Below are 68,342 nucleotides of genomic sequence, written 5' to 3' on the forward strand. Positions count from 1 at the left end.
TTGAGTTTAAATTCTGTCAAAATGTCCATTTTCTGAGCTTTGCGATAAAAAGTATCGCAAGTTTGTTTTCATTTCATGTGAGATTTTATGAAACTCGCAAAAAAAAAAAAAAAAAGAAAAAAAGAAGACAACAATCAAACAAAAAAATCCCCAAAAACACAAAACAACTAAGATTCGCTAATGAAATCACATGAAATGAAAACTCATTTAGTATCCCATATGTATTAAGCTTATCTATATATTTAAATGTATAATATAAATCGATTGTTAGGAGATTAATGTTGTCCCAGAAGTTACAGTTAAATGATATCTAAGACGTTTCCAATATTCATTATAATTTATTGCAAGAATTGAATACATCTTCACATTATACAAATTACATGATTTTAGTCATCTTCTGTTTGAAAGTAGTTGCAACGAATGTAAAACATTCAGTTATACGGTATTTTTAATGCCAAACAAATTTTCATTTAGTTCAAACGAAGAGATTGTATAATGAAATCATTACATTAAGAATGATCAGAACTCATTTGAGTGTGTAATTTACAGCAAAACCATAACAATGGAAATTAAGTTTTGAAATACAATAAAGATTTGATTCTCGCGTATAGATCACTGAATGGCCAAAATTTATGAGCTTCGAAGGCAGCTACAGGTTTTTGTTGATCCTTTTGAATACTGTGATCGTCATTGCAGTTGACCTTGACACCATTGACGTCATAGAACTGCACGTGTTCGCAGCCCTGACAGTAGTTGGCCCTGTGAACATACAAATACATGAATGGATAACTTGCCAGCGGTATGGATCGAGTTTAACAAATACGTTACTTTTTTTTGCCGTCTGACTTTCACAACAAATGTTGCGAAACACACTTGAAAGATGTTTATCTTTAGGAAATACGACATGGTCAGGAAATAATGAACCGATTGTCATGAAAGTTGACATGAGTGATCTTTGGGCCACTATTTGCGTTCAAAATAAGAATAAAAAATGGCACAATGATCTGTAAATTTGTAATGGATAGAGAGAATCCTATTTTAAGTGATACAACACATTATTGTGTTCTTATCACGTAAAAAGGAGTTATCTCCCCTATATTTATCATCGCGTTGCTCTGTTCCACAGCCTAACATCTAATATCATTCGAGCGCAACTAATATCTAATTTTGCTCTCACAGGGGGGAATAACACTTACAAGCTTTACTCAAAAGTAGGTCTGGCGTTCGATTGGAAATATTTTTATCGGGAGATTGCATTTTAACAATGTTTCATATCCCATTATATACGCACAGCCATTGAATACTGTATTTGCTAGCTTTTGAAAACCACTGTTCCTTTCTTTTTCAAGCAAAGAGTCCAATATGATGCACCAGACAATAACAGTATTATTGCAACGTCAAAGACAATCACGTCACGAAATCAAGTGCAAATATTGTTGGTCTCATTTTTGTGGGTTTGTGGCCAAATTTGCGACATATTCCCGGTTAGAACACTTAATGAAACAACAATTAAAGTGATATCACTTCATGTATAGCTGTATTTTAAATAAATATTCCATCGTACGACCAAGAGTTCTGACTCACCGACATTGCAGTGTAGGATTGTTATTGCAGGTTTTCCATCGAGGTAAATCACATGGGTTTATAAAACAGCGTACCGGTCGTCGGCCTCCAGGGCAGGTAGCTGTTAGGCAATATAAACAAAATAATATAATATCTCGACGAAAAACTTATTTCACATACAATTGTATACACTGTAGTAAATTTGATTTATATAGTTTTTCTGAGTCTATATTAATACGGAATGATCAAATTAAGGTTTTTATATCCAATTTATTACTCAGTCGACCCGAATTGCCAAACAAAATCAAAGTTAGAATTCTCAAAATTCTGTTACCATTAAAAGTATTTTGTCATACTTACAAACAGGTTCCCCGTCGTTTAACGAAATAGAAACTGCAATAAACAAAACAATATACACATACTAGTATTAAAACATTCATTACAATAACGGAACAATACAGCAATGACATTCATGTTGTCCTTCATTTATAATATACTGTAGTGACGATTCAAAGCACTCTGTGGGCCCTCCTTGATAAGCTTTATTTTCCCACGGAAGCTGCTTTCTTGTCAACTATATACGGTATGCTATTCAAAACTAAACTGACAAACAAGATTCTAAGGGTCAAACGGTGTCAAAATCTGGAATAATTTAGGGGTTCCGCATCATGTCAAAGTCCATAGTATACATGTCACTGAGGCATAAAGAAAGGAAAAGCACGAAAAGAAACATGTAGGAAAGAAAGATAATACTTTTACGTTCCATAAACGTATAGTTAAACCTATGTAAATATCAGATATAGCTAGGCTTGTTCGGACCATACGCTGTATCCGTTCTGATATAGATTATATACCGATAGCATTATCGATCACCAGCTTAATCAAAAGCCAACCACTCATAAATACAATGGAAACACTAAGATATCATAGACGGAAATAAAACAATACATAGATGGATTAAGATTAACTTCTTACCGTGTACCACAAAACAGAACAGCACCAAACCCCTCATGTTTCCTTTAGTAGGCGCAGACAAACAGATGTTGCTAATCTTGAGATCACTGGATGCGTTCGTGATGGAAACTCCAGTCGAATGAAGGCATGCGCGTATTAATTAACTTTCAAACGTGTTAGGAACTCCTGTGTCTGACATACTTCATAATAGCACGCGATCTAGTTCTATAATTAAACCGGAGCGGAAATGTGTGGATGTCATTGCAAGTGTAAACCTCTTTAGTCCATCTTTCTACGCCACGCATCTTAATGATGTCTTTGTAACTTGTATTAGTACCAGTCGAGCGATACTTTTCAGTGTGTGAGTTAGTAGTATTAGTGAAACGGAAAAAGGGCTCTGTGTCTAAGGCCGACGCTAAATGTGAACACTAATCATTGTGATTAATCAGCTATTGCTGTAACAAGATGACAAACATCATTGAATATAAACCCAATTAAGGATATTATGTGGGTATTCTTTGTTTTTTTTTTATACCACTGGTATGAAAATCATTCGATAAACTATACAAGAGGCTTATGTGAAAATCAGCTGGTTAGCGCGAAAATTTCGACCAGTCTATAAAGGCAACTTTATATTGACCAATTTTCAGCCTTTCCTTAGAACGCTGAGCTACACACATGGTCACGGACAGATATAGAGCTTAATGAAAATATTTGACCCATATATAACATTGAAATATCATGAAATCTCCTAAAAACTAGAAAAGCAATTAAACATTCATGACTAAAATTCACGTCAAGAAAAACTAAGAAGAATATTGACCTCTCATTATTAATAAAAGAAGATAATAATGTAGTATGATGATATCAACCGAGGGTTGGTATTCTATGTAAAGCTGACATACAAAGTCTGTTTATTATATGTTGTAAAGTATTGGATAGGCGCGTAGAGCGGAAGATTTTATGTTACGGTTTCAGTATTATATTTTGATTAAGCACATAGGATATGCGATATTTATTCACAAACAATTATCTGTTTTATTGATATAACTATATAATGAATTTTACTTTAACCTTAATCAGGCGAAAACATCTAATTTTGAACGTTGAAAACGTAAAACACATTATAATGAGTTGCAGTATCTCAATTATTACGATAATAACAGTGAAAACAATGCAATATAAGGTATTTTCAAATTCATTTATTCAAAGTTAAGGTCGTTGCCCTAAAAACTAAACACATATTTCCCATGTGAACATCATTGATCCTATGACTTTAGATCCTTTTAAAGGTGACAGTCCCTACTAAGATATTTGTTAAGGTGTTAGTCCCTACTTAGATCTCTTTGAAGGTGTTAGACCCTACTTATATCTCTGTGAAGGTGACAGTCCCTACTTATATCTCTGTGAAGGTGACAGTCCCTACTTATATCTCTGTGAAGGTGACAGTCCCTACTTATATCTCTGTGAAGGTGACAGTCCCTACTTATATCTCTGTGAAGGTGACAGTCCCTACTTATATCTCTGTGAAGGTGACAGTCCCTACTTATATCTCTGTGAAGGTGACATTCATTACCAAGCTCCCTCTGAAGGTTATAGTTAGTACTAAGATCTCTTTGAAGGTGACATTCCCTACTTATATCTCTGTGAAGGTGACATTCATTACCAAGCTCCCTCTGAAGGTTATAGTTAGTACTAAGATCTCTTTGAAGGTTACAGTCACTACTAAGATCTCTGTGAAGGTGACAGTCACTACTAAGATCTCTGTGAAGGTGACATTCATTACAAAGCTCCCTCTGAAGGTTATAGTTAGTACTAAGATCTCTTTGAAGGTGACATTCCCTACTTAGATCTCTGTGAAGGTGACATTCATTACCAAGCTCCCTCTGAAGGTTATAGTTAGTACTAAGATCTCTTTGAAGGTTACAGTCACTACTAAGATCTCTGTGAAGGTGACAGTCACTACTAAGATCTCTGTGAAGGTGACATTCATTACCAAGCTCCCTCTGAAGGTTATAGTTAGTACTAAGATCTCTTTGAAGGTGACATTCCCTACTTAGATCTCTGTGAAGGTGACATTCATTACCAAGCTCCCTCTGAAGGTTATAGTTAGTACTAAGATCTCTGTGAAGGTGACAGTCACTACTTATATCTCTGTGAAGGTGACAGTCACTACCAAGATCCCTCTGAAGGTTATAGTTAGTACTAAGATCTCTTTGAAGGTGACAGCCACTACTTAGATCTCTGTGAAGGTGACATTCATTACCAAGATCCCTCTGAAGGTTATAGTTAGTACTACGATCTCTTTGAAGGTGACAGCCACTACTTAGATCACTGTGAAGGTGACATTCATTACCAAGATCCCTCTGAAGGTTATAGTTAGTACTACGATAAGGTGACATTCCCTACTTAGATCTCTGTGAAGGTGACATTCATTACCAAGATCCCTCTGAAGGTTATAGTTAGTACTAATATCTCTGTGAAGGTGACATTCCCTACTTAGATCTCTGTGAAGGTGACATTCATTACCAAGATCCCTCTGAAGGTTATAGTTAGTACTAAGATCTCTTTGAAGGTAACATTCCCTACTTAGATCTCTGTGAAGGTGACATTCATTACCAAGATTCCTCTGAAGGTTATAGTTAGTACTAAGATCCCTTTGAAGGTTATAGTTAGTACTAATATCTCTTTGAAGGTGACATTCCCTACTTAGATCTCTGTGAAGGTGACATTCCCTACTTAGATCTCTGTGAAGGTGACATTCATCACCAAGATTCCTCTGAAGGTTATAGTTAGTACTAAGATCTCTTTGAAGGTGACATTCCCTACTTAGATCTCTGTGAAGGTGACATTCCCTACTTAGACCTCTGTGAAGGTGACATTCATTACTAAGATCCCTCTGAAGGTTATAGTTAGTACTAAGATCTCTTTGAAGGTGACATTCCCTACTTAGATATCTGTGAAGGTGACATTCCCTACTTAGATCTCTGTGAAGGTGACATTCATCACCAAGATTCCTCTGAAGGTTATAGTTAGTACTAAGATCTCTTTGAAGGTGACATTCCCTACTTAGATCTCTGTGAAGGTGACATTCCCTACTTAGACCTCTGTGAAGGTGACATTCATTACTAAGATCCCTCTGAAGGTTATAGTTAGTACTAAGATCTCTTTGAAGGTGACATTCCCTACTTAGATATCTGTGAAGGTGACATTCATTACCAAGATCCCTCTGAAGGTTATAGTTAGTACTAATATCTCTTTGAAGGTGAAATTCCCTACTTAGATCTCTTTGAAGGTGACATTCCCTACTTAGATATCTGTGAAGGTGACATTCATTACTAAGATCCCTCTGAAGGTTATAGTTAGTACTAATATCTCTGTGAAGGTGACAGTCAATACTTAGATCTCTGTGAAGGTGACATTCATTACCAAGCTCCCTCTGAAGGTTATAGTTAGTACTAAGGTCTCTGTGAAGGTGACAGCCACTAATTAGATCTACCAGAGGAACATAACAAAAATGAAATACAAATTACATTTATAAACGAAAAAGAAATGTAAGATAATCTATGGTGAATCACTTGAGTCATCGTAATTTAAAATATATGTATGTGGTAACCATAGATTTGTTTTGCAGATGCTTTATGTACCTGAGTGGGCAAGGTTAAACGTCGTTCAGTGGATGACGTAATACAGGAGCGCAACTAATGCGCATGAGGGGGTGGGGTTAAAGGTAATTCAGTGGATGACATAATACAGCAGCGCAGCTTATCTAAGACATTAAGATTCATCTCCAGCTATATACCACGAGGACTTGCCTACATGAACTTTGAACTTTGAAGATACTTTACAAATACAGCTAAAATACAGCAGCAGCATCGAAACTCATCTCAAACTTTAAACGAACCTGAACATGAGGTAAACATTCTTATTTAATGACAGAGTTTTCACAACGACCATTACATATGTAGACAAATAGATAATTTCTTATCAGATACAGTTCAGTCAGTCTATTAAATCCGGATCTACAGATAACAGGAAATATATTGTCACAACAAAGACAAGTGTTGTGTTCATTATTGATCAATGTGGTGCTGGCCTTGTCAAGTCAACATGTTCCATACGATGACGGTATTCAGGTAATGACAATATAAATGAGTTATTAGTATTATTTCACCATACTTAGGCTGATTGCAAAAAATATTTAGTTTAATCTTTAATCAATTTTGATATATTGACGTTGTACATATACATGAGTATAAAAGAAATCAGAAATAAGTACATAATACTTACTTAAATCCGCCTCGTTATACTTATAGAATAGCTATTGACCAGTACTGACAATATATAACATGAAGAGAACTGGTGTACGGGTTTAGAGTGGGGATAAATGACTGCATTTCTGAAACAAATTCTTATTGCTTAATAACATTATATAGATATATAGTTGGCAGTGTTTGTGGGATTCAAAGAAATTGTCTTAAATCAAAAGTTCCACATTGGAGCATTATAGAATCTCGGGGGGAATGATGAAGTTAAAGAACTTCCCTTAAAAAAACCTATCATGTTTTCTTTTTGACAGTTTAAAGTTAAGGATAATATCACCTCATCTTTTTGATTATATACAATGATTGTAATGTAGATAAAATACCCGTCTGCAAAACAAATTCATACTAACTTGCTTCCTTTCAGATTCTCCTTGACAAATGTCCAGATGTTCTCGTTATTTTTCACATCAATTTTATCGACCATTGCCTGTCAAGATAACCCTCGAGTAAACACCCCTTTAGGAGAAATGGAAGGTATAGTGAAAATCGTCAGAAATGAAAATGTTTACCAGTTCAGGAATATACCGTATGCTAAATCACCAACAGGAAACCTAAGATTCGCCAAGCCGATCCCTCATGGTCCCTGGTCTGGGGTACTCAATGCCACTAGATTCGGACCTTCGTGTTTGCAGTTTCCATATAGAAATGCTATCTACAACAAGTACAAACCTAATCTAGAAATGTCAGAGGACTGTTTGTCGTTAAACGTGTATGTCGCAAGGAACATTTCTGTGACCGCTAATCGGTCCGTCATGGTTTGGATACACGGAGGTAGTTATTATATAGGACAGGGATCCTTATATGACGGTTCTTACCTTGCCCTCACGGGAGATGTAGTTGTTGTAACGCTCAACTACCGGCTAGGGGCCTTCGGTTTCATGGCATCTCCGAAACACGGGATTTATGGAAACTACGGTCTATGGGACCAACGTCTGGCTTTAAAATGGGTACAGTCGAACATTGAATATTTTGGCGGGAATCCTAAATCTGTAACAATATTCGGACAATCGGCTGGCGGCTTCTCCGTTTCGCTGCATGCAATATTGCCTGTAAATGAAGGCATGTTTCATCGCGTTATCTCTGAAAGTGGCAGCCCAGAAGGTTCGTTTACAATATGGAAAAGTGCAGCGTACACGTCAGAGGCACTTATAAAGTTATCACATTGTGATATAAGTAATTCTACACTTATATGCATGCAGAATAGATCGGCTTCAGGTATAGTGAGCGATCATCACTTTCTTGTTTCACCTCGTTTCCTAAATACATACTTCCAACTCCCTTCCGGGCCCGTAGTCGACAATGACTTGATTCATATGGATCCAACCAGTATGCTTATGAACAAGACTTCTCTTAATTATCAATTTTTCCGGTCTCTTGACTTTATGACCGGCAATGTGGATACGGAGGGCTCCATTTCTATAAATATCGTGCAGACATACATTGCAATGTATGACGATATATACATTGGGATGTCACGTGACACGTTTTGTAAATATTACTTACCCGGATTAACAAAGTTTTATTTCGGGGAAATGAACATTTCAGTAGCATCTGATTTTTTATGTTCCCTTTACGGAAGCTCCAATCCACCTGAGCAGGCGCTAAACGCCATGCATACTTACGCTGATGCCAATTTCCTAGCTCCTGCTGTGAGGAGTCTGGTGGAGCATTCGGAGGATAATTATTTTACGAATTCATTTCAGTATCTCTTTCGTCGTCCAGATATTGACCCCGCCATCAGACATTTGTATGAACACTTTACAAATGGGTCAACACACGGAGCAGAAACAGCTTACCTCTTTGGACTAGAAGATTACCAAGAGCTGTATAACATATCGGTTATGCCTGCTGACATTAGCTTGTCAAAAACAATGCTGAAATATTGGACCAATTTTGCAAAAACAGGGTAATATAACTTCGTCATTTACATAAATCTAACTACAATTGATACTGCTGGATGTAGTTTAGAAGTTTGTATAACCATTAACAGACCAATCGTATCCAGTAAAGAGTGAGGCTTAGAGCGTTTCAGTTCGAATGTAATCTATCATACAACCTTTTATGAAAGTACGATTTCTTCAAGATCGCCAATTTTAGTCAATCATTGTATTAAACGCAACCGTAGAACGTATTCAACGATGATGAAATCACATGCTCTATACCATAATGTCATATTCTTCTTATCTTTTAAAAAATTACTCGTTTTATCTTAAACTATTATCAATGATCGCAGAACAAACAAAAAAAAAAAAAAAAAATAAAATTTCTCCCCTTTCTAAACGATTAAAATAAATATATGTCGAAACTCGATATCTCGAAATCAGTGGGAATCCTGAAAAAAAACTCAATATATCCTGAGTATTCGAGGTAACCGGGTATCTTTTATATAGAATTTTTATAGAACTGAAATTTTACTTCGAGTTTAACACGGCACTCCAGTTATCAGAGTTCGAAATAACGATATTTGAAAGTATTTCATTCCTTACATAAGGTGCCCACATGTAACATATTTTATATAACAACAGTTTAGATAGTGTCCATTGATGTTATAATCATACTATGTATAAATACTATAGTAATCATACACATTATTTTTATTTCCATCAGAAACCCCAGCGCCGATGACGTACCCAGATGGGATAACTATGACGTAACAAGACAGAACTACGTTAATCTGGATATCAACATCACACAAGGCCAACACCTGTACGAATCTAGGGTCGACATTTGGCTTAAAAAACTTCCAAAATTTCTTCAAGGTCGCATTCCCGGTATCATTGTTGGATAATACCCCCCCCCCCCCCCCCCCCCCCCCCTAAAAAAGAAAAGAAACGAATCTATATTGTTGCATTAAAGGTCGGCCAATTTTTGGCTCGCCGACTTTATACAATCGGCATTTTTGTTTCTATTTCTGATTTTTTATTTCGTTGTGAAAATAGTTTTTGCACTGTAATAATTAGCCTTAATTAAGTTAAAAAAATGTATATAACTGTTCAAGAAATTAATGAAATTCCTTGTACGCGATGAACAATTTAAATGACATACTAGCGTAATGTGTTTTGTTCCTTTTGAGAAGTAATAAATGATAAGTATTTATTTGTTTCGTGTGTTAATTTGCTAAACACAATAACACTAATATTTTCCAAACAAGATAATAGTAAATAATGCTTCACATTTTTCGATGATTCATTATTTGGTAACTGCACGATGAAATCTCGGAGTAAATATTCGAATAGAAACATAGCAACACCAATGAATCAATATATAGACAGTTATATCATTTCGTGAAGGTAAACGGTACAGGTATTTAGTGAATTTAAACAATAGGTTTCTTTGTTATATCATCCAGGAATTACGAATACTACGTTTTGTTATATTTTGTGAATAACAAAATGAGCCACCAGAAAAAATTAGAATGTCGAGTACCGCGGGTATACTAGTCGTTAAAACTAGGTCAACTGCACCAAATGTTGTTAAATACTATTTAACTATATTGTAGAATCGTAGATTTTTCCTCTTTACTCTCTGTTTCGAGGAAATAGAAGAGATACAATTCGTAGACATGGATGCTGCCCCGTTGATCTGTTGTCTTTCTCTGTCATTCTGTTAGTGTCCCCATGGATACACCAGGACCTGTTCTGTCTTTCTCTGTCATTCTGTTAGTGTCCCCATGGATACACCAGGACCTGTTCTGTCTTTCTCTGTCATTCTGTTAGTGTCTCCATGGATACACCAGGACCTGTTCTGTCTTTCTCTGTCATTCTGTTAGTGTCTCCATGGATACACCAGGACCTGTTCTGTCTTTCTCTGTCATTCTGTTAGTGTCTCCATGGATACACCAGGACCTGTTCTGTCTTTCTCTGTCATTCTGTTAGTGTCCCCATGGATACACCAGGACCTGTTCTGTCTTTCTCTGTCATTCTGTTAGTGTCTCCATGGATACACCAGGACCTGTTCTGTCTTTCTCTGTCATTCTGTTAGTGTCTCCATGGATACTCCAGGACCTGTTCTATCTTTCTCTGCCATGCTGTTATTGTATCCATTGTACACCACGCCAGTCTGGCATTTCGATAATGTAGAAAGTAGAAATATTCATTAAAAACAGGGTAATGATGGATGATGACGACTTCAGCTAGCTAAAGGTCTCTGGTTATTTTTTTTTAGTTCTGACGCCAACCGACTACGGCGCCTGTCATAAGTTTCTCGACGTGTTATCCTCTAACATTGTTAGAGTAAATGATGATAGTCTATGTCCCAGACAACCAGGCATTTAGTGACAAATGGATAGAAACATTCTACTACCCTCAGGAATATGTGTTCACAAGCAAATTGTTAAACTCGTCTACATTGTTATACAGGTATCTGATTAACCAAACAAGATGTTACAATGAAATCCCAAACACAGATATATGTACGGAATTATTACGAATGTTCTTACCTGATCTCCGACAGATACCATACATAAAACGTCTCTTGGTCAGGCTACGTCAGTGTACAGCAAGTTACGGAATGCGAACCTATACAGTTTAAACTCATTTTGATTGTCACACGGAAGGACAATAAGGATTGGACACAAGTCAACTCAGTAACGACCTCTCCTCAAACTTATATAGTACAACTCAGTAACGCCCTCTCCTCAAACTTATATAGTATAACTCAGTAACGCCCTCTCCCCAAACTTATATAGTACAACTCAGTAACGCCCTCTCCCCAAACTTATATAGTACAACTCAGTAACGCCCTCTCCTCAAACTTATATAGTACACCTCAGTAACGTCCTCTCCTCAACCTTATATAGTACACCTCAGTAACGCCCTCTCCTCAAACTTATATAGTACAACTCAGTAACGCCCTCTCCTCAAACTTATATAGTACAACTCAGTAACGACCTCTCCCCAAACTATATAGTACAACTCAGTAACGCCCTCTCCTCAAACTTATATAGTACAACTCAGTAACGCCCTCTCCTCAAACTTATATAGTACAACTCAGTAACGTCCTCTCCTCAAACTTATATAGTACAACTCAGTAACGCCCTCTCCTCAAACTTATATAGTACAACTCAGTAAGGCCCTCTCCTCAAACTTATATAGTACAACTCAGTAACGCCCTCTCCTCAAACTTATATAGTACAACTCAGTAAGACCCTCTCCTCAAACTTATATAGTACAATTCAGTAAGGCCCTCTCCTCAAACTTATATAGTACAATTCAGTAACGCCCTCTCCTCAAACTTATATAGTACAACTCAGTAACGTCCTCTCCTCAAACTTATATAGTACAATTCAGTAAGGCCCTCTCCTCAAACTTATATAGTACAATTCAGTAACGCCCTCTCCTCAAACTTATATAGTACAATTCAGTAACGTCCTCTCCTCAAACTTATATAGTACAATTCAGTAACACCCTCTCCTCAAACTTATATAGTACAACTCAGTAACGCCCTCTCCTCAAACTTATATAGTACAACTCAGTAAGGCCCTCTCCTCAAACTTATATAGTACAACTCAGTAACACCCTCTCCTCAAACTTATATAGTACAACTCAGTAACGCTATATCCTCAAACTTATATAGTACAACTCAGTAACGCCCTCTCCTCAAACTTATATAGTACAACTCAGTAACGCCCTCTCCTCAAACTTATATAGTACAACTCCGTAACGCCCTCTCCTCAAACTTACATAATACAACTCAGTAACGTCCTCTCCCAAAACTTATATAGTACAACTCAGTAACGCCCTCTCCTCAAACTTATATAGTACAATTCAGTAAGGCCCTCTCCTCAAACTTATATAGTACAATTCAGTAAGACCCTCTCCTCAAACTTATATAGTACAATTCAGTAAGGCCCTCTCCTCAAACTTATATAGTACAATTCAGTAACGCCCTCTCCTCAAACTTATATAGTACAATTCAGTAACGTCCTCTCCTCAAACTTATATAGTACAATTCAGTAAGGCCCTCTCCTCAAACATGTATAGTACAACTCAGTAACGCCATCGTCTCAAACTTATATAGTACAACTCAGTAACGCCCTCCCCTCAAACTTATATAGTACAACTCAGTAACGTCCTCTCCTCAAACTTATATAGTACAACTCAGTAACGCTATATTCTCAAACTTATATAGTACAACACAGTAACGCCCTCTCCTCAAACTTATACAGTACAACTCAGTAACGCTATATTCTCAAACTTATATAGTACAACACAGTACCGCCCTCTCCTCAAACTTATATACTACAACTCAGTAATGGTCTCTCCCCAAACTTATATAGTACAACTCAGTAACGCCCTCTCCTCAAACTTATATAGTACAACTCAGTAACGCCCTCTCCTCAAACTTATATAGTACAACTCAGTAACGCCCTCTCCTCAAACTTATATAGTACAACTCAGTACCGCCCTCTCCTCAAACTTATATAGTACAACTCAGTAACGCCCTCTCCTCAAACTTATATAGTACAACTTAGTAACGCCCTCTCCTCAAACTTATATAGTACAACTCAGTAAGGCCCTCTCCTCAAACTTATATAGTACAACTCAGTAAGGCCCTCTCCTCAAACTTATATAGTACAACTCAGTAATGGTCTCTCCCCAAACTTATATAGTACAACTCAGTAACGCCCTCTCCTCAAACTTATATAGTACAACTCAGTAACGCCCTCTCCTCAAACTTATATAGTACAACTCAGTAATGGTCTCTCCCCAAACTTATATAGTACAACTCAGTAAAGCCCTCTCCTCAAACATGTATAGTAAAACTCAGTAACGCCATCGTCTCAAACTTATATAGTACAACTCAGTAACGCCCTCCCCTCAAACTTATATAGTACAACTCAGTAACGTCCTCTCCTCAAACTTATATAGTACAACTCAGTAAGGCCCTCTCCTCAAACTTATATAGTACAACTCAGTAACGCCCTCTCCTCAAACTTATATAGTACAACTTAGTAACGCCCTCTCCTCAAACTTATATAGTACAACTCAGTACCGCCCTCTCCTCAAACTTATATAGTACAACTCAGTACCGCCCTCTCCTCAAACTTATATAGTACAACTCAGTAACGCCCTCTCCTCAAACTTATATAGTACAACTCAGTAACGCCCTCTCCTCAAACTTATATAGTACAACTCAGTAATGGTCTCTCCCCAAACTTATATAGTACAACTCAGTAAAGCCCTCTCCTCAAACATGTATAGTACAACTCAGTAACGCCATCGTCTCAAACTTATATAGTACAACTCAGTAATGGTCTCTCCCCAAACTTATATAGTACAACTCAGTAAAGCCCTCTCCTCAAACATGTATAGTACAACTCAGTAACGCCATCGTCTCAAACTTATATAGTACAACTCAGTAATGGTCTCTCCCCAAACTTATATAGTACAACTCAGTAAAGCCCTCTCCTCAAACATGTATAGTACAACTCAGTAACGCCCTCTCCTCAAACTTATATAGTACAACTCAGTAACGCCCTCTCCTCAAACTTATATAGTACAACTCAGTAACGACCTCTCCTCAAACTTATATAGTACAACTCAGTAACGCCCTCTCCTCAAACTTATATAGTACAACTCAGTAACGCCCTCTCCTCAAACTTATATAGTACAACTCAGTAACGCCCTCTCCTCAAACTTATATAGTACAACTCAGTACCGCCCTCTCCTCAAACTTATATAGTACAACTCAGTAACGCCCTCTCCTCAAACTTATATAGTACAACTCAGTAACGCCCTCTCCTCAAACTTATATAGTACAACTCAGTAACGCCCTCTCCTCAAACTTATATAGTACAACTCAGTAACGCCCTCTCCTCAAACTTATATAGTACAACTCAGTAACGCCCTCTCCTCAAACTTATATAGTACAACTCAGTAACGCCCTCTCCTCAAACTTATATAGTACAACTCAGTAACGCCCTCTCCTCAAACTTATATAGTACAACTCAGTAACGCCCTCTCCTCAAACTTATATAGTACAACTCAGTAACGCCCTCTCCTCAAACTTATATAGTACAACTCAGTAACGCCCTCTCCTCAAACTTATATAGTACAACTCAGTACCGCCCTCTCCTCAAACTTATATAGTACAACTCAGTAACGCCCTCTCCTCAAACTTATATAGTACAACTCAGTAACGCCCTCTCCTCATGAATGTAACACCTGGTATAACTACTTTAACTCTAGTGAATGTAACACCTGGTATAACACCTGGTATAACTACTTTAACTCTAGTGAATGTAACACCTGGTATAACTACTTTAGTGAATGTAACACCTGGTACGTCTACTTTAACTCTAGTGAATGTAACACCTGGTATAACTACTTTAGTGAATGTTACACCTGGTATAACTACTTTAACTCTAGTGAATGTAACACCTGGTATAACTACTTTAACTCTAGTGAATGTAACACCTGGTATAACTACTTTAGTGAATGTTACACCTGGTATAACTACTTTAACTCTAGTGAATGTAACACCTGGTATATCTACTTTAACTCTAGTGAATGTAACACCTGGTACATGTATACCTACTTTAGTGAATGTAAAACCTGGTATAACTACTTTAGTGAATGTAACACCTGGTATAACTACATGTACTTTAACTCTAGTGAATGTAACACCTGGTATATCTACTTTAACTTTAGTGAATGTAACACCTGGTATAACTACTTTAACTCTAGTGAATGTAACACCTGGTATAACTACTTTAACTCTAGTGAATGTAACACCTGGTATAACTACTTTAGTGAATGTAACACCTGGTATATCTACTTTAACGCTAGTGAATGTAACACCTGGTATAACTACTTTAACTCTAGTGAATGTAACACCTGGTATATCTACTTTAAATCTAGTGAATGTTACACCTGGTATAACTACTTTAACTCTAGTGAATGTAACACCTGGTATAACTACTTTAACTCTAGTGAATGTAACACCTGGTACGTCTACTTTAACTCTAGTGAATGTAACACCTGGTATAACTACTTTAACTTTAGTGAATGTAACACCTGGTATAACTACTTTAGTGAATGTAACACCTGGTATAACTACTTTAGTGAATGTAACACCTGGTATAACTACTTTAGTGAATGTAACACCTGGTATATCTACTTTAACTCTAGTGAATGTAACACCTGGTATAACTACTTTAACTCTAGTGAATGTAACACCTGGTATATCTACTTTAATTCTAGTGAATGTTACACCTGGTATAACTACTTTAACTCTAGTGAATGTAACACCTGGTATAACTACTTTAACTCTAGTGAATGTAACACCTGGTATAACTACTTTAACTCTAGTGAATGTAACACCTGGTATATCTACTTTAACTCTAGTGAATGTAACACCTGGTATATCTACTTTAACTTTAGTGAATGTAACACCTGGTATAACTACTTTAGTGAATGTAACACCTGGTATAACTACTTTAGTGAATGTAACACCTGGTATAACTACTTTAGTGAATGTAACACCTGGTATAACTACTTTAGTGAATGTAACACCTGGTATAACTACTTTAACTCTAGTGAATGTAACACCTGGTATATCTACTTTAACTCTAGTGAATGTAACACCTGGTATAACTACTTTAACTCTAGTGAATGTAACACCTGGTACGTCTACTTTAACTCTAGTGAATGTAACACCTGGTATAACTACTTTAGTGAATGTAACACCTGGTATAACTACTTTAGTGAATGTAACACCCGGTATAACTACTTTAGTGAATGTAACACCTGGTATAACTACTTTAACTCTAGTGAATGTAACACCTGGTATAACTACGTTAGTGAATGTAACACCTGGTATAACTACTTTAGTGAATGTAACACCTGGTATAACTACTTTAGTGAATGTAACACCTGGTATAACTACTTTAGTGAATGTAACACCTGGTATATCTACTTTAGTGAATGTAACACCTGGTACGTCTACTTTAACTCTAGTGAATGTAACACCTGGTATAACTACGTTAGTGAATGTAACACCTGGTATAACTACTTTAGTGAATGTAACACCTGGTATAACTACTTTAGTGAATGTAACACCTGGTATAACTACTTTAGTGAATGTAACACCTGGTATAACTACTTTAGTGAATGTAACACCTGGTACGTCTACTTTAACTCTAGTGAATGTAACACCTGGTATAACTACTTTAACTCTAGTGAATGTAACACCTGGTATATCTACTTTAGTGAATGTAACACCTGGTACGTCTACTTTAACTTTAGTGAATGTAACACCTGGTATAACTACTTTAGTGAATGTAACACCTGGTACGTCTACTTTAACTTTAGTGAATGTAACACCTGGTATAACTACTTTAACTCTAGTGAATGTAACACCTGGTATAACTACGTTAGTGAATGTAACACCTGGTATAACTACTTTAGTGAATGTAACACCTGGTATAACTACTTTAGTGAATGTAACACCTGGTATAACTACTTTAGTGAATGTAACACCTGGTATAACTACTTTAACTCTAGTGAATGTAACACCTGGTATAACTACTTTAACTCTAGTGAATGTAACACCTGGTATAACTACTTTAACTCTAGTGAATGTAACACCTGGTATATCTACTTTAGTGAATGTAACACCTGGTACGTCTACTTTAACTCTAGTGAATGTAACACCTGGTATAACTACGTTAGTGAATGTAACACCTGGTATAACTACTATAGTGAATGTAACACCTGGTATAACTACTTTAGTGAATGTAACACCTGGTATAACTACTTTAGTGAATGTAACACCTGGTATAACTACTTTAGTGAATGTAACACCTGGTACGTCTACTTTAACTCTAGTGAATGTAACACCTGGTATAACTACTTTAACTCTAGTGAATGTAACACCTGGTATATCTACTTTAGTGAATGTAACACCTGGTACGTCTACTTTAACTTTAGTGAATGTAACACCTGGTATAACTACTTTAGTGAATGTATCACCTGGTACGTCTACTTTAACTTTAGTGAATGTAACACCTGGTATAACTACTTTAACTCTAGTGAATGTAACACCTGGTATAACACCTGGTATAACTACTTTAACTCTAGTGAATGTAACACCTGGTATAACTACTTTAGTGAATGTAACACCTGGTACGTCTACTTTAACTCTAGTGAATGTAACACCTGGTATAACTACTTTAACTCTAGTGAATGTAACACCTGGTACGTCTACTTTAACTCTAGTGAATGTAACACCTGGTATAACTACTTTAGTGAATGTAACACCTGGTATAACTACTTTAGTGAATGTAACACCTGGTATAATGTAACACCTGGTATAACTACTTTAGTGAATGTAACACCTGGTATAACTACTTTAGTGAATGTAACACCTGGTACGTCTACTTTAACTCTAGTGAATGTAACACCTGGTATATCTACTTTAGTGAATGTAACACCTGGTACGTCTACTTTAACTCTAGTGAATGTAACACCTGGTATAACTACTTTAGTGAATGTAACACCTGGTATAACTACTTTAGTGAATGTAACACCTGGTATAACTACTTTAGTGAATGTAACACCTGGTATAACTACTTTAGTGAATGTAACACCTGGTACGTCTACTTTAACTCTAGTGAATGTAACACCTGGTATAACTACTTTAACTCCAGTTAATGTAACACCTGGATAAATACTTAACTCTAGTGAAATGTCACCGGTATAACTACTTTAACCATTGATGTAAAACCTGGGATACTATTTAACTCTAGTTAATGTTACACCTGGGATAAACTTTTTTCCTAGTGAATGTAAAACCTGGACTCTACTTTAACTCTAGTAATTTAAAACCGGTATAAAAACTTTTGTGATTAACACCTTTTAAAAACTTTTAAATCTATAAATGTAAAACCCCGGATAACTAAAACTTTAAATCTAGTGAAAGTAACACCCGGGATAAACTACTTTAACTCTAGTGAATGTAACCCTGGTATAACTACTTTAAATCTAGTGAATGTAAACCTGGTAAACTACTTTAACTTAGTTTGTAAACACCTGGTTAACTCTTTTTAAATCTGTGAATGTAAAACTGGGACCCTCACTTTAAACCCCAGTGAATGTCACCGGTAAAAAAATACTTTAACCTATGAAGTAAAACTGTATAAACTTTAAATCTATTATGTAACACCTGGTATAACTACTTTAACTCTAGTGAATGTAACACCTGGTATAACTACTTTAACTCTAGTTAATGTAACACCTGGTATAACTACTTTAACTCTAGTGAATGTAACACCTGGTATATCTACTTTAACTCTAGTGAATGTAACACCTGGTATAACTACTTTAACTCTAGTGAATGTAACACCTGGTATATCTACTTTAGTGAATGTAACACCTGGTATATCTACTTTAACTTTAGTGAATGTAACACCTGGTATAACTACTCTAGTTAATGTAACACCTGGTATAACTACTCTAGTTAATGTAACACCTGGTATATCTACTTTAACTCTAGTGAATGTAACACCTGGTACGTCTACTTTAACTTTAGTGAATGTAACACCTGGTATAACTACTTTAACTCTAGTGAATGTAACACCTGGTATATCTACTTTAGTGAATGTAACACCTGGTATAACTACTTTAACTCTAGTGAATGTAACACCTGGTATAACTACTTTAGTGAATGTAAGACCTGGTATAACTACTTTAACTCTAGTGAATGTAACACCTGGTATATCTACTTTAGTGAATGTAACACCTGGTATAACTACTTTAACTCTAGTGAATGTAACACCTGGTACGTCTACTTTAACTCTAGTGAATGTAACACCTGGTATATCTACTTTAGTGAATGTAACACCTGGTATAACTACTTTAACTCTAGTGAATGTAATACCTGGTATATCTACTTTAGTGAATGTAACACCTGGTATAACTACTTTAACTCTAGTGAATGTAACACCTGGTACGTCTACTTTAACTCTAGTGAATGTAACACCTGGTATAACTACTTTAACTCTAGTGAATGTAACACCTGGTATATCTACTTTAGTGAATGTAACACCTGGTATAACTACTTTAACTCTAGTGAATGTAACACCTGGTATAACTACTTTAGTGAATGTTACACCTGGTATAACTACTTTAACTCTAGTGAATGTAACACCTGGTACGTCTACTTTAACTTTAGTGAATGTAACACCTGGTATATCTACTTTAACTCTAGTGAATGTAACACCTGGTATAACTACTTTAGTGAATGTAACACCTGGTATAACTACTTTAACTCTAGTGAATGTAACACCTGGTACGTCTACTTTAACTCTAGTGAATGTAACACCTGGTATAACTACTTTAACTCTAGTGAATGTAACACCTGGTATATCTACTTTAACTCTAGTGAATGTTACACCTGGTATAACTACTTTAACTCTAGTGAATGTAACACCTGGTACGTCTACTTTAACTTTAGTGAATGTAACACCTGGTACGTCTACTTTAACTCTAGTGAATGTAACACCTGGTATAACTACTTTAACTCTAGTGAATGTAACACCTGGTATAACTACTTTAACTCTAGTGAATGTAACACCTGGTATAACTACTTTAACTCTAGTGAATGTAACACCTGGTACGTCTACTTTAACTCTAGTGAATGTAACACCTGGTATAACTACTTTAGTGAATGTAACACCTGGTATAACTACTTTAACTCTAGTGAATGTAACACCTGGTATAACTACTTTAACTCTAGTGAATGTAACACCTGGTATACTACTTTAACTCTAGTGAATGTAAACCTGGGATTCTACTTTATGAATGAAAAACCCGGAAATACTTTTGTGATGTAACACCTGGTTAATAAACTAACTCTAGTGAAAGTAACCCTGGTATAAATACTTTAGTGAAAGTAACACCTGGTATAAATACTTTGGAATTAAAACCCGGTATAATATTTAACTCTAGTGAATGTAACACCTGGTAAACCCTGGTATAAAACCTTTTAAATCTAGTGAAAGTAAAACCTGGATAAACTACTTTAAACCCAGTGAAGTAACACCCCGGTAATTTTACTTTGTGAATGAACACCTGGTATAAATACTTTGGGAATGTAACACCTGGTTTACTACTTTAACTCTAGGAAGTAACACCGGATAACTACTTTGTGATTTACACCTGGTAAACTACTTTAACTCTTGAATGTAAAACCTGGATAAATCTTTTTAAATCTAGTGAATGTAACACCTGGAAAATTTTTTAACAAAAAACTTTTTAGGAATGAAAGGACCAAATTAGGTAACCCGGTAAAATTTTCCTTTTAACCCCCTTTTTCCCCTAATTTAATGTAACACCTGGTTTTCTACTTTTTAATGTAAAACCCGGTATAACACTTTACTCTAGTGAAAGTAACACCTGGTATAACTCTTTAACTCTATGAATTTTAAAACCTGGGGAATTCTTTTGGAATTAAAAACCCCCGGGATAACTACTTTAACTTAGGATGTAACACCTGTTTTACTACTTTAATTATGAATGTAAAAACCTGGTTAAAATCTTTTCTTTTGAATTTAAAAACCCGGATACTACTTTAATTTTAGTGAATGTAACACCGGTAAACACTTTTTAAATGTGAAGTAACCCTGTATAAAATACTTTTAAATAGTTAATGTAAAAACCTGTATCACTTTAATCATGAATGTAACCCTGGTACCACTTTAACCCAGTGAAATTAACCCGGTATAACATTTAAATCAGTAATTAACACCTGGGTTAACTACTTTAATCTAGTAATGTAACACCCGTAAAACTTTTAAACCAGTAATTAAACCTGTATAACTACTTTTTCTTAGTGAATGTAAAAACCTGGTATAATTACTTTAGTGAATTACACCCGGTATAACTACTTTAAATCAGGAATGTAAAACCGGATAACACTTTTAAAAACCCAGTGAATGTAACACCTGTATACACCTTTTTCCTTAATTGGAAAGTAAACCTGGGAAAATACTTTAACTCTAGTAATGTAAACCTGGTATACTACTTTAAAAACCCTTTCCTTTTGTTTTAAATGTTAACAAAACCCGGATTAAAAAACCTGGATCTACTTTAAAACCCAGTAAAGTAACACCTGTATAACTACTTTTCTCTGGAATGTAACACCTGGGGTAAACCTTTAAATTGTGAAGTAACCCTGGGATAAACTACTTTAGTGAATGTCCCCCCTTTTTATAACTATTTTAAATCTATGAAAACACCGGGTTAAAACTTTAAATCTAGTGAATGTAAAAACCCCGGTAGAACTCTAGTGAATGTAACACCTGGTATAACTACTTTAACTCTAGTGAATGTAACACCTGGTATATCTACTTTAGTGAATGTAACACCTGGTATAACTACTTTAACTCTAGTGAATGTAACACCTGGTATAACTACTTTAACTCTAGTGAATGTAACACCTGGTATAACTACTTTAGTGAATGTAACACCTGGTATAACTACTTTAACTCTAGTGAATGTAACACCTGGTATATCTACTTTAGTGAATGTAACACCTGGTATAACTACTTTAACTCTAGTGAATGTAACACCTGGTACGTCTACTTTAACTCTAGTGAATGTAACACCTGGTATATCTACTTTAGTGAATGTAACACCTGGTATAACTACTTTAACTCTAGTGAATGTAACACCTGGTATATCTACTTTAGTGAATGTAACACCTGGTATAACTACTTTAACTCTAGTGAATGTAACACCTGGTACGTCTACTTTAACTCTAGTGAATGTAACACCTGGTATAACTACTTTAACTCTAGTGAATGTAACACCTGGTATATCTACTTTAGTGAATGTAACACCTGGTATAACTACTTTAACTCTAGTGAATGTAACACCTGGTACGTATACTTACTTAGTGAATGTTACACACTGGTATAACTACTTTAACTCTAGTGGAATGTAACACCTGGTATAGTCTACTTTAACTCTTAGTGAATGTTACACCTGGTATAACTACTTTAACTCTAGTGAATGTAACACCTAGTACGTCTACTTTAACTTTAGTGAATGTAACACCTGGTACGTCTACTTTAACTCTAGTGAATGTAACACCTGGTACGTCTACTTTAACTCTAGTGAATGTAACACCTGGTATAACTACTTTAACTCTAGTGAATGTAACACCTGGTATAATCTACTTTAACTCTAGTGAATGTAACACCTGGTACTACTACTTTAACTCTAGTGAATGTAACCCCTAGGTACTTAACTGAACTTTAGTGAATGTACACACCTGGTACGTACTACTTTAACTTCTAGTGAATGTAACACCTGGTATAACTACTTTAACTCTAGTGAATGTAACACCTGGTATAACTACTTTACTCTAGTGAATGTAACACCTGGTAAACTACTTTAGTGAAGAAACCTGGTTTTCCCACTTTAACCTTGAAGTAACACCGGATAACTACTTTAGTGAATGTACACCGGTATAACTACTTTAGGAATTAACCCCTGGTTAATACTTTAACTCGGGGGGTAACCCAAACCCCCGGTTTAAAATACTTTAAAATCAGGGGTGTAAAACCCCGGGTTTAAAAACCCTTTTTAGTGAATTAAAACCCTTTGTAATAACCCTTAACTCTTTTTTGGAAAAGTAACACCTGGTTTAAAACTTTTTAGTGAAGTAACACCTGGTAAAACTACTTTTAAAGTTAAAAACCTGGTTTAATACTTTAACTCTATGAAAGTAAAAACCTGGGAAACACAAACCCGTATAAACCCCCTTTTAAAACTCTAGTGAATTTACACCTGGTATAACTACTTTAAACTCTAATGAAATTTAAAACGTATCACTTTTCTTGTGAATGAACACCTGGGATAATACTTTAAGTGAATGTAACCCTGGTATACCCCTTTAACTCATAAAGTAACACCTGGGTTTTCACTTTTGTGAATGAAACCTGGTATAAATACTTAACCTAGTAATGTAAAACTGGGGATAACACTTTAAAATCTATGAATTAACACCTGGTTTTTACTATTTAGTGAAGAAAACCCCGGGGTAACTACTTTTAAATCTATGAATGTAACACCTGGGTTTACTTTAACTTTAGTGAATGAACACCTGGTTTTAAAATACTTTAACTTTATGAATGTCACCTTATACTACTTTTTTTAAAAATGAAAATTTAAACCCCGGGAAACTCTTTTATGAATGTAAAACCCGGTATAACTACTTTAACTCAGTTAATGTAAAACCCGGTATAACTACTTTAATCTAGTAAAGAACACCTGGGATTTCTTTTCTGAATTAACACCTGGTAAACCTTTAAATCTAGTGAAGTAACACCCGGTAATTCTACTTTAACCCTTTTTAATTACCCTGGTTAACTACTTTAACCTTTTGTGAAGTAACACCTGGTTTTTCTACTTTAATCTAGTGAAGTAACCCGGTTAAACTATTTAGTGAAGTAACACCTGGTATAACACTTTAACTCAGTAATGTAAAAAAGGGTTAAAATTTTTAAATCTATGAAGAACCCTGGTAAAACCGTTCACTTTAACTCAGTGAATTAAAACCTGGTATAACTACTTTAACTCTAGTGAATGCACCGGTAATCTACTTTTTAAAAATTAAAGGAAATTTAAAACACCTGGTATAACTACTTAACTCTAGTGAAATTAAAACCCCGGTACCCACTTAACTCTATGAATTTACCCCTGGGATAATACTTTAGTTGAATGTAAACCCCGGTTTTAACTACTTTAACCCGTGAATGTAAAAACCTTTTTGGTTCCCTTTTAAAAACTTTTAAATCTGTGAAAGAACACTGGTATAACACCCCTTTTAATAACACCCTTTAACTTTATGAATGTACACCCGGTAACTACTTTTAAAATCTAGTGAAATTAAAACCCATATCACTTAATTTGAATGTAAACCTGGGATAACCTTTAAAATTAGTGAAAATAACACCCGGGATAACTCCCCTTTTAAATCTAGTGAATTAAAACCCCGGATTCTACTTTAGTGAAGTAACACCCGGATAACTATTTTCCATGAATGTAAAACGGGGTTTAAAAATTTAACTCTATGGGAAGTAACACCCGGTATATTACTTTTTGAATGTAAAACCCGGTATAACTACTTTAGTGATGTAACACCGGGGAAAAAACTATTTAATCTAGTGAATGTAACACCTTTTTAACTAAATTTAGGGGAAGTACCCGGGATAACTCTTTAACTCTAGTGAATGTAAAAACCTGTATACTACTTTTAATCTAGTGAAGTAACACCTGGGATAACTACTCTAGTGAAAAGAACCCTGGTTAACTATTTAACCCCCTAGGAATTAAAACCTGGGATAACTACTTTTTGAATGAACCCTGGTACTACTTTAATCCCGTGAATGTAACATGGTATAACTCTTTACTCTAGTAATGTAACCCTGGGATATCTTTTCTTAGTGAAAGTAAAACCCCGGGTATTTTAAATCTTTTTTAAAGGGTTAAAAACCTTTTTGGGAAAAAATACTTTTAATCTAGTGAATGTACACCTGGTTAAATACTTTGTGAATGTAACCCTGGGATAAATACTTTTCTTTTGAAGTAAAACCCGGAATCTACTTTTAAATCTAGTGAAGTAACCCTGGTTTAATAACTTTTTCCCATGAAGTAAAACCCTGGTTTAAAATACTTTAACTCTGGAATTAAACCTGGTATAACACTTTCCTTTAATGAAAACGGTAACTTTCTCTAGTAATGTAACACCTGTTTTAAATCTTAACCCAGGAAATTTAAACCTGGTAACCTTTTAAATTATGAAGTAAAAACCTGGTAACTACTTTCCCTTTTGTGAAAGTAAAACCTGGTATATTTCTTTAATTTTTAGTGAAAGTACACGTGGTATAACTACTTAACTCTAGTGAATGTACAACCCTGGTATAACTAACTCTAGTGAATGTAACACCTGGTATAAACTACTTTAACTATAGTGAATGTAACACCTGGTATATCTACTTTAACTCTAGTGAATGTAACACCTGGTTAACTACCGTACTTAACTCTAGTGAATGTACACCTGGTATAACTACTTTAACTCTAGTGAATGTAACACCTGGTATAATACTTAAACTCTAGTGAAATGTAACACCTGGGGTATAACTACTCTAGTGAATGTAACACCTGGTTTAACTACTTTAACTCTAGTGAATGTAACACCTGGTATATCTACTTTAACTTTAGTGAATGTAACACCTGGTATAACTACTTTAACTTTAGTGAATGTAACACCTGGTATATCTACTTTAATTCTAGTGAATGTAACACCTGGTATAACTACTTTAACACTAGTGAATGTAACACCTGGTATAACTACTTTAACTCCAGTTAATGTAACACCTGGTATAACTACTTTAACTCTAGTGAATGTAACACCTGGTACGTCTACTTAACTCATGAATTAACCCCCGGGATAACTACTTTTCTCTAGTGAAAAGAACACTGGGAAAATTTAACTCAGTGAATGAACACCGTTAATTTTACTTAGTGAAGTAACCCTGGTATAACTACTTTAAAATCAGGGGAATGAAAAACCCGGTAAACACTTTTTGTGAAAATACACCGGTATATTACTTTAGTGGAAAGTAAACCTGGTATAAAATTTTAAAATCTAGTGAAAGAACACCCCTTTTAAACCTTTTTAAATAAACTACTTTAACCCATGAAGTAAAACGGTATAACACTTTAACTCATGAAAGTAAAAACCTGGGAAAATCTACTTTTGAATTAACCCCTGGTATAACTATTTAATAGTAAAAACCTGGTAAACCTTTAACTTAGTGAATGAACACCTGGTTATCACTTTTTTGAATGAACACCGGTTTAACTATTTAGTAATGTAACACCTTGGGTTTAAATACTTTAACTCTAGTGAATTAACACCTGGTATAATCACTTTAACTCTAGTGAATGTACCACCTGGTATAACTACTTTAACTTAGGGATTTTTAACCCTTATACACTTTTAAATCAGTGAGTAACACCTGGTTTAAACAAGGAAATTAAAAACCCCCTTTTTAACCTACTTAACCAGTTGAATAAACCGGGGTCATTTAATTTAGTGAATGTAAATGGGGGAAAATTTAAAAGTAATGAACATGGTTACACTTAACTATTTAATGAAAGGTAATTAAATTTGAATTTAAAGGAAAATTTTTTAGTGGTAACCCGGTGAATATTTTCTCTGGAAGTAACATTGTTAATTAGTGGAATGTAATGGTTAACATTTTAAAGTGAAGTAAAAGGGGAAACTACTTTAATTAGTGAATGAAAAACGGGGAAATACTTTAAGTTAAAACTGGAACTTTTAACCTAGGAGAATGGATTTTATTTTTGGGGGAAGTAACAAAAATGGAAACTAAATCTAGTAATGTAACACCTGGGTTTAAAACTTTTTCTAGTGAAAGTAAAACCTGGTAAACTACTTAGTGAAAAGCAAAAACTGGGCGTCTACTTTCTCCAGTGAAGAACCCCTTAAACTACTTTGTTGTAAAAAAACACCTTGTTGACTATTTAATTAGGGTGTAAACCCTTTTAATATTTAATCAGGAAAATTACCCTTTAATTTTTAAAAAACTGTGATGTAACACCTGGTAAAACACTTTAACTCCGTGAAAAAAACAAAACCTGTATAACTACTTGTAAGTAACACCTGGATAAAATTTTAATCTATGAATTAAATGGTTATCTACTTTAATTAGGAATGAAAAGGATAACTACATGTATTTAATCATGAAATTAACCCCTTGGGGAAACTATTTTAAAAATTTGATTTAACACCTGGAAAACTTTACTTAACTTGTGTTAACCCCCGGGATAATACTCTAGTGAATGTAAAACCTGGTTTAACACTTTAAAACTAGTAAAAACACCCGAAAACCCCCCTTTCCCCCTAGTAAAAACACCCGTTTGGGTTTTCTTTACTGTGTGAAACAAAATTCCTAAACACTATAAAACTACTGTTAGTTTTTAAACCAAAAAAACCCAAAAAACTGATTTCGTTTACAAAATTTTATTTAGATGAAAAACTTTTAATTAAAATCAAATATTTTATAAATTTTAAAAGTTTTAAAAAAAATTTTTGAAATTTCAATCGCCAAAACCCCCAGGAGTTTTTACAAAAAGTCAAATTTTTGTTCTATTTTTCCAGTTTAAAAAAAAAAAAACCCCTTTTTATAAATTTTTGTTAAATAAAAAAAATTTGAAATTTTGGGGTTTTTTTCCTCTAAAAAACCTACAAAAACTAATGGTGGGGATTTATATTTTTATGCCTGAATTTTGGAAAATTTAGGGAAATTTTTCAAAAGGACCTACCCCAAAGTATTTTAAAAACAATGGGATTAACTAATAGCAAATTTAAAAATTATTATTTTGATTTCCCCCACTCCCCTAATTCACATTCCCAGGAAATTTTTGTTAATAATTATTTTTTTTGTTTAAGGTGTGAAAACCCGTAAAAAAACATTTCATCAAATTCCAAGAAGTGCCAAAAAGGCACCCGGGGGAAAAGGTCTTTTACAATAAACCTTATTTGTTTACTAATAAACCCGTTTCTTTTTTTACAAAGGGGTTTTTCCCGCAAACCATTTGGCCTAAATAAACCTGGCTAACGAATCGAAATTAAAACCCCTTGACCAGAAAAAAATAATCTGGAAAAGAGCCCTGAATTTCTTAGTAAAATGTAAAAATCCTACCGCATAAACGCAAATTTGGAATTTTTAAAATTTCGTACCTTGAGTTTATCTTCAAAAAAATTTTAAACATTTTGAAAAATCTTTTCCCTTGAGAAAATTTATTTTTTCAAATGTAAAACCCTACAGGGTTATTAGCTTGTCGCAAAAAATTTTGTTGGGTTAATTCCCTTTTGGAAAAAAATTTTTGGGTGAAGTTTTTTTTTTTTTTTTACAGGAAAAGTTTAATAATTTGCCTCTTAAGAATTTTAAATAAATAACAATGTTTAAGGGGGGGTGTTGTTGCGTGTATTTGATGGATGCTACAATTTTATTATTGAAAATTAAATGAAAATTTTCTTACGACCGGAAAAAAAAGAAAAAAGTATATAAACCTATTTTTCTTTATCAAAAACAATAAAAATTTAATTTAGGCGGGTTTTCCCCTTCAACCAACCAAAACCCCTACAAAAAAATTTATTACCCCCTTTGAAAATTTTGGGGGGTTTGTCTATTTAAACGAATATCAAACAAAAATTTTTAAAATTTTTAAATGAAGGGGCAGGTTTTTGAAAAATAAAACATTTCCCCTGTAAAGGGGGAAACTTTGTTAAAAAGTAGGTAGCTGTTTGGAAACTTTTTTTTTTCAAGTTTTATTAAAAGTAACCCTAAGAGACCCTAATGAAAAATTCCCTAGGGTTACCCTAGGATCATTACCCTATTACAAAATTTTTCCTTTGCCCGTAAAACTTTTAAACTGGATACAAAGGGATCCAATACAAGTCATATATCACTTGGGTTATTTTTTCATTCTTGGTATGGAAAGGTCAATTTTTAACAAAACCTAATTTTTTTTTTTTCAAGCTATCAAACCCCACAAAAAAAAAATTTTTTTACCTTAAAAAATTTTTAAAAAATCATAAAGTAAAGGGTATAAATAAACTAAAAAAAAAAAAAAAAAAAAAAAAAAAAAAAAAAAAAAAAAAAAAAAAAAAAAAAAAAAAAAAAAAAAAAAAAAAAAAAAAAAAAAAAAAAAAAAAAAAAAAAAAAAAAAAAAAAAAAAAAAAAAAAAGGGCCCCATTTTTTTTTTCCCCCCACCCTTTTTTGGTTTTTTGGGGAAAAGGGCCCCTTTTTTTTGGGTTTTTTTTTCCCCTTTTGGGAAGAAAAAAATTTTTTTTTTGGGCCTTAAAGGGTTGGGGAAAGAAAATTTTTTCCCAAATTTTTTTAAGGTAAAAGGTTTAAACAAATTTGGTTGTGATACCAATGTAAATGGATCTGGGTATAATAAAGTAACAACTGTAAAACAGTGTACTAGTGACATTTTAAAATTAATCAAAATACATTTTGTCAAGACTATGTAAACATGCCATATATATAAATGCCAAGCTTTTGAGAGTTACCTCCCTTTGTATAAGAGAAAATATTAGTCTTCGTATAGAAAATTGGTTTTTCTTACAAAAGAATCAGATTAATATTGCAATACAACCTAAGAATTAGTGTGAATGTTTATATATTTATACAAATGTCAATAGGTGGAGAAGAAACATTGTATGATAGTGTGAGCAAGATTAATGATGGTAATGCTTTAACTGATTTGATAGTTCTGAAATAAATTTAATTTGAAAATTACTGTGGAAGGAATCCGGAGCACCTGGGGTAAAATTCATGTAATCAGGTAGGTAACAACATACTTTTTCTTATCCAAACCCAAGTCATTAACCTTAAAGGCACGTGTGCCCCATACAACCACCCAAATCTTCTCATACAGAATCTCTCCTACTCTTACCTTCCTCACTCCTCTGCAAGTCATCAGAGGGAGGGTTACAGTATTCCTTCAGTCTCCCCTCCAGGGTGACATATTCACCCCCTGGAACCTGTCTAGACTGTGTTTCCCAACTTGTAAGTGTGTCAGGCGGTGTAAAATGTGTTCTCCTGTTTCTGGAATCAGGTGGTTGTTGTACCCTACCAATGGAGCCATCTTCCAGTGTTGATGGTAGAATTCCTTCCTCCCTATGAAACAGGTGAGGGGTCAGTCGTGTCTTTTGAGTCTGTGGTAGGTCATTCAAGTACACATCTGAAACATAGTTCATCATCTAAATGAGGCACCCTTAATATCACTGACATTGTCCTGATATGACTGGCTGTTGTTATCCCTGTGAGGTTATCTGCATCTACATATGACTGGCTGGTGGTGGTGTGACCTTGGCTACTGCCCCCCCCCCCCCCCCCCCTTCACATCCTTGTATAACCTTGGCATACAGTGTCCCATGCCAAGTGACACAAGTCCTCATATGGCACTTGCTACACCCCGCCCCCCCCCCTTATACCCTATACATATCCTTGTGTAACCTTGGTATACAGTGTCCCAAGTGACACAAGTCCTCATATGGCACTGGCTACTCCCCCCCCCCCCCCCCCCCCTCCTTATACCCTATACACATCCTTGTATAACCATGGCATGAAGTGTCCAAAGTGATACAAGTCCTAGCTAATACAGGGCATTTTTCTCACTGGTTTGGAAAAGGGCCTTTTTGTCTCATTTTGGGAAGAAAATTGGTGTATTGGGAAAGATTTTTTCATGAGTAAGCTACAAATTTTGAGAATTTGGCTTAAATATGAAATAATTTCAATTAGGAATGGGGCCCATTAATTAACGGCCCCAAAAAGCCCCGAGAAAAAGTCCTGTCATATGTCACTGGCAATTGGTGTCTCTTTGACACCTAAGAGTTAGTGTGACTGTTGATATGGTGTACGCTTATTATCAATTTATTCATACAAATGTCAATAGGTTGAGAAAAATTCTTGTACATGTATGCTAGTGTAAGCATGATTTGTTTGTTTTTGTTTAACGTCCTATTAACAGCCAGGGTCATTTAAGGACGTGCAACTGCCCCACGTAGGTTTCGAACTCGCAACCCAGAGGTGGAGGGCTAGTGATAAAGTGTCAGGACACCTTAACCACTCGGCCATCGCGGCCCCTTAAGCATGATTAAGGTTGGTTGCTTTAACTGATCTAATGGTTCTGAAATAAACATAAAGTTTAATTTGAAAATTACTGTGGAAACCCTGAGCACATCTTATCTAAATCCCACCAGTCACCAATGTGAAAGGTGTGTGTGCCTTTCGTATCGACCACCCAAGTCTTCTTATGTACTGAATAGTCTCTTTGCCAACCATCCTGATATGACACTGGTTGAATTAGTGCCTCCTTAGACACCTAGCTTTCCTCATATAACCCTTGCTGTTTGAACCCTTTGATATCTGTCCTAATGTGACTGTGTCTGTTCATGAGAAGACATTAATATCCAAACAAGAATTTTAAAAGAAAGATATGCAACCAACAAGTTCTGCCTTGGGTAATTTATAAATGGTGTCCTTTTTAGATTGAATGAAGTTAACATTTATTTTCTGGCTTGTACTAGAAAATGAATACAAATCTAAATCAATATAGCATGGAAGTCATTTTAAAGAATCAAACCTTACATTCACTACTATCGTACAATTAAGATACATACATATAGGCATCAAAGGAGATCAAAACTGGTGTTTTTTTTTTTTAATTTTGCAGACTTTAGGTTTTTACTCTAGAGTGCTTATTTTAAGAAAAATGTTGCATTTTGTTACATTTGATTTTAAGTGATTATAAAATAAAACCAATATATACTTCAATGATTTGGCAAACCAGATTAATTCAAACAACTCATGTGTGCCCATTTTTTTTTTATTACATTAAGTCATTTAAGCAGACTGGCCGAGTGACTTACCTGTGAGTGCAAAATTGACATGCATGAGTTAGTGAAAATGTCTGTACGCTTATACCAGAGACATATATAGATATATGTCTCTGCTTATACAGTTGATCAGTCTTGCATAAAAGTGAGTTGTACTAGAAGGCAAATTACATTGTGTATTGGTATCTTACAACAGTCTTAAAAAATCCTGATAGCATCTCCTACCGTTTTTATGTTAATACTAGACATGTACGTCCATGTGTTTGACAGCATGGTAGATGATAGCTAGAATGCTATACAGACGCACTCAACCATATAATAAATATATATGTTACCGAACCGTTAGATTTCCTACCTGCTCGCTGCTGTTAAACTGAGACGCTTTTCATTCAGACCCAAAAACTTTCTTTTGGAGATACTTACTAAAATACCAATACAGAATGACGAATCCTGTCCCTCCAAAACAAACGGTCAATGTTTTTCTCCGTAAAGACCTCATGTCTTGATCACTAACCTAGTTCTTCTAGATCTTCTAACCTCATCGATGACTTGAAGCAACTTCATACACAGCCGCTTATGCCATTCTATTCGAAATGTCGCTTATAGCAAAGCAAAATAAATATACAGTCGGAAATGCTAGCATTAGCATGACCAGTGCAGAAGATTTAAGTATACGAGTCTACTTATAAATATTAGATATTTGATGTAATGCTATTTAATAACGCTTTATTCAAAAATAATTTCAACGGGCGAACTTGATTTTGGCGCGCCAAGGTAAACAACCAAAGCATTGGTTTGGTTTGGTTTATTTTGTTTAACGTTCTATTAACAGCCAATATCATTTAAGGACGGCCTCCCATGCGTGCGACCTGTATGCGTGTGCTAAGTGCGTATGTGTGTTTTGGGAGGCTGTGGTATGTTCGTGTTAAGTCTCCTTGTGATAGGCCGGAACTTTTGCCGATTTATAGTGATACCGCACTGAAGCATACTGCCAAAGACACCCAGCCTATGCCCAGCAGCACACCCCTCCCGGTCACATTATACTGACAACGGGCGAACCAGACGTCCCACTCCAAATATGCTGAGCGTTAAGCAGGAGTAGCAACTACCATTTTTAAAGACTCTGGTATGTCTCGGCTAGGGGACAGAACCCAAAACCTTCATCACAGCGGCGAACGTTTAACTTAAAAGGCCAAAAGTGGAGCATTGTCAAGGGAGACATTAGGAAGAAGAAAGTTGTTAAGAAAGAAGAGAAAAGATATGATCCCATGTTTAGACGCCTCTTACGATCATGCAATGGGGCAGCAGGTACAATTCTTACGCCCTACCTGCAGGGCAGACAACACGCTTCCAAATATCTTAACCCGTGGTTGTGTGCCGTGTACAGACTTCAAAAGTTCCAAATTGTCGACAGGGAGTTGGGTGGAGTTGAGGTGACAAAAACAAAATTGCCATTGCTGAAGTATGGATGTCTTTTGGTTGACTTGTTTACCGATAAACCTTTATATACTGGATAAGAATCAGACAAAATGAAATCATGGTAAACCTTGTCTACATGCACAAAAGGGACAAAGCGTTGAATTACAACTCAGCATTGTGTCTGCACTGCAGGAGACGCTGTCATGAGAGTTTCCTATTATGTTTAATGTATGCAATAGATGCACGCATTTTGCGTATGTATGTTGATACACTTAATTAATGTATTTTGTATAGACTTTTTACTTTAATCTTTTTTTTTTTATAAAGCAAGTCAATAAATAAGATATTCCATTTAATTCATTTCAATAGAGATTCATTTCTTGTTGAATACAAACGTTTTCATACAATCACATGGATTTATACAAATTATATGATATATGAGATGTGACGCACATGCACACTTGGGATATGTATTAACCATATGACACAATCGAGCATGTTATGTTAATCTACGTCCTACGTATATATACATCCAGCTAGACTGATACTATAGTCTGCGGTTTGCTATACTACAGATCTTTAAGATAGTGAAGAATAACGAAGCAATTCAACATGTACTAGAAATGTGCAACCCCACAGTCAGAGAAACAACTAGAGTCCAGAATTAGAGCTCATGCATTCAACAATAGGGTAAAGTGAACATTATTATAAGTATATATTGTAATCTTTCCTTTGTCAGTCAACACTTTTCAATCTAGAATCAAAAGACCAAAGTCATGGAATAGACCACAAGTTCTACCTAAAATTATACAACTGATTGATCATTACCCTATGTAACTATGGGCATATGTCACCTATTAAGCAAAGCGATGCTCACAACAACGTTGAAAACTGATCTAAATAGCTACAATTAGTATGTTTGGCGAAGGAAACAAGAAAACATTGCTTGGCGGTCTCCGTGTCAAATTGACCTTGAGTATAGCAGGGACAGATCTAAGCGATTTGCCCTATTTTTTGTCCGACCTACAATAGATATGACTGATGTCCAGTGAAAGTAGAACCCTAAGAATAAAATAAAACTAGACGTTCGACAGCCATAATGCTCCAAAAGTAAATTGTAAAGAATGATGCCCAGCTGAATTCTCACACTAGATGGCCTCCTCCTTGTATGAGATTTGTACCCAGTCATATTCCGAGACCAAAATATAAAGCTGAATTCTATTGATGATTTTATTATTCAAGACACAGGTAGGGGTGTAGCTTCCTATACGTGGGTACGCAAGTGCGTACACATAATTAAAAAAAAATCCTGAAAGCTTTGATTGTCATTGAGAATACCAAGTATTGAGAAAATAAACACGTAGACATAATTTGAAAACGAAGAAAGCAGTAGATACTAGCCAAAAGATAGAAATCTTTATAAAGCTAGTCAAAGATATCGTCTTTATGTTTCTGACACAGCGGTAAAGGTACCATTTGTCTGGATCCTGTTATGGACATAGTCCCCGCGCCAGCGGTAAGTAGCTTCAAGTCTAATCCGAAAATACCAGAATACCCAGACATAGTGCGATAGGGGAAATAATAACTGCTAATAACTAATAATGACACCATAAAGTTGTCCCTGATGACAAACACATGGATAATAAATTAACAATGAAACTGCGCGAAAATATTCTTCTTCAGATATTGTCAGATTTTGCTGCAATTTGGTATCTAGATACATCATGGGACACCGGTCGAAATTTAAATATTATTCGATTTTGTTGAAAATGGGTGTTTAATGGTTTTGAGGGATTGCGAAAACAGTGGTACGACTGCGGGGTTATTTGGGGGACTTCTGTAAATGTTTTCCATTACAATTAGTAATTGTTCTTTATTTTATTACACCAGAAAATTGGCGCTAGAACACGTTAAAGTGCTCGAAAGGCCTATAAAAAATCAAATATTCTCCCACAGACCCCCTAGCGGTAAGGGGGCATATCCCACTCCAATAACACCACCAACCAACCAACCAACCAACCAACCAATCATCTCTAGAGTACCAAAGTACACCCGATAACTACATACCAATACGAATATTGTCAGATGAGTACCAAACACATAGCGTTCTTTATACGGGTAGCAGCTGATAAAGATTTGTCATGAAAGGATAGGAGAAAAAAGACTCATTATTCATGATAAAGCTACACAAAAACATTATCCAAAAGCGTCTATTACGTAACGATGTGAAGCAATGACAGGATAGATATCAATGACCTTGCTGGAAATCTACCAACAACAATGTACGAGATTTGAGAGAATGAGCCATCACATCCAGATTCCTCAAAGGAGCGTAAATCTCGCGGCAAGTTTCAAGAGCTCCAACTCCCAATCAATTCTCAGAACAGACGGTTAATGCCAATGTGTTGACAGAACAGGAGGTATATTCTGTCAGGAACTGTGGGACTCTGAAAACTAACGGGAGTCTACCGCAGTGTCGAGAATAGAAAATTAGTTACACAATGTGTTTAATAATGAATGCCGAAAATGGTCATATTATGATAGATTTAATCACATAATGGGCTTTTTATAGAGTGAATTCGTCCGTATATTTTTTATATGCTGCTTGCTGTAATATACCATGGAATACCCTGGAACGTTGTCATTGGTTGTGCCAGTCAGACATCGATTGTGGTGTCATAAACTGGGAAATGAAGTTACGTCATGGACTGAAAATTGCTTAACAAAATGGCTGCCTCCGTTTGGTTTTGTCTCCACAAACTGACTTATCAAAATGTAAGTTTATGAATAAGGTTATAAACAATTTTCAGATCGTTTTTATTTTAATGCGAGATTTTCACAAACTAGGAAATATGTTGAATAACATATATGAATCACTTTTGTAGACCTAGATGAAAACGCATAGGGGCTTTTAAAATAAGGAGGTAAGCGGAGCACCCAGGGAAAACCTCGTTCGCCTTGATCCACTTCACCACCCAACCTTCCAGCTATCATATTGTACAATAACAAAACTATCGTCTCATCTAAAATTGACGCAGTTGGTGTATAGCGTTGACGTCAAATCATAATAACCCCCAAGCGATACAGTATCGATATCAAATATCAGTGTGTTTGAATGAAATATGTATGTACACGAAAGCAATGTTATTTTAGAATGCCAATATTTGAATCACACTCGACATTGCTATGTAATAAATATATATGAATATTTTTTCGACTGGTCTGAATTGGGGCCGCGGTGGCCAAGTGGTTAAGGTGTCCCGACACTTTATCACTAGCCCTCCACCTCTGGGTTGCGAGTTCGAAACCTACGTGGGGCAGTTGCCAGGTACTGACCGTAGGCCGGTGGTTTTTCTCCGGGTACTCCGGCTTTCCTCCACCTTCAAAACCTGGCACGTCCTTAAATGACCCTGGCTGTTAAAAGGACGTTAAACAAAAACAAACCAAACTGAATTGTAGGATAAAACACCGAAATTTTGGGTAGAGACACCAGATTAGTATATTATACACAATTGTTTTATGTTCTTAGGTAATTCATTCAATATTATTCCAAACAAGTTCTGACTCTTTCATTCCGGATTCCACACTTTTGGTCACTAAGGTCACTGAAAAGTCAAAGACAAAACAGCCCTAATTATGGTGCATTAAATTTATCATTCAATCTATCATTATACTCTTCTTAAATGTTATTAACATTTATGTTCTCAGCACGGTACAAATTACCATGAAATATGCTTAAGGCCAGTAATTAAGGTCCTTTTTAAGGTGCTTCAGTTATCAAAAACAAGGTAAATATATATTGTTTAATAAATACCCTCCCCCCAAATAAACAATACTACCTCAGCAACGCTTCGACCCAATCTTTCACGAATTCTAACGATTTTCCTTCGTCTGTGTCTAAATGGAAACCATCGCCATGACATATCCAGGCCCGTGTGTTTGAGTGTCAGTATGTCGTGCCGAATCAACAAGGAATCTTCTTAGAATCCTCATGTCTTCCCCACCTAGTAATTTTCAGGAAACTAATAAAGTTTTACGCATTTCTAGATGCTTTTAATATTCTTTTCGCATGAGTTCGTGCATTTCCAAAAATAAACGTAAATATTCTGTCAGGATTTGCATGATTCCTGTATAAGTCCGCATTGCTAACTGTACGTTAAGTATGTTCTTGTAATTTCTCGGCAGAATATCTCGGAAAGCATGAATGACAGTAAAGCGAATCACCGAATCGATATCAAGTGAAATGCATTGCCGATAACTCCTTGATAAAACCACAACTGGACATAACGCACGTTTTAATGCTTAACGGTCGTGCTTTGAAGTAATATAACGTATAAACATAGCATGCTTTTACCCAACAAACATGGCAGACTCTGCATTTCCCGCTGTTCAACACAATTCGATTTCTGTTGCGGTAATTTCACGGAAATGAAAATGTCACGCAGAAAATACATAAAAATCATGCACAAGGCAATTGGACAATTTTCTTCCAAACAATTGATTGATACAGTCATTGTATATTGGGTATAGACTAGACTTTGTAGTTACGTCAGTGATTATGCAAAACTCTCTTGTGACGTAACAATTTCATCAACTGCGCCACCAACTCGTGTTATTTCCTGATGACATCACAATCTTTCTCTTTAAAATAACAGTTCACTTAAGAAACTTTAATTTTAAAAGGGAACGGTTTGCAGACAATTCATCTGTTTCCATTTTTTAAAAATTCACTTAATGTTCTGGTGTTTGATATTTAAAAGCAATTGTTACTCCAATACAATGAATGACGTGTCGGATTATTTGAGATGAAGATATGGATTAAAGTCATAGCGAAAAAGTATCGTGCGGGAACGTAAACAATCAGATGGTAGACGCTCCTTGTGCATTTCAAAGCATACTGAAAATCCTTTGTATGTTTTTGTACGATGATTGTACTAAAACTGTGAACAAGCATCATTAAGATGTTTAACGAGACATTTCATTTTTTTGTCAGGAGCAAACATTTATCATACGTCTTTTAATCTTAGAAAGGACACAATTAACCCAGATACCTTACATTCACTTTTGCGGTCGAAGATTAATAATATGTATCAGCCTATATGCATGTTTAAACTATTGATCACTGATTGGAACTCTTCCTACCCCAGTCTATAATTACATCATCTGTGCTCCGTCGAATCCAATCTTATTCTGTAGGATGTGACAATAACGTGTCATCCCTATGGGATCGCGCGGAAGTCAGAAGTGGTAAATGAAGCCCCTTTACAGAAGAATTCCTTGCTTGATCATCGCTGATAATCGACGAACAAGAAATCTTCCAATCATTATAGAGTTAATAGACCTGATTAGCTGATATTGCTGATATCAAGAAAGCGACGCCCAAAGTTACCAGTTATCTGACACATTTTACCTGTGATTTATATTAGAGTTATCACCCTTCAAAGATAAGTTATCGACAGAATGGATATGGTAGCAATATAACTAAGCTGACAATGTAATAAAAAAAGGTCAAAATGTGAAAATAGAGCGTAGTAAGACCATGTTTTGTTTTGTATTCTAATGTCAGGAAAACAGATTACGCAAACCAAACACCGACAATGAATTGGTCTCTGCTTTAGTCACCTCATATATAATGAGATGTAGTGGCATGCATAATGCTTATTTCTTATCCAGTTAAAGTAAGGTTCTTACTTTATCTAGAATTTTATTAGTTGCAGTAACCTTCCAAACAATCCCACAACAAAATATTACTACTAATTGAAAGAAAGAAAGAAAAATTAAATAAAACAGTCCAGCCATTTTGGAATATGTTTTTATAATTCGAATTGTTTGGCCGCCTCATATGAGCACTTCAGGCCCTTGCCCTTAGCATCACTGACGAGTCTTAGATGATCGAACCAGCTGTAAGGTACCGTTCATTTTGGCTCTATTGTGATAGACACTGCCGGTGGAAGACTGAGTCCGTGAGGTCGTCGTTACGTTATAATTCATTTGAATAGTGACACGCCTCAGAATATACAGCTGTACTTGGCGTTCTTTTGAAATCCAATATTGAAGGTTTCAAAATTTATTGAGATTACGTTTTTTTTGTATCTCCCGAACCAGATTTCTTTTGACCTATTTCGAGTTCCTTGGTGACCGACCTCCTGAGTACTTTAGGCCCTTAGTATCTACTGACGAGTCCTATAAGTATGAAACGGCTGTATGACGCAATTTAATTCATGTTTGCTCTACTGGATCTTACTCCAAATTTGTTTTAAGGTGCATACATCTTGCTTCTGTTGTACAATCTATCAATCGTTTAATTAAATCTGCGATGATTTTTATTCTATTGAAATCAAGTTCTGTTTCATTTCCAACCTACCTAATGAATGTCATCGTTTTATATCAAAGACAATACTCGACATTGTTTCATGGATTCTATTGTTTCATTCTCTTCCCACGGTCAAATGCATGCAGGTTCTGCGCAATATGATACCTTGTATATCCCATAGCATGCCACTATAACAGGCGACTGCAAATTTCTTTTGTGTCTGCGGCTTGGTGTACATTAAAGGCACGAAGATTGGTTTTGATGCATTCGCAACATCTCGAAGCTCTATACTTTCTTTGTTATTGCTGCAGTAACCATGGCCTCGATTTTACGAATATTCTTTTACCATTGGGAATTTCCGAATAGTTTCAATACATATGGTGTGTTATTTTTATGTTTGTCAATTTCTATCAAGTAGAACAGCGGGAAACGTAGTTTCCTATCCGTCTGTGCTTAAATCCTTGAAATCAATTACATTTTTAATATAGCGCTAGCTGTCTAGAGGTTTTAAATTCTCTTTGTTGACACGTCCCTACCTGATAAATGTGATTGAAACGTCCAGACTAACATTAACTTTGCATAAGGTTTTTGTTTACCGGTATCCTTCGAGGGTTTAAAAACAATTATTGACTTGCATATCCTAAAGCATTTTATCTAACAGCAATTGTGCAGTAAAAACGTACAGGATGTCTTTCGTTCTTGGTGTCCGTGTTTTGCTTTGTGTTTATTTCACATACATTTGTATTTAGTAATTTTTGTCATTGATCATTTTTGGTATTATCATCAGAAAAAATGTATTTCGAATGCATCCCCTACATGGTTCAATAGTTAAATGTCTGCAGGAGTATCCAATATATCAGTTCTCTATACAAATGTCAACAGTTAGTATATGTCCCCTTAACCTACATGAGGGTATACGAGCTTGGTAAGGGGACATCTCTGTTTGTTAGTAATATGCTAAAGTCATTGGGTTGAAAATCATAAGTGGATATCATCATAACAAATATATTTTTGCTGTTTGAGATGAAGTAACATCCCAAACAAACAATAAACAAACTATTCAATAGAGTAAAGCTATCGATCACAATAATATCCAGTTAGAAAAAAGGTTTGAATCCCTTGAGTATTAACGACATTTCCATGTCAATTTCTTTATCATTGTTTCCTTTGATCTAGACGATTACCAATAATCTATCGCTTTACCGTTAATCTTCAATGCAAGGCTGATTAATTCGTGTGTACATTTACAAGAAACTCGATAACAGGGACGTTTATGTAAGAGTAGATATAGATAATCCATTTTTTACACGTCCATGTAAAATAAAAAAAAAATCATATTTTAGTTTATAATTCTACTTACACTTACACAACTTATACATTTGTGTGACATAGAAGGGCTTTATAGCAATGCCAGCATCGCGGGCAAGGCAAGAGATAATCTGAACCTGACTAGATAGACCTTTGACATGGGTACGTTTCAGATTCACGAGAGTGTTCGATGCCAATTTACTATCTTATAATTGTACCATACATTTCAGATATCTAAAATCAGATTAAGTTATCCTTGTGTTGGTTAATGAAACAAAATAAGACTAAACTAAATATAATTACCCTTGCTGATGACATAATAAATGGCGCCTAAATAAAGGTAAAATGTAAACTCTATATATCTATATAATTACAAAACACTATACAGCAACTTTTATAAATCACGCTTGTCGGTCCGAGTTGACGTGGGAGAGGGGTTTTACTGTTGGAGACCATTTGTAGTTCTGGTTAAACCAATCAATGACTTGAGGGAAATATTTAACATTTTCTTTGTTTCCATAAAAAAGTCATGGTTAACTATGTAAACGAATTTGATTGATATGTAGTTTAAAGTGAGGTATCTCGGAAGTAGTGAATTTATTATCATTTAAAAGCCAAGTGTTTCCCGTGGGTACACCCTTCAAGCAAGCTATGGTGATATATTATAGTTTAAGAGCGTTCACATACCAATGGGGAAATGAAGTGTGAAAATACAGAAACACTTAGTAAATCTATTCTAACAAAGATGTAACATGTATATACAACTCCACCAAAAAAAGAACAGCTAGACGAGAAAAGAAAAAAAGAAGTCCCGAGTGTTAAAAAGGCACAAAGAACACAGACAACCTTCGTTAATATGAACACATCACTACCACAAAAAGAGATACCTATTCCACGTGTTACAATACCTAGAACCAGTCCCAGTGTTGCTAAGGACACACAGACAATATTCCGAAAGGAACCTACATTAGGTGGCTTACATCACAACGTTCGGTATAGCAAATGATTTTATAGCAAATGACTTTTATATTAATATCCCCGGGAATAAGATCGAGCGTAAGTGAATTATTACTGAAATTGATAATGGAAGTTATAGCACATATGAGAGAACCAATTTACAATAACTGGATTGATGGAAATGTAGGTACATTTTTGTTAGATGTTATAAACGATAACTTTATAAGATGGAGATATATGAAGGTTTAAAGTTAGCCTTATGATAAAGTGATGGCAAGGAACTAAAGAATTATTTCAATATTCTAAAAATCTATCAATATTCTAAATTACAAGGTCCAAACAAAAATACCATGAAGAATGATTATACGTGCATATACTTACATATAACAACCAGAAGCAGGAACCAGATACCTAGACATGCCAGGGTATGTCTTCCTAACCATCCAAAGGCCAAGAATATCGTCTTTATTCTCGAGCGAACTTTGAACATTCTCCACATAGCCATGATAGAGACAAACGGCAGTGCTGGGTTTTATTTCCTCTTCGAAGGATGTAATCTAATGATGACGTCACTGTATCAGTAGTTTTGTCACTGAAATTTGATGAAAACAATATCTCATCACGTTATAATGATAACGCATTAGGAAACTGATATGAGACTGTTTCGGTGTATGATCGTCAACACCAAGGATCTTTCCATCACTGACACACTATGCTAACTCTGACAGGAGTGCTGCTAATGCATTTCTCTGTGATAATATTGTCAGTGTCAGGGAAGTGCGTTCTCAGATACTCACCATAGTAACAGCGTCGGCACGTGACTGATACGAAGAACAATAGCTAAATTGTTATAAAAAGAAACTAAGTTTATCTGTTATAGCAGATAATCTCATAACAGGCCATATAAACAACATTCATCATTCTATGTAGTATGTTACATATACCTTGTATATGTCTTCGATATCATCATACCAGTGCTGTATACAGTTATTTATTTTCAGCGGAGTTTACCTGTTACAAGTTATGTTTCCCTATCTATATAGTAGTCAAGTGTTATTCATGTGTTGTATATAGTTATACAGTCTTCATAACAACCTGCCACATTTTATATCACCGTGTTGTATATGTACATAAGTCTCAATAGCTTACCTGTGACATGTTATATCACCGTGTTGTATATATATCAGTCTCCATAGCTTACATGTGACATGTAATATCACCGTGTTGTATATATATCAGTCTCCATAGCTTACATGTGACATGTAATATCACCGTGTTGTACATGTATATATGTTTCCATAACGTACCTGTGGCATGTACATCTGTAATATCACTGTGTTGTATATATGTTTCCATAACTTACCTGAGACATGTAATATCACCGTGTTGTATATATGTTTCCATAACTTACCTGTGACATGTAATATCACCGTGTTGTACATATCAGTCTCCATAACTTACCTGTGACATGTAATATCACCGTGTTGTACATATCAGTCTCCATAACTTACCTGTGACATGTAATATCACCGTGTTGTATATATGTTTCCATAACTTACCTGTGACATGTAATATCACCGTGTTGTATATATGTTTCCATAACTTACCTGTGACATGTAATATCACCGTGTTGTATATATGTTTCCATAAGTTACCTGTGACATGTAATATCACCGTGTTGTATATATGTTTCCATAACTTACATGTGACATGTAATATCACCGTGTTGTATATATGTTTCCATAACTTACCTGTGACATGTAATATCACCGTGTTGTACATATCAGTCTCCATAACTTACCTGTGACATGTTATATCACCGTGTTGTATATATATATATGTCTCCATAACTTACCTGTGACATGTAATATCACCGTGTTGTATATATGTTTCCATAACTTACCTGTGACATGTAATATCACCGTGTTGTACATATCAGTCTCCATAACTTACCTGTGACATGTTATATCACCGTGTTGTATATATGTTTCCATAACTTACCTGTGACATGTAATATCACCGTGTTGTATATATTTTTCCATAACTTACCTGTGACATGTAATATCACCGTGTTGTATATATGTTTCCATAACTTACATGTGACATGTAATATCACCGTGTTGTATATATGTTTCCATAACTTGCCTGTGACATGTAATATCACCGTGTTGTATATCTATATCAGTCTCCATTACTTACCTGTCACATGTTATGACCCGTTGTTGTATAAGTAAAGGTAATTATGGACACCCTCCGGCGACTGTAGTATTATAATGATATATCATAATGTTACCTGTTTGAGGTATAAACTACACAAAATATCCTCTGATAGAGCACAGTACTCCCCGAGACTTGCCACGAATTGATATTAAGCGATGTTGTATTTGTATTGTCCTGCAGTAGCCGAAACGCTCACGGTGTTTGAAAATCATTGGAAGCCAATTACTCGTGTTTACGAAGCCAATGCGCCCTAATTTGCCTCCTTTTCATCATATTCTACTATTTCGGTCTCAATTAAGTCCATACCATCTCCATCCACTTGTCGTCATCATATCATACATATACATTGTATATATATATATATATATATATTGTATTACTTTTGCTTGGCACAATTAGATGGAAGCAAATCGGTTGTGAACGTAGTACCGATTCCCTGGAGTACCAATATACGTCCGATGCTTGGCGAATGGTATGGATTCAATCTAGTCCTGTATAGCCGATATTCAGCTAATCTTATATCCACATTGGTGGTACACAAGAGGCCAGAATCTGGGAGAACCTGTTAGCGTTTCTTGTGAATGTCATTTCCGGTGGAAATTTGGTGCAATTAAAATGTTGCTTTGGCTACAGTAAATACTGTATGACGAATTTACTGTGCTTTCTATGCGGAATTAGTGACACAACGTACTTTTATTTTTTGCTTAAAATGGAAAGTTCTGGAAAGTTCATGACATTTTGGAATAAAAATATACACAATATTCCGGGCCATATTTGCGAGAAGAATATTTGCTAAAATCCCCCACATCACATCAACGCTTGGATTTTTATTTGTTTCAAACATCTCTTATTGCCAATCACTATAATATGTACAGCACAATTTACTAACCATAAGCTCAGTCGCAATTCCAAACCTTCGTGAATCACGCTTGAATAAATTCACTAAGATGTCCGGTAAATCTTGACCTTGACATACAGGAACAAGGAAATATCTCGTACAGAAAGCCAAAATTGATTAATTCTACGATTCTTATTTTTTTGCGTTTTTTTTATATTAACTTTGACAAAAAAGTCATAATGAATCTCCAACAAACAAATATATATTTGGACTATACAAATCCAATGCTACATACCGTACAACATTTCCGTAGAGTTTGTGCTCACTCTGTATCTCGATAACGATAAAATGAAGCCGTATCTTGAATATGGATAATACACACGATATTTAGATACTCTCTAATCATTTTCACCGAATCCCTTCCATTTTCTAAATGAATGCCAAAAATTGCAAATCGGTTTGACATTTATCGAGACTGAAATAGCTTCACGAAGTTTCAATGCACTTTTTATAGGCCTATATGTACACCTTAACACATTTTTGAGCACATTACTGTGACGTTAACACATTAATAGAGTTAAACGCCGACATATCACTGGCTATACAATGTAGTTGGTGAGAAGGAACCTAGCAATGGGCGGAACCATGATGGCGTTAAACCAGTAGCTAACTAACTAGTAACTTACTAACGCCGACAGAACACTGACTATAAATTGTAGGACGGAACATAGCAATAGACAGTCTTGTGTGCGTTGAGCCAGCAACCAGTAACTGCCGACATAACACTGGTTACAGTTAGTGAGACGGAACACACCAATGGACGGAGTTTGCTTGGTGGCAATCCAGTAACTAGCAAACTAACGCCGACAGAACACTGACTATAGCTGGTGAGACGAAACCTAGTAATAGGCAGTTATGTAGGCAGTGAAACAGTTACTACTTAACAAGAGTAAAACGTTTCACTGAAATTAGAAAGCAAGAACACTAGAATCTGTAAGAACATTTAAACATTAAACATTTAATAAAGTGGAACATTTTATCTACAAGGTAAAAATCCTGTACGGTAAGCTTAAAGCCACAACCTAATGGAGGATTCTGGATGCTGTTTTCTACAAGATATAGTATGATTGCGCCAATTCTTATATTAATCTGTTTAAATTGGGGAATGCTATAAAATACTAGCACAACAAAAAAGTTCGGTTTAAATGATAAACACGCCGAAACAATATCCTCCCAAAACTATTACCCTTAAAATCATGCTAGGAAAAAATAAAAATATACACAATATTCCGGGCCATATTTGCGAGAAGAATATTTGCTAAAATCCCCCACATCACATCAACGCTTGGATTTTTATTTGTTTCAAACATCTCTTATTGCCAATCACTATAATATGTACAGCACAATTTACTAACCATAAGCTCAGTCGCAATTCCAAACCTTCGTGAATCACGCTTGAATAAATTCACTAAGATGTCCGGTAAATCTTGACCTTGACATACAGGAACAAGGAAATATCTCGTACAGAAAGCCAAAATTGATTAATTCTACGATTCTTATTTTTTTGCGTTTTTTTTTATATTAACTTAAAATGTTACACGCTAAAAGTACGAGATATACGGCGTATGTCGTGAAATGAAAATTTACATCAAATAACAAAGGATTCTTTGACAAAAAAGTCATAATGAATCTCCAACAAACAAATATATATTTGGACTATACAAATCCAATGCTACATACCGTACAACATTTCCGTAGAGTTTGTGCTCACTCTGTATCTCGATAACGATAAAATGAAGCCGTATCTTGAATATGGATAATACACACGATATTTAGATACTCTCTAATCATTTTCACCGAATCCCTTCCATTTTCTTAATGAATGCCAAAAATTGCAAATCGGTTTGACATTTATCGAGACTGAAATAGCTTCACGAAGTTTCAATGCACTTTTTATAGGCCTATATGTACACATTAACACATTTTTGAGCACATTACTGTGACGTTAACACATTAATAGAGTTAAACGCCGACATATCACTGGCTATACAATGTAGTTGGTGAGAAGGAACCTAGCAATGGGCGGAACCATGATGGCGTTAAACCAGTAGCTAACTAACTAGTAACTTACTAACGCCGACAGAACACTGACAATAAATTGTAGGACGGAACATAGCAATAGACAGTCTTGTGTGCGTTGAGCCAGCAACCAGTAACTGCCGACATAACACTGGTTACAGTTAGTGAGACGGAACACACCAATGGACGGAGTTTGCTTGGTGGCAATCCAGTAACTAGCAAACTAACGCCGACAGAACACTGACTATAGCTGGTGAGACGAAACCTAGTAATAGGCAGTTATGTAGGCAGTGAAACAGTTACTACTTAACAAGAGTAAAACGTTTCACTGAAATTAGAAAGCAAGAACACTAGAATCTGTAAGAACATTTAAACATTAAACATTTAATAAAGTGGAACATTTTATCTACAAGGTAAAAATCCTGTACGGTAAGCTTAAAGCCACAACCTAATGGAGGATTCTGGATGCTGTTTTCTACAAGATATAGTATGATTGCGCCAATTCTTATATTAATCTGTTTAAATTGGGGAATGCTATAAAATACTAGCACAACAAAAAAGTTCGGTTTAAATGATAAACACGCCGAAACAATATCCTCCCAAAACTATTACCCTTAAAATCATGCTAGGAAAAAATGCGGTTCTTTAAATGAATTTTCAACTTTTGACACCGTGTAGAAACAAATCCAAGAAAATGTTCCATTATGTCAATACCCATTCTGAGCTCACTTTGAATGGTGTCTGTCAAACAAGACACACTGACCATTACGTTCTATTTAAATGGTTACAAGTTCCAGTAGGATCTGTGTATTGAATAAGCATTGTGCTCGAATCCTTTTATCACACACGGCTGTCATAAGTGTCTTATTCGGCAGTTTTGACTGAGCTGTGAATAGCCTAGTTAGCTTGAGAAAATGATATATGTATATCTATAAGCAATACTGTATAGGATGTAGGCTGCAATGTCACTTTTTGGGTTATCAATCAAATATCTGGAGACTATCATTGGATTTTGTCTGATTTTATTGTATATTTCTGTGATTTTCGACTGTATTTTTTAGTATCAACCTGTTAAGTAAGAGCTCTGTACAATACCATATGTGAATTGAAGGTTTTAGCAGAGCTGCCAAATACATTTTGGAATCAACAGACAGATCCGTCAATAAGAGGATCTGAGAAAGATGGCAGTTAGCGTATATCATAATAACTTGGGGCTGCCAAAATATTCGTCTACATCCATATACCATCTTGGCGTCTTTCAAGGAATAATTCAATTTGGAAGCCGCCAAACTTTACCAAAGTAGGAAAAGGCATTATGTACACACTTATGTATCAATTATAACTGGCAGAAGTTTCCAGCTGTGTTGACGCCATGACTATCGACGTCCAAACCTGTGTCCCGAAAACAGATTCCATTTCGCACCAGCCATAATATAAATGGAAATATCCCAAGGTCTCTCTGTCAGTTATTAACGATTTAATATCTTTTTACAGCTAACGAGTGCGCGCTGACGGCACACCTCCCGCACCGAACACTACGGCAAATACACAAATACAACGTGAGTTATGGAGAAATGGCCAATGGTTCAATCTTAGTCAATGTTCTTAAATATTCTCAGAATAGTGTTCTTTCATTGACAGTATTTTCAGTGTGAATATTTGTTTTCTTTACTGCAGCTTCAAAATGTATATCATGATAATTATTTCAATGCTTTGAGTATTAATCAAAACTAGAAAATGATATCTCCTCAGGTAATGATATCTCCTCAGGTAATGATATCTCCTCAGGTAACAATATCTCCTCAGGTAATGATATCTCCTCAGGTAACAATATCTCCTCAGGTAACAATATCTTCTCATGTAATGATATCTCCTCAGGTAATGATATCTCCTTAGGTAACAATATCTCCTCAGGTAATGATATCTTCCCAGGTAATGATATCTCCTCAGGTAATGATATCACCTTATGTAACAATATCTCCTCAGGTAATGATATCTCCTTAGGTAATGATATCTTCCCAGGTAATGCTTTGTAATCCTGCTTATAGACATGCTCCAAACCCATCCTTATGAAACTTGAAGGAGGCAGATACACGGAAAATGTAACATATTTTTTATCAAACATTCCAAAACACATATCAAATAGAAATGCATACAACAATGTTAAAAGAGTATCAAAGTGGATCAAAGGATTGTTAGGTGGTTTTAAAGGGGTATTCCGTCATTCAAGCGCCAGATACGAGTTTTGCATTTTATTGAATTTATACAAAAAAGACGCTTACTCTCATAAGTGTGATGGAATATATACCATATTTGAACAGAAAATCCGTACGACTACAGCAAATCATCCACGTCTATTCGTAGGGGACGATTATTTTTTGTAGTTCTGGTCGAAGTAAAATTTTTGAATAAATTATATAGAAAGAGGTTTGAGTTATCTTTTGACTGTGTGTCGCGTTAGGGTAAGGTTTATAATTTAGAAAAATTAATAAAAAAAACAAAAAAACTTCCTGTTACTTTTATTTTTCTAACATTTCAAAGACGTAATGTTCCTTTAATGTTTTGCATGTGTATACTCATAGGCAACATATTTTACTGCATGGAGTACATGCTATGTTGGATATAATATTCTAACAATATTCTGCTGCAGCATTACAGCCGAGTCCATTGAACAACCGCTAAAACTGGAGCCCATCGAACAACTGGGAAAAAAATGAAGTCATTGAAAAACCGCGAAAGGAAACTGGAATCCATTGAACAACCGCAAAAATTTGAGACCATTGAACAACTTCTAAAAAGGGGGTCGTTGAACAACCTCTAAAATTGGACTCCATTTGATAATAGCAAAAATTGAACCAATTAAACAACCGCGAAAACTAGAGTCTAATACAAATCGCAAAAAATGACCCCATTGAACAACCACAAAAAATAAATAAATAAATAAATAAATAAATACCTGAGTCTAGTGAACAACCATAATACAGTATTGTATTGTATACTTGAGTTAATATGAATAGCTGATTGACGCCCAAATGTCTTTTTATGTTTAAATTGATAGATCGGCTGTAATTGTTGTTGTGAATCTATTTTGTGTTCTAAACAGCGTGGAGCCGAAATAATCTTTTGTTCTACGATTTCTGCATCACCAGGACAATTGTGTATTCAAAAGGTATTTAAGTGTATATGACATTGACTGTATTGGGGGACAGCTGGATTAATGGTGGCTAGATGGAGATACAACTTGCTAAAGCCTGGCGTATCTAGATCATTGTGCCTTCTATCAATAATTGCTCTCTCGATGTCAAAAAAGATGTCTTACCGTTGATGTTACAAATAATAAGAAATGAATAATTCATAGGTCGTTGTTTAAAATATACACTCTTACACTTTTTGAAAGTTTTCTAATGTACAAACGATCGAATTAATTCCAGGATAGCGTAAGGACAGACTTTTATATAGTACAATAATTTGTATCACGTTTCTTTAAGCCTATTTATATTGTCCTTAGTTGTATTGTGTCCCTAACATCACTGACGAGTCTTAGAAGGACAGCTGTATGACGTCCATGTCATCAGTGACGAGTCCTAGAAGGACGAAACAGCTGTATGATGTCCCTAACATCACTGACGAGTCCTAGAAGGACGTCACAGCTGTATGATGTCCCTAACATCACTGACGAGTCCTTAAAGGACGAAACCGCTGTATGATGTCCCTAACATCACTGACGAGTCCTTAAAGGACGAAACCGCTGTATGATGTCCCTAACATCACTGACGAGTCCTTAAAGGACGAAACCGCTGTATGATGTCCCTAACATCACTGACGAGTCCTTAAAGGACGAAACCGCTGTATGATGTCCCTAACATCACTGACGAGTCCTTAAAGGACGAAACCGCTGTATGATGTCCCTAACATCACTGACGAGTCCTTAAAGGACGAAACCGCTGTATGATGTCCCTAACATCACTGACGAGTCCTTAAAGGACGAAACCGCTGTATGATGTCCCTAACATCACTGACGAGTCCTTAAAGGACGAAACCGCTGTATGATGTCTCTAACATCACTGACGAGTCCTAAAAGGACGAAACCGCTGTATGATATCCCTAACATCACTGACGAGTCCTAGAAAGATGAACCCGCTGTATAGTACAGTTTTGTATTCATTATTCGTTATATGTTACCTCAGTTATATAAAGTGCTATTCAGCTGGGTGGCCTTTGTTACAATCCATTGACAATAGTTCATATTTAAGAGTAAATACATTACATTGATCAGCTATATTTTAAGAAACAATTGACGCTCTGGTGTTTCATTAAGACAAACTGCAAATTACCAATATAAATAATTGATCACATGACTAGCGTTCCTGTATTACTTACTTTCTAATTAAAACAATTATGCAGGGAATGTTAATTGCTTTGTTCTAATTTATTGTGTACTCTTCAAAAGATAATTCCCTTTTATCTATTATTTTGCATCAAAGACCGGCATATGTTACATGTTTTATATAACCTCTAAATACAGGTAAAATATACCCATACCCCATCAATGGAATTCAAGTACGGCACAGACTCTCGTATCGATTGTAACATTGGTTTTCTTTGCTTTGTTTTCAACGTAAAAAGCTTGACAATAAGCTGTAGGATAAGCGTGCTGGTTTTAATTCCCTTCTCGTAACATTCCTATTTATAGATAGAAACATCTGCGAATACCTATGCTTAGGGGTTTGCATGACACAGGTGATTCGATATTCAAGGAAGTGTTCCTTATTTCCGCGATATATGCCCACCGACAATTTAAAACAATTACTACACAAGCTTAAGAAAATAAGAAAGACCCATTGTTGATGAAGCTTTCTGGTCGCCATTAGGGTTCCGATGGTCTCACTCTCGTGGTCTTTTTCAAGGATTTGTGTATAAATTCAAGATGGATAGATAGGAATAAAGTAAAAACTCTCATAACAGCAAAGTAAACGCAATAACAATCGACTTCTAATTGCATCTCTGAAAACTGCTGGGATTAAATTTTTGTCATGATTATCGTTTAAAATCAACTAACATCTGGTTTGAATATGGTGATAATTTATCGATGAAGGAAATGTCTTCCAGAATCTGTTGTTGTCTTAAATTTTGTTGTTGCCATACGCAATTGAACAAAATGTAAAATGAATTAGTTTCGGGAAGGATATTTTTTATCATTTTTCGAGATGACATGGTCTGTGAAAAAAAAGAAAGAAATTATTTCAAACTATTCTAGGCGTAAGTAAAGAACCATTTCATCTTAATGAACATGTATATAATATCCGTGTTAATAATAAACAGCGTGTTTATATAACCACTATCAGATGGAAATGAAATACAGGTACAAAGAACAAAGCATTAACGCGTTCTTTGAAAACGTGATCCGCCTGCACAAACAACTGCAACTGCCAATAACTATTTTCGAAACAATTACGTTGACGACGCGCACATGAAGGTGATCAACCCGCCAGCCTTTTGTATAATATTCAGAAGGTCGACAAGGAGAACTGTGTATTTTCGGTGTGTAGCATAAAGTAACCTGATGATGCTGGTAGTTATTCCGTACTGTGAAGTTATACAACATCGCGTAAATAGGTAATAAAACATTTAAATAGCCAGCATTCTCTCACGCGTTACTGCTTGAAAAGTGTTGGAACCTACATGTGTAAAACATTTTCGGTAAAATATTTTACTGGAATATATTTGGACGATATCATTGATATGTTAAGTGAAAACACGGTGTTTACATAAACAATAATTAGGTACCACTCAGTTGATATATGTACATGTATATGATGCATTGATGTCAGTCTCAAGATGTAATACACTTTCCTATTGTTCTGAGGTCTCCTCTGTTACTGTTGTTGTTGTTTTCTATTTGTATAAGTGTTTCTTTGGTTACCAGCCTTGCTTCATGTGTGTTGTCTCCTCAATTCCTGTTGTTGCCATTGCTATTGCTTTGATAACCTCTCGGTTTCTTATTTTAGCTTCCTACTGTTTCGATGCCATCCCTATTCCGTTGTTGTCTGTCATCTTACTTTTGACGTCTCTGCTGTTTCAGCTCCCTTCGTCATATTGCTGTCTATCCTTTGTCTTATTATCTCGCGGTTCCTGTTTTTATCTCCCCTTGATTTCAGTCTTCCCTCGTCATATTGCTGTCTATCCTTTGTCTTATTATCTCGCGGTTCCTGTTTTTATCTCCCCTTGATTTCAGTCTTCCCTCGTCCTATTGCTGTCTATCCTTTGTCTTGTTATACATGTATATCGGTTCCTGTTATTGTCTCCGTCTTGTTTCAGTCTCCCTCGTCCTATTGCTGTCTATCCTTTGTCTTGTTATATATCGGTTCCTGTTATTGTCACCGTCTTGTTTCAGTCTCCCCTCGTCCTATTGCTGTCTATCCTTTGTCCTATTTTCTCTTGATTCCTGTTATTGTATCCGTCTTGTTTCAGTCTCCCCTCGTCCTATTGCTGTCTATCCTTTGTCTTGCTATATATCGGTTCCTGTTATTGTCTCCGTCTTGTTTCAGTCTCCCCTCGTCCTATCCCTGTCTATCCTTTGTCTTGTTATATATCAGTTCCTGTTATTATCTCCCTCTTGTTTCAGTCTCCCCTCGTCCTATCCCTGTCTATCCTTTGTCTTGCTATTTATCGGTTCCTGTTATTGTCTCCGTCTTGTTTCAGTCTCCCCTCGTCCTATTGCTGTCTATCCTTTGTCCTATTATCTCTTGGTTCCTGTTATTGTCACCGTCTTGTTTCAGTCTCCCCTCGTCCTATTGCTGTCTATCCTTTGTCCTTTTATCTCTCGGTTCCTGTTATTGTCTCCGTCTTGTTTCAGTCTCCCCTCGTCCTATTGCTGTCTATCCTTTGTCTTGTTATATATCGGTTCCTGTTATTGTCTCCCCTCTTGTTTCAGTCTCCCCTCGTCCTATTGCTGTCTATCCTTTGTCTTGCTATTGATCGGTTCCTGTTATTGTCACCGTCTTGTTTCAGTCTCCCCTCGTCCTATCCCTGTCTATCCTTTGTCTTGCTATTGATCGGTTCCTGTTATTGTCACCGTCTTGTTTCGGTCTCCCCTCGTCCTATCCCTGTCTATCCTTTGTCTTGCTATTGATCGGTTCCTGTTATTGTCACCGTCTTGTTTCAGTCTCCCCTCGTCCTATCCCTGTCTATCCTTTGTCTTGTTATATATCGGTTCCTGTTATTGTCTCCCCTCGTCCTATCTCTGTCTATCCTTTGTCTTGTTATATATCGGTTCCTGTTATTGTCACCGTCTTGTTTCAGTCTCCCCTCGTCCTATCCCTGTCTATCCTTTGTCTTGTTATATATCGGTTCCTGTTATTGTCTCCCCTCGTCCTATCTCTGTCTATCCTTTGTCCTATTATCTCTTGGTTCCTGTTATTGTCACCGTCTTGTTTCAGTCTCCCTCGTCCTAGTGCTGTCTATCCTTTGTCCTATTATCTCTTGGTTCCTGTTATTGTCTCCCCTCTTGTTTCAGTCTCCCTCGTCCTATCCCTGTCTATCCTTTGTCTTGTTATATATCGGTTCCTGTTATTGTCTCCGTCTTGTTTCAGTATCCCCTCGTCCTATCTCTGTCTATCCTTTGTCTTGTTATATATCAGTTCCTGTTATTGTCTCCGTCTTGTTTCAGTCTCCCCTCGTCCTATCCCTGTCTATCCTTTGTCTTGCTATATATCGGTTCCTGTTATTGTCTCCGTCTTGTTTCAGTCTCCCTCGTCCTATCCCTGTCTATCCTTTGTCTTGCTATATATCGGTTCCTGTTATTGTCTCCGTCTTGTTTCAGTCTCCCTCGTCCTAGTGCTGTCTATCCTTTGTCCTATTATCTCTTGGTTCCTGTTATTGTCTCCCCTCTTGTTTCAGTCTCCCCTCGTCCTATTGCTGTCTATCCTTTGTCTTGTTATATATCAGTTCCTGTTATTGTCTCCGTCTTGTTTCAGTCTCCCCTCGTCCTATCCCTGTCTATCCTTTGTCTTGCTATATATCGGTTCCTGTTATTGTCTCCGTCTTGTTTCAGTCTCCCTCGTCCTATCCCTGTCTATCCTTTGTCTTGTTATATATCGGTTCCTGTTATTGTCTCCCCTCTTGTTTCAGTCTCCCCTCGTCCTATCCCTGTCTATCCTTTGTCCTATTATCTCTTGGTTCCTGTTATTGTCTCCCCTCTTGTTTCAGTCTCCCCTCGTCCCATCCCTGTCTATCCTTTGTCTTGCTATATATCGGTTCCTGTTATTGTCTCCGTCTTGTTTCAGTCTCCCCTCGTCCTATCCCTGTCTATCCTTTGTCTTGCTATATATCGGTTCCTGTTATTGTCTCCGTCTTGTTTCAGTCTCCCTCGTCCTATCCCTGTCTATCCTTTGTCCTATTATCTCTTGGTTCCTGTTATTGTCTCCCCTCTTGTTTCAGTCTCCCCTCGTCCTATTGCTGTCTATCCTTTGTCTTGTTATATATCGGTTCCTGTTATTGTCTCCGTCTTGTTTCAGTATCCCCTCGTCCTATCTCTGTCTATCCTTTGTCTTGTTATATATCAGTTCCTGTTATTGTCTCCGTCTTGTTTCAGTCTCCCCTCGTCCTATCCCTGTCTATCCTTTGTCTTGCTATATATCGGTTCCTGTTATTGTCTCCCCTCTTGTTTCAGTCTCCCTCGTCCTATCCCTGTCTATCCTTTGTCTTGTTATATATCGGTTCCTGTTATTGTCTCCGTCTTGTTTCAGTCTCCCTCGTCCTATCCCTGTCTATCCTTTGTCCTATTATCTCTTGGTTCCTGTTATTGTCTCCCCTCTTGTTTCAGTCTCCCCTCGTCCCATCCCTGTCTATCCTTTGTCTTGCTATATATCGGTTCCTGTTATTGTCTCCGTCTTGTTTCAGTCTCCCCTCGTCCTATCCCTGTCTATCCTTTGTCTTGCTATATATCGGTTCCTGTTATTGTCTCCGTCTTGTTTCAGTCTCCCTCGTCCTAGTGCTGTCTATCCGTTGCATTGTTATATATCAGTTCCTGTTATTGTCTCCGTCTTGTTTCAGTCTCCCCTCGTCCTATTGCTGTCTATCCTTTGTCTTGCTATATATCGGTTCCTGTTATTGTCTCCGTCTTGTTTCAGTCTCCCTCGTCCTAGTGCTGTCTATCCGTTGCATTGTTATATATCAGTTCCTGTTATTGTCTCCGTCTTGTTTCAGTCTCCCCTCGTCCTATTGCTGTCTATCCTTTGTCTTGTTATATATCGGTTTCTGTTATTGTCTCCCCTCTTGTTTCAGTCTCCTCTCGTCCTATCGCTCTCTTTCCTTTGTCTTATTTTCTTGCCATTCCTGTTATTGTCTCCCCTCTTGGTTCAGTCTCCCCTCGTCCTATTGACGTTGATTCTTTGTCTTGTTATCTATCGATTCCTGTTAAGACTGTTGTTTTCTCTCTTTTTGTTTATTTTTTTCCTTTGATGCGTCTATTCTATCTTGATATATATCTGTTCCTTTTGTTGACATTTCTTCCTGTCGTTTATTGTGGATTCATTTTGTTTTCATTGATTCTATCGCATATAATTCAGTAACATTCGAAGAGTTGCGGTTTTATCGCTCACTTATATGAGAACTGTGTAGTACAGGTCTCCGAAACTGTAATAAAAGTACGGGGATGTCACCATACACCAAATTATGGAAGCGCTCAAGTCAAAGTAAGCACTCCAGGAGATCAGATTAATGTTGCCCTCAGATGGAATTGGCACGAATTTTCAACCTGCGGTCCATATACGTCACAAGTATTTGATTAGAAAATAACATTTTATCGGTGGACTATAGTAGTCAACGTGTCCTTTCTTTCTTTCTTTCTTTCTTTCTTTCTTTCTTTCTTTCAGAACTGTAAGAATCAGGAACTTCTGTAGCTATAAAATATTGACAAAACCGACAGTTTGCTTCGCCAAATACCCCTAATATTGCTTTAAACCAAAATTATGAAACTAGCCATATCTTGCTTTTATTAGTTTTATATTCAACATCTCCACTTTCATTTTCAATAGTAACATCCTGCTTCTGTTAAGAACGATGTCCCATTATATTCGATATTTCAGGAATAAATTAACTTCATGACAAGTTTTCACTGATACGTAGCAAAATTTATTATTGAGGAAAGCAGGTTGATGATTTGTTTATAGGACGGCTTTCGGTGATGAAGGAGAAGACGCTTACTCTTTTCAAACACATGGTTTTATTGTCTTTGTACTTTTTCAGTAGTGTTCATGTAAATCAATATTTTATCTACGGCTTGAACTCGTTATGTCGATTTTGAGTAGAATGAGAGATAATGGAGTGATTATTAGTGATAAGTTACCGTATTGATATCGACTGTATTCTACATCTGGTAACAGCTGAATGTTTAATATAATACTTTTGCTGTTGTAGTGGTAATATAATTTATATTTACATAGTCACTGTTTTGATAAAAATAAAAATTAAGGCTCCTTCGTAAATAAATATAATTTATTCCTTTCCATCAGTATTTGTAAACATGGTCTCGTCGAGCTCTCCTAGAGTCTCCTTCATTCTGACTAAAGATTAGCTGTTGTTTAATTGAACATTTATATGTTGTTTCATTACGTCACTTCAATAATCCTTTACAGCCTTAAATGTTAAAACAAGATTAATATCTCACTTCTAGAAGTAGAAAACCATTTGATGCTATCAACACATCATCGCTTAGTGAAAGCTTCCTGCACCCAGAATGATTACAGGAATCCCAATGGGATGTTGGACATCTAATTGGCAACGTATTTGCTAAACTGACATATGCACGCAGGAAATCCGAACTCGCACGTGAGTCACATTCGGTGAATTCCGAGTCAGGAAAGACCACTTCCAGAGGCAAACACTTATATAGTAAAATTTGATGTCATCTACAGAGATCAAATTACTGTTAATTGCTTCTTCTGTTTTTATTAAGGATCCATGAAACATGCATTAGCCATTTGTTTTGGTATGTTGCAATATTCAAAATTCTAGTCCTAGCTTTCATTCCCTGCATGTCGTGAAATGAGAACAAAAAGACTCTGCTACCGACTGTATTGGCGTAAGAAGTAACTTGTGTAGTACCAGCTACAGAAGTGGGATTCGCTTTCATGTGGGCTGCATGGAGACACTAAAAGGACAAAAATAAATCTTGTGTACATCATTTCGAAACTGTATTTCTCTCTCTGTTCCAAACTAGTTTCCCCCTTCTAAAGCTTCGCATGATAGCACCTCGGCTTTTGGCCTTAGATGTGAGTGTCCATTTGGTAAGACAGGTTCTGTCTCCAGACCGTGACAAACCAGAGTCGATACAATTACATGTAATACATTTTTTACTTGCTTTGCTGCTTTTAAAATGCCGATGAAGACTGTCTATCCCGTTTTCAGTATTATGTGGTCGGATTTGGCGTCATACTACCCTGACCAGTTCCTTCGTGATAATACAAAGGAGTCCATCAATGGCCCCATTACTGTGGCTGTTGCGAGGTCAACACGATAGCGTCTTAACAGATTTCACGAGAATTATTATTAAATTTGTGTTGTTTTCCCTTTGCAATTTGTCATTCTTTGGATGAAGTATGCGTGCAAATTCTGAAACGGGATGACGTGTGTTCTGCCAGACCTATCAATCATTGTCTTTTTTCATTAAGATAAAGGATCACGGGATTATAATCAAATTCCATTGAAGCAAGATTAAATGCGATGCCGATTGAGCGCCATTTTGTAGATATATCAGATCCAATCTTGAAATCAATCATTTCACTGTGACTCGATAGTTATGTCCTATAGTTTTTGTGTTTCAGCTTTGTATCGTGACGTCTATGTAGCCAATTTTATAATATTCTTGTATTGAAATCTGAAGACTATATAATAATGTAGTTCTTTCATTAATTTCCACGAACGTCTTTGCGTCCTAATAATAAAGGCATTGAAAACGATCTGAGGCTCTGAAATGATGAAATTAGTTTTACATCTTTAGTCATACTGGATCCAGACTTATTAATTGTTAGTTTATTCATTCACATAAACCAGGGTTTGATTTCCTTATTCGAACGTGATTAAGTTTGGCGTCTCCGCTACTCCGAATTAATCCCACAGTAAATTCCCCCGTGCGCTTCCACCCGGGCCAACAGGGGTTGTTAACACAAGTTGATGATTGTTTTGTTTTGAAAATTAAAGACGTGTGCTTTAGTTGTGAAATTTACGCTTCCATAATTTGGTGTATGGTGACATCCCCGTACTTTTATTACAGTTTCGGAGACCTGTACTACACAGTTCTCATATAAGTGAGCGATAAAAGACAAGGGTTTTTTAAAGGATTATTTATCATATCTTTTGAAACAAACAGTGAAATGATATTGTTGTTGCCAATTAAGTATCAACAATCGGGGCAATGCTGTGTACCATGGCCATGTAATTTCCATTAGAGGATTCACAAAGAATATCAGGTGTTATATACCATTGCCTAAATGGTAACAGCCAGTATGTACGAACGAAAGCTCTATCTACGCGTTGATTAACCGACTAATTTTAAGATATAAGATATAAAAGGAATATATTTCTTCATACATGTTGGATATGATATCTCTTTGCAGAACCTTCAGAAATTCCAAGTTTCTGTTATAACAGGACGAAGAGAACACATGATGAATTCGGATGGGTAGCACCTGTGCATATTGTATGTTGTGTTTTACTGTAAGTAACACCAAAATCGTAACACCAAAATCAAGAAGACCAAATATTGACTGATGTCCAGTCTGGAAAAATATAACACCTTAACCACTGCGCCACGGCAACCTTCCAACCCTAAGGGTTCCGGTTCAATTGTGCCGAATAGTTACATACTGTAAACAAGCTAATTTTGGCGGTTTTCTTATTTTAGCGATTTTCCTATGGAAAACCTTCCGCTAAATTGTAGATTCTGTATATTGTTTTCTACGATAAGCACTTTGGCCAATTTTTGATCGCGCTAATTTTGAGTGATCCAAGATACATTTACTGTACGCTGAGGAAAGTTGGTATCCATGACGTGTGTGTAAATATAGGAAGAAATAACAAAGATTAGTGGAGGAGTTCACCTTCTGTCCACGTTATATTATGTAATTGGCAGTAACTTACAATATTTGGCTCGTGCCCTGACCAGGCGTCGTACCGGCGGCTTCTATTATATTATATATTTTTTATGTGACATTTAAGTTGTAGATTTCTTTCTCCAAATGAAGCAACTGGGATTGAGATTCAATGTATTAGAATATATCACCAACGAAAGGGTAATTCTGCCCTGCTGCATCGGAGCCTTAACGACTCGATTACACAATAGTGCCATACAAAGCCACACGGTAGAAAAATTAGGTGAACGTCAAATATGCCAACAGAGACATGAGAGTATAAAAGCTTCAGAAAAATAGCAAAAACGGAAACTGTACTCCAAGATTTTAAGATTTGTATTGGTTTGTTCAAATACCCCATAATATAAACACTATAAGCACAGACTATAGAAGGGTGTCCCTACGACTAGTCTGGTAGTCCACACATTCGTCACCGGAAAGTACTATTGCAGTCACGAATAAGTACATGTGGCACGAGGGTTTAGATATTACTGTCCACGGCACAGGTCCGTGTAATATATCATTTCCAGTAATATCGTAGATCCTTAGTAACTTATGTTCGTTATCATATCCCCTAGAACCTTTACCATTCAAACAAATGTCAATACGACATTACTAAGGCTTATGTAGACGTTAGTGACATTTAATCAAAGAATGAAGCCTTTGGTTAAGTTTTCTGATAATCGCAGCACACTGTACACACAATGTAAATATTATAAATATCCGCTAGACCTAAGAGATAAAAATAGAATCGACGATCTCTTAATACAATACAAATGTGTCAGTTGTTCTTATGATCAGTTACTTTACATTAGTACTTTATTGATTAAAATGGCATATGTAAGATTTTGTTTAAAAACGATATTATCGATTTCGAAGCCATGTTTAACGGTAAACCCGACTGCGAAGATAATGAGACATGTGCATTTGAACAATTAACTGATTTTGTGAGCTATTAAAACTGTAATTAATTATCAAATATGTCTTTACACTCCACTATACACACAACATAAAACAGTGAAGTTGAAGACATGATTTCGGTACAAAACTCCCCGCCTTTCCAAGATGTACAAGTTTTGTAGAAGGTAAGTGATAAAGCAAGGCCTGGTGCCGCATATCATCTTCAATACCGACATAGGAGATTTATATAGAAGGACATTCACCTCAATTTCATAATGTAACATCACGCCCGTCCAAGTTACGTGGCTATTATCTAAAACCTGATGATGCATGCTATGTACAAAATGCACTCTAAAACGAATTTGATGAAATACGTATAGTAAACCTTGATAAACGATGGGGCAGGAGATCCTACTCTTTTGTGTTTTTTGATCGCCTGTCATGATCACCTAAGGCCCCTAGCATCACGGACGAGTTCTAGAAGGACGAAAGTGCTGTATGATGTCCATGATATCACTTACTAGTCTTAGAAGGGCGCAACAGCTGTATGATGTCCCTGACGTCACTGACTAGTCCTAAAAGAGCGCAATAGATGTATGATGTCCTTATCATTACTGACGAGTCCTAGAAGGACGAAATGTCCTGATCATTACTGACGAGTCCTAGAAGGACGAAAATGTCCTTATCATCACTGACGAGTCCTAGGAGGACTAAAATGTCCTTATCACTACTGACGAGTCTTAGAAGGACGAAAATGTCCTTATCATTACTGACGAGTCCTAGAAGGACGAAAATGTCCTTATCATTACTGACGAGTCCTAGGAGGACTAAAATGTCCTTATCACTACTGACGAGTCTTGGAAGGACGAAAATGTCCTTATCATTACTGACGAGTCCTAGAAGGACGAAAATGTCCTTATCATTACTGACGAGTCCTAGAAGGACGAAAATGTCCTTATCATTACCGACGAGTCCTAGAAGGACGAAAATGTCCTTATCATTACCGACGAGTCCTAGAAGGACGAACATGTCCTTATCATTACTGACGAGTCCTAGAAGGACGAAACAGCTGCATGATACAATATTTTGGCTCTACTGTATCACAGACCAAGTTTAATTTGTTTTGAAAGGTGTTTATATCTTGTTTGTCTTTTGTGAAATCATTAAGGAATTAATGGAAAAGGAGTAGTCACTCAGGCAATCAGACATACACATCATTATCGCACCACAAGTCGGTAGGCCCTACAGGGATGCGTATGGTACTGCTAATACATGTAGGAACGTTACATGTGACTTCATTCAGCTTTCTACATGTAGCACTGGATACAGGGATCAACCGAGGTAAACAGTGGTTTGAAACCCGCTAACATATGTATATGTATAGAACATGTGAATGTATACGCTTGTGTATTTATAAGAAATCACCGTTTATGAGAATGAACTGTGCAGTTGTAGTCGTTTTAAAAGGTACTGTTTATTTACATTGTAAACTTTGAACAATCTGTGTAAGAAAACAGAATCTAACACAGGATTAAATTAATACTTAAATGTCTATATCAAAATAGGCCTATAGGTCTTGGAGAAGAATAAAAGCAGAATTTAATCTCAATTTCTCTGTTGCCCTGGAGTACCTTCGTATAATGCCTAACTGAGAAGTACGCCATTGGTCGGTAGCATTGCTGTAGGAAATAATCCGTGGGTGTGCTTCAAATGGTATTCATCAAAGCGGCCATGTCCAACACCTCTCCGGAGGCATAGCATCTTGGGACTACGGATGTAAATCATCACAAAGAGAAAACCACGGGTAGTAGATCATCGCACACTAACCACAAATTACGACAAACTGTCAGTCCCTGACGTCAGAAGAAATGTTACACTGTCCTAATATGTCATCAATACCTTCCTCCAATAACTCCCATATGGTCGTAGTTGTTCCAAAGGTGATGAGCTTGATTACTTGATAAGTAAAAATCTCATTTTTCATTTACTTCAAATCCTGTGTTTGTATATTCTTTAAAATCGGCAGGTAGGAAGAGACTGAAGATTGTTACAGGGATTCGTAGAATGTTTAAAGGTTAAATTGGCCAAAAATGATTTATCAGAATTTAAAAACTGTTGTTGAACTGCAATAAGTCTAGTCACTTTTAGTCTAGTCACTATTTGAATAACCGGTTCCTGGTGTATTATAAGGATTTTACAAAAGACAGGTAGTAAATCGTAGTCTATAACTTCTTTCATACTTCTGTACATTACTATCTAGTGGTAACACGGGTATTTGTCCAGTTCACCTGGAATTACATACGTGAAAACATACTCCGTTCTGCGTTACTTTATCGGGTCCGTACCAGTTGTACCGGTACGAATCTGCTCTGCTCATAATGGAACTCGCTGTACCAGCTGAACCGAACCGATTTTCAAGGGATAGTAGTGCATTTCAATACTAATTAGGCAAGTACAGTCAAAATGAATTAAAATGCATTCTGAAATTGTCTTTTTTTTTAAATCCTACGACTTTAAGTAACTGAAGTGTTGATATTAGGAGGCGACAGAAGAAATCCCAAAATAGATCAAAAGAGATGAACAATGTTGACGGAACGGACCAACAGCGTCATGCTTATTATGCTATTAATGACATTATAACGAATATTTGGATAGCAAAAGAATATCAAGGTCATTTGTATATTTTTAACCGTATCACTATTCAAATGAAAAGTGGTATGCATGTTACGGAAAGTGTCGGGAATTAAAGTCTATCCGCAGTGGCTACCACCCGCAATGTTAAATGATTACACACAAAAATAATTCAAATTCGAAAGAAAAGGCCCAACTTCATTATATATATCAATCGTTATTTATTGATGAAATAAAACAAGAATCTTTATTGATGTCACGATCCTCAACGTCCAACAAGGATCTAAGTATGATTTTTATTGATGTCAGGATTCTCAATGTCGAACGGTTATTCAAAAATAGTTTTTATTGATGTCAGGATACTCAATGTCTAACGGGGATTCAAAAACAGTTTATTGATGTCAAAAATAGTTTGTATTGAAGTCGGGATCCTAAATGTCTAACGGGGATTCAAAAATAGTTTAATGATATTACATTAATTATAAGGAAATGACGGTCTAGCATCATCGATATATCTTGGTTTGTAAATTTTGACGGCTGGTGCCAAATATGGACCTGTACTGTAGTACCACTCTGGTGTCCTGGTAATTGGTAATTATCGAATCTATTTACCCCACCGAAGCATTCTCGGATGGAATTAAAATTGAGTCAATGATATAAAAATGTCAAAGATAAATTGATCATTACGTCTCTTGTTTTCATTTAAGCTATAAAATGCACCACCTATTTTTTAACATTTGATTTCAGCGTAGATTGGTTTTGATGGACGTCTGAACACCAGAATTCGACTCAACTATAAAGCGCTGAGGCCATGCCGCTCAGTTCATTTGTACCTAAAGTATATGCACTGGATACATCAATAAACTAGGTAGAGAGAAACCCGTGTGTGCTCCCCCAGGATAACAAACGTTAGATTAATTACTGCGATGAAGAAACGAAAGTACACCGGTCCCTAGGACTACAAAATAGATTAGCAAGCACGCGCGAATGAAGCTTTGTTCAATCCCTAAGGTATTCTTGTCGTTTAGCCTAAATCATGTTTACAACGGAGGCTGTAAACGGGGGAATTTGTGATAATGTTACAGCAAACATGTATTTAAAAACATTTTAGCTTGCATTTGTTTAATTAACGGAAGACAACTGATATAATCTGTTTCGTTTCAATAATTGTCATCAATTGATTAACAGGATCGGACTCGGACTTTAATATCATTCATCTAAAAATTATGACATTCATTTGAAGTCCATAGCATGCTTTTGAAAATACATCTTTGAAACACAATACTCCAAGACAACCGACATTTCTGCAAATTCATTGATTGCAATGTAGTCTGACACCACCGTCCATTATTTCAATACAACCAGAGTAATAGTCTCGTAGGGATGTGGGTGTATTGTTTTTCTTTGTTTGTATTTTTCTATTATTATTACTGTTATGTTTGAACTTGCATTATTTTATTTATTTATGGGTACATGTGACAACAATGACATGACAGGAACTGAACAAATGACATATGAAATATTAGCCCAGTCAAAACAACTCTTTTTTGTTTGTTTATAGTAACATCTCAACAAAATAATACCGACATAATAACGAAATCATAATTAAAGCTTCTAAAAAATTCTAAAAATAAGACCAGGTGTCTGGAGAAAGTTCGTCGTGCTTCGTTGTCGGCGACACCCACCATACAAATCTATGTCAAATCGACAACACCCACAATACAAACCTAGATCAAATCGAAGACATCCATCAAACAAATCCATGTCAAATCGACAACACCCACAATACAAATCTGTCAAATCGAGGAAACCCAACATACGAACCTAGATCAAATCGAAGACATCAATCAAACAAATCTAGGTCAAATCGAGAACACCCACCATACAAATCAATGTCGTATCGAGGACACCCACCATACAAATCTAGATAAAATCGAGGACACTCCCCATTCAAATCTAGGTCAAATCGACAACACCTACCATACAAATCTAGGTCAAAGTCGGTTTAACTCGCAATCTGAAATGAGAGTTAGGGTGGTGACAACGGAGTAATTAGGAATAGCAACAAGCATGGAACAGCTGCGACTTCATATAATAAAATATCACCAAATGAGGTCATGATCATCGAGAGTTAAAGTAAAGCCAAACATGATATAAACTTCCTCATACACCTTTTTTGTCCCTCTAGGATTTGGTAATGATGCCAGGGACATTATACAGATGTTTCGTCCTTCTAGGACTCGTTAGTGATGTTAGGGAGAGCATGCAGCTGTTTCGTCCTTCTAGGACTCGTCAGTGATGTAAGGGACATCATACACATGATTTCTCCTTCTAGGAACCATCAGTGATGCTAGGGACATAACATAGCTGTTTCGTCCTTTTAGCACGTTAGTGATGCTAGACATCATACAGCTGTTTCGTCCTTCTAGGACACGTCATTGATGTTAAGAGCCTAACGTGATCACAGGCGGCGCCATAAAACTCAAAACATGTCAACAGAAATCTCCAAATTTTGGTGGGGAGGTTGAAAAAAAGACCTGAAATATCAACAAATCTAAAAATGATTAATATGTTGATTTCCAATGAACGACAAGTACATGGCTGTGATTTTGAAATATGTCCAAAAGGAAACGAGGAGCATCTTAACCACTGGAATAAGTCAGCAGATTTGTTTCGGTCTGATTCATCCATGTAGGAAACATGTCATGCATTGATAGCTGCATTACAGGTCTTTAAGAGACATGTTCTCAGGTCATAACGATTAACAAACACTGGGAAGCGGGTAATTCAGGGACGCTAACCACCATACATAATCAAACTAATGGGATTTCATCATCTACGTAGAGTTACGCGGATGCTGGCTGGATTGACGAGCACTGATGTGTTTTTTTCTATGGAACAGTCTGCGTGAAAGGTCCAATACACGTATATGCTTCATGTAAATATAACCAACCAATAAGTGTTTTATTTACAGATGCTTCAGACATTATTCTCTTGTTATGTTTAAAAAAACAAGAAGAAAAAAACCCCCAAAAAACCATCATGTTACATTTTCCTGTTTTAACATTGAGGATGGACCGAAGTCGACAAAACTGTCGTTTATTTTTCAATTAGATATAAATGGACTAAATACGTAGATAAAAAAAATCCTAATTCTCAACCAATCATGCGTAACTAAAATAAATTTTCACATGAATTTAGAGGAATCAATTAATGATGTCATGTTTATTTTTGCCAACCTATTATTATCTTCGCTAGCCAAGGCTTCTGATTACGTTACACTACACGAACCCTTGGCAGATATAGTCATGTGTAAACTGTCGCGCCCTAGAATCCCAGGGCATCCAATCAAATCGCGTTTAACATTCAGGCTTGGTTTCGTAGTAAACAAAAATTGCGGCGCCCAGTACAGAGCTACCTTGTCGACCATATCATGGCATTTCACCTAATAGAAAGACGTACAATATTTGGGGAAACATTCACAGTGTTTGATTAATTGATCACATATCTCATCAAAATGACACAAGCCTCCATATGTGTTTGTAAACATCATCGATGACGTACATTTGTACATCGGTAACGCTCGTTTTGATTGGTCGAAAATTCTATGCGTAAAGGGTGGTAATTTCAACTCTCTGGTAGAGGGCCAGAACTGACGACTATATCTGCCAAGGGTTCTTGGAGCGTAACGTAAACAGAAGCCTTTGCTATCGAAGATGACCAATTATATGCGCAAACAGTAAAAAAATTGTCTCACCTTTTTGGTACCAATTCAGAGTTAAACAGAAGAGCTTAACCTTAGTTCCGCGGTTGTTAGGGGCTAGCTGCTCCTAACCGCCGTTTTATGGAGCCTCCTCGATATTATCCTGATTTGGCTCCTCTCACTAGCCCCTTACCAATGCCAAACCATGCTCAGGCTGGCCCATGTCACAACTTCTGATTCCGTCAATGTGGAGGCTGTAGAAATTGAGGATACGGATATGGCAGAGGAGGATGTCGTTCCTCTCTCCAGGTTGCTCTGACATAGAGGCTGGTCTTTGCGGGTGATTTTACTCTCTTCGCTCTAACAGCGTTTAACAGTAACTTACAATTTATAGTTTTAAAGTTTAAAGAGTATTTGCAGAATTAATTATCATCACAAATGTAACAGGAAAGGAAAATGCAACGACCAGACCTGGACTCGAACCCTTGACGGACGCTCTAACCATTGAGCTACCTAGTCATTGGTGCTACGACCATGCACTGGACCCACGTCTAGT

At 36.2% G+C, this 68,342-nt stretch overlaps 4 protein-coding genes across 7 annotated transcripts; 1 reads left to right on the top strand and 3 right to left on the bottom strand.

Annotated features, from left to right (window-relative positions):
- Positions 1-318: 318 nt before the first annotated feature.
- Positions 319-2,833, bottom strand: LOC117345126. Its single transcript, XM_033908088.1, has 4 exons — positions 2,539-2,833; positions 1,924-1,956; positions 1,585-1,684; positions 319-759 (listed from the first exon to the last, which is right to left on the bottom strand). The coding sequence occupies exons 1-4, from the start codon at positions 2,573-2,575 to the stop codon at positions 570-572; spliced, it is 360 nt and encodes a 119-aa protein (XP_033763979.1). The 5' UTR covers positions 2,576-2,833; the 3' UTR covers positions 319-569.
- Positions 2,834-2,958: 125 nt separating this feature from the next.
- On the bottom strand, positions 2,959-4,919 carry LOC117344658. Its single transcript, XM_033907485.1, has 2 exons — positions 4,094-4,919; positions 2,959-2,972 (listed from the first exon to the last, which is right to left on the bottom strand). The coding sequence occupies exons 1-2, from the start codon at positions 4,917-4,919 to the stop codon at positions 2,959-2,961; spliced, it is 840 nt and encodes a 279-aa protein (XP_033763376.1).
- A 2,297-nt stretch (positions 4,920-7,216) lies between these two features.
- LOC117345127 (acetylcholinesterase-like) lies at positions 7,217-9,650 on the top strand. Its single transcript, XM_033908090.1, has 2 exons — positions 7,217-8,748; positions 9,450-9,650. Exons 1-2 carry the CDS (start codon positions 7,229-7,231, stop codon positions 9,628-9,630), a joined length of 1,701 nt encoding a protein of 566 aa, XP_033763981.1. The 5' UTR covers positions 7,217-7,228; the 3' UTR covers positions 9,631-9,650.
- Positions 9,651-29,818: 20,168 nt separating this feature from the next.
- Positions 29,819-44,830, bottom strand: LOC117345128. Of its 4 annotated transcripts, XM_033908091.1 has the most exons (3): positions 44,485-44,830; positions 42,667-42,877; positions 29,819-30,631 (listed from the first exon to the last, which is right to left on the bottom strand). In XM_033908091.1, the coding sequence occupies exons 2-3, from the start codon at positions 42,788-42,790 to the stop codon at positions 30,318-30,320; spliced, it is 438 nt and encodes a 145-aa protein (XP_033763982.1). In that variant the 5' UTR covers positions 42,791-42,877; positions 44,485-44,830; the 3' UTR covers positions 29,819-30,317. The 4 variants fall into 4 exon arrangements, with proteins under 4 accessions (XP_033763982.1, XP_033763983.1, XP_033763985.1 ...); XM_033908092.1 differs by lacking the exon at positions 44,485-44,830 and having other exon boundaries at positions 42,667-43,389; XM_033908094.1 differs by lacking the exons at positions 42,667-42,877; positions 44,485-44,830 and adding an exon at positions 32,803-33,066.
- Positions 44,831-68,342: the final 23,512 nt, after the last annotated feature.

This window comes from Pecten maximus, chromosome 16 (genome assembly GCF_902652985.1).
Source record: "Pecten maximus chromosome 16, xPecMax1.1, whole genome shotgun sequence".
NCBI lineage: Eukaryota > Metazoa > Mollusca > Bivalvia > Pectinida > Pectinidae > Pecten > Pecten maximus.

Coding starts and splice junctions, on each gene's coding strand:
- LOC117345126 (XM_033908088.1), bottom strand. CDS start 2,575: ATGAGGGGTTTGGTGCTGTTCTGTTTTGTGGTACACG. Junction 1,957..2,538: donor GTTCTGTTTTGTGGTACACG/GTAAGAAGTTAA, acceptor TGTTTATTGCAG/TTTCTATTTCGTTAAACGAC. Junction 760..1,584: donor AATCCTACACTGCAATGTCG/GTGAGTCAGAAC, acceptor GTATGTTCACAG/GGCCAACTACTGTCAGGGCT.
- LOC117344658 (XM_033907485.1), bottom strand. CDS start 4,919: ATGTCACCTTATCGTAGTACTAACTATAACCTTCAGAGGGATCTTGGT.
- LOC117345127 (XM_033908090.1), top strand. CDS start 7,229: ATGTTCTCGTTATTTTTCACATCAATTTTATCGACCATTGCCTGTCAA. Junction 8,749..9,449: donor ACCAATTTTGCAAAAACAGG/GTAATATAACTT, acceptor TATTTCCATCAG/AAACCCCAGCGCCGATGACG.
- LOC117345128 (XM_033908091.1), bottom strand. CDS start 42,790: ATGGCTATGTGGAGAATGTTCAAAGTTCGCTCGAGAATAAAGACGATA. Junction 30,632..42,666: donor CCTGCTTCTGGTTGTTATAT/GTAAGTATATGC, acceptor ACTATGTTTCAG/ATGTGTACTTGAATGACCTA.